Consider the following 72,089-nt stretch of genomic DNA (forward strand, 5'->3'; position numbering starts at 1 on the left):
AATGATGAATCTTTGTGTCTACATGTAACACTAATGCTCTTTCCTATGTTACAGTTTCCTGTATTAAGAAATGCGCAGAAAATTAATTGAAATGCATAGAACAAAGAACAGAATGGTGTATGATTTCTAATATAGCATGCGTTATATGTGTTCCAAAATTTCCCGTTTGCAACCATTTTACTGTTGAAGCCATTAAATCATTTTTACAGAAAATATTGCCGGCGTCCTGGTCTAGCTGTAGCACGTCTTCCTCGCAAGCTGGGTGTCCCGAATTCGTGTCCCGTTTCGGGCATGGTTGTTCGCTTCCCTGCGCTTTCTCTGTGAGGTGCGCGAAAGAAAAGCGCTGTAGAAAGGAGCGGCGCAAGCAAGTGTGTGAATGTCATCCTCCTATGAGCTAGAAGTCCCACTTCTGCCCTCGGAAGCTACAGCACAAACTCGGCGTAAATCGCCGACTCTGTCAGGGCTTGTACAAGTGCCATAAGAACAACTACAGAAAATATTTAATTGAAATTTTTGATTATTTATAGTGGACCAACTATGAAACAAAGGCGAGTTATTATTAATATAAAATAGATTTTTAAAATAATATAGAATTTCAATAAACTGTATTTTTAGATGCAAATTTGATTAACGAACTTCCTTATTTTTCAATCCTTTATTTCAGATTATTGAATTTGATAATTGAAAAATAAAAGGCGTATTTCATTTAGTTTTCAAAGTGCATTTAACTGAAACATTTTTCGAATTCGTTTTATTTTGAAGCAAGAAATAGACCCAGGAGAAAACTGTTTCAGTGCCTATTTGCTTGGTAGCTTTTATATATTCGCTTTTACAGAAAATAAAAAAGAACTTTTGGTGGACCAATAATTAAAAATATATATGAATTTATCGCTATATATCTGTGTAATCTGCTATTAATTTTTTAAAGATTTCAATGACTTATTTTTTCAATGACGAAATTAAACTAAACTAAATTTCATTGACAGATTTCTTTTTGTCTTAAATACTGGTATATTACTAATGATCACTATTTCCTATAGAATCGAATTTGATCGGAATCTTTTAGCTTCGAGGTCAAATAACTATAGAATGAGGTTTTAGAAATTATAGAACGAGACTACAACTATAGACTATAACATAGATCGAGACTACAACTATAGACTATAACATAGAACGAGACTTAAACTATAGAACGAGGTTTATATTTGAGAGTATGCGTATTGTCTCCTAATAACTACTAAGTTGTAAATGTCAAAAAACTTATAATATAGAAGTTATAATGATGCAAATATTCCTCTATTTTAAAAAAATATTTCTGAACTTCAATATTTAAAAATGGAAATGGGAACATAAATTTCTATTTTTTTCCTTTTCTTTTTAGCCGAATGATTCATCTATAAAATTATTCGAAATTTTTCCCCTCTTTACAACATACCATTTCTAATAAAAATTTCTTTAGGTTCATTTTTCACTTAAATTATATGAGCAAAATGGCTGTAATCACAGAAGGAATACAGAAATTTTCTATAAGATATATCACGAGAACCATTCCAATATATATTTCTAAATATAAATGTACCTAAAATCAACAACGATTGGAACATAATATAGAGTAACAGAGTCAAGATAGAAGATTTATCGTTCTCTGTCTATTTTGTTATCTCAGTTTCTAAACAAATAACCTAAATCTCAGTCTCTAAACAAATAATCAAAAACGTGCATTTAGTCGCACAGAAAACGTAGACTATTTGTCGCCAATGCTGACTGAAATGGACCTTGGCTCTTGTCAACAATATTTGTATAAGATTGACGCGCGTGATGTAAGCTTATCTGAGAATCTTTGCAATACCTCTGTTTTAAATTTATCAGCATAGTGAATTCTACAATTTTTGCTCGAATTTCATTAGGTTTCGGCATTTTATAGAATAAATAAAAAAAAAATTCTAGATAAATAAAGAATAAAGTAAATTTTCTGAAAATTGGATTATTTTTAAAAATAAATTTAAAATAAAGAGTTTTTTTCCTTTTAATGCATTCACAAAAACAGCATCCATAAAAACGTATATAATATTTAATAATGTAATAATAATATTTAATATAATATTTAATAATGTAATAATAATATTTAATATAATATTAATAATGTATTTGTATATAATGCATTATATATAGTGTATTTAAGATGTAAATACATTATATGTAAATATTGTTGATTGTAATAATGTAAATGCAACATGATTTTAATTAAGTTTCAAATATATTATGGATGAATAATAGAGAACAATTTTCTGGAAAAAAAAGCTCTTGTGGCAGTTTTAGTGATCATTTCGGGCTTCCAGTTTTTTATTTAAAAGGAAGTTCTACTGCATTTTATTTATTATGTAGTTTAGGTATAATAAATTACTGACAAAAGAATTATGGGCCAATCTGATTGTTATTTTTATAATAAAAAATTTGACCTAATAAAAAACTAAACCTACTCGATTGATAACATGAACTAAACCATCTGATAACAAATATTGTGTTTCTGAATAAAAACTTCTGACATTTAAGAAATATATGTCAAAATTAGTAGTTCAAAAAAGTTGAATTCTAAAAAAAAAAAAAAAAAAATGAAAATTATTTTATATTAATTATAAATTTCTCAGTATTCGTATAACGACTGAACTTCAAAATTTTATGTAAAATATGAAACATGAAGATTTTTTAAAATAAATTCATCATCATTTTTATGTTCATACAAACAATGATACTATTATTTAAGAATTAAGTTTTTAAAATAATGAAGGACTTTTGGTATTTTAAGAAAATTTGTTATGAAGAAATTTATTTGCTGCTTTGTTGAAAACGGAATTTTATAACGTTTATGAAAATAGAAAAAAAGTAAGCAAAGTTTATAATATTAGTTTAATATAGTTTTCATTTCATTAAGATTAATTTGAATTGCAACAATAAGCTCTAAAGATTTTCCTGACCGATAGAAAGGAATTTCGCAAATTAATTTCATCCTTAAAAATTATGTTATTTGAATAAAGATTATTTGCTACAGTTTGTGATCGGTGATTTATTGAGTTTCAGATAACACATTATATCGAGAGGTTATTCTATAATAAAAATAAGTCCCCATTATTTTAAAAATTAGATTGTTTTTATTAATAAATTGTCTGTTAAATGTTTTGAAATGTAATGACTTTTAAAATGGCGGTAGAAGGAAAGTTTCATAATATAAAAGTAAAATAATTTAAATTTAGTAATCAAAATTTAATAGTATTTTAAAAACATGTACTCAAGAAAAAATATTTCTAAATCCTATAAAACTTATACTCGCATTTAATACATAATTTATCGGATAAATACTAGGAAACTATAGATTGAATTATCTTTAAAATGCACTGAAAAATGAAACTTACGTTATCTTATATTATTTTTTCCACATATTAATCCAAAATGAATAATATAATATTCCAAATAATGCGTTTTTCTTGTGTTTTATCACTGAGACATTTGAGAGAAATTCCGATTATCAGAATAAGAAAGTTTAGCTGTTGAAGGTGCCGTCTGCAAAAAGACACGGGCCGGTTGCAAAGACTAAACAAAATTTAGATAATGTGTGTCTCGTTCTTTCTAGCTTTATAAGATCGTTCAGTTTATTTTATTACCTTGCGCTAAAATATCAGAGCGAAGTTTTATCATTTATAGTACTTATGATAAATTTTATCAATTGAAAATGTGGGAATTTTGAGATTTGTAATTTATAATCGTTCATTTATTATGTTATTAAGAATTTTAATTTTCCTTCAGTTCAATTTCAGTTCAAATCAGTTTTTAAAGCATTGAATGAATTGTTATTTCTATGAATATCACAAATTTTTTTTATATTAATTACTAACACTTTTCTTGAATAATTCATTTAAAGTGAATAATAATTGTGCTTACTTTTTGAAAATTATAAATCTCTTATACATAACTTCAGGATTCTCTCACAAATTAATTTTAAAGCTAAAATTGTGACAATAATATGCGAAGTTTTGTTAGTATATTAGCTTTACATCTGATATTATTTATAGTTTATAAAATATGCATTATAATATATTACATTATAATTTTAAGGCATCGTATTTATGAACCATCTTAATAAAGTCAAAACTATTACATCACAGAGTTTACAAACAAATTTATACAGTTCATTATTTTCCAATTTTTGTGATACTGTGACTTAATTTTCTAATTCGTCCATAAACTATATATATATTTAATAGTATCCTCCTGATGTAGTGTTTAATAGTATCCTCCTGATTAGGATGGATCAGCAATGGATGAAAGTCAAGTGACTAATTTATTGAAGAGGCGAAAAATGGCTTGAATTTCAGTGCAACAATATAATCCATTTTTTAAGATGAGACCAAAAGAAATATTCAAAAATTGCTAAAGTTTACGATAATTAAAACTATTTCATTAAAAAAAATTATTAAGATGGTTTAAAAATATTTTTTAAAATTATTTTCGGATGTTGTCGAGAAGAACGAAATATTTCGCTTAATTTTTATTTAATGAAAATGTTACTGTACACTTTCCACTCTTTTAATTAAGTATTTGTCAAGTGTGATAGCTTTAGGTCAAAGTGCCTGCCCTATAGAGCAACAAAACAGCTTTATAATTAGTAGAGATATATTTTGCTGCTTAGAAGTTCTTAATTTTTCACTCTTATACGAATTTGTTTCATTTTTTTAATATTATTTTGCTAATAAGATATTCTATATGAACCTGATATGAAACAATTATATAGAATGAATCATGAATAAACAATTATTAATCACGATTTTAAGTTTCACATATTCCTGTATTTTTTTTTCTTTATACTTTAATTTTTTTAAAAAATGTAGCTTCAGTTTTTAATGTCTTTGTGAGCATTTCCAAATTTATTGTTCCATTCACTTTCATTATGAAAATTTTGTTTATTTGATGGTTTCAGGTAGACAATTTCTAATGAAATGTTATATGACGTTTAGCTTTTAAATTGTAGATAACAAAAAATAAAGGATCTGAAGATGTATATTAATCTCATGACATTTTAGTAGAGTAACAAGCAAATGTTTTTCTCCTTTTTGTGCACTTAATTTTTATAAAAAATAAAGTTTCAATAAAAAGTCAAGTCAGCAAGCAAGATAAAGATTGTAAACAGCGCGTGGGGTTTCTTAATGTGTACTAAACACTTCAAGAATCAGGTTTGAGCCAGATTTAAGCAAAATCATCAAATCAATAGTTTTTATCTTTGTAGGTATATTAGAGAATATGATGATGAACAAACAATTTTATTTATATTTTTAATGTGTCTGCTGGTGAAAGGTTGACGAGAGATAAAGAAAAATCTGTTTCGAAAATATGCTTGATAAATGCATGTTTAGAAACACTTTTTTGTGAATTTAAAAGCATAAAAGACAAACATTTTAATTAGTAGTGAATTTCAAAATTAATTATGAAAATATTAATCGATGCTTATTATAAAAATATATGCGATAATAAAATCATAATGAAATGACATTTTGTGTTGAGTAAATTATGGTTTTATTTTTGGAATGTTTCCTTTGAATTTCATTGGAAATGACAATTAAGATTTATATCTTAATACTATATCTCACTTCCTTATCTAGAGCTCATGGGGCCCCTTTTCTGTTGGATATGGATATATGCTGATTTTATTAAAAAAAGAAAAAAATACTCTGTAATCAATTGTAAAGAGACATTCGATCGCATATAAAATTGTTAAAAATTATAAAACCTAAAATGAATGAATGTCTGGAATAAAAGAATACTGAATGAATGAACATGGTAATGTGCAATATGAGTGAAAAGATGAAGCATTGCATAATCTCTTTTATACAGTAAAATAAGAAATACTTTGTCATGTGTAGAATTCAAAGGTACGGGTGAAAGTAATTATATTAAAATAGAGGTACTAGAGGAGGATAAAGCATGTATTACAAATTAAATACGTGGAGAATTAAAATATTGCAGACAAAAATTTGAATTTGTAGCGATAACATAACTGTACTACCTTTCCTGCCTTTCTTCACACTTTATGGAAGACGAAGGAAAATTATGAAAATACATTATAAAATGAACCAAATGGCATAAAAATTAGAAATAGCATGAGTTATTTGAATATCAAAATGTGAAGTTTGTATATATTTTGCTGAAGAAGACAATAAGATCAAGCCATAAAAAATATTTAATTGAAGATTTTTGGTTAACCCTTTCTAGGGCCATGCGAAGTATGTTTCCCACCAAATTTATCAATCTTTGTATGAAATTATGTAGATTGGCATAAGTTCTGACAAATTTTTTTAGTAAGTCAGAAACTTAGATGCTTCAGTTTTTTATTTCAGACAAAATGATGTATCTTGATTTGTTACTTAACTATTAATTAACCAAATTAATTAATGAATCAAATTAAATTTATCTAATAAGCTAAATGAATCTCTTTCTTATTCCAATTTCTAGCCTAAAAATATTTTAACATAATATGACTAGAAAAAAATGGCCCTTTAAAGGGTTAATAATAGTTAACCCTTTCAGGGGCAGATCATTAAAAGTTTTGAAATATGAAAAAATCGAATGAATGTGATTAATAGGTTTGTAAACATAGATTTTGCAATAATTTTTTTAAAAACATCATCTTTCATAGCGGTAATGACCTCGCTTGAGGGAACCACCGTCTAGAGCAATCTCAGTGTAAAAAAATCTTTCGAAATAATTGCGCAAGATTCTTATGACAATAGCAGTAGCTATTAATGTTTTAGGTTAATAAAGATTTTTATATAAGTTTAGGTAATTTGAAACATTTCAAATAAAAAAAATATAATTTATGACATATTTATTACGAAATTTTTTAATTATATCTTATATAAATAAATAATAAAAAATGCAATTTAATACAAAATATCCATTAAGAGTAAGAACTATCTAACGAAAATGCGAAAAATATATATTCACAATTAAATTTAAATTGATAAATATCAAAAAAAAATTAAGAACAACTTATAATTTGGCATAAAATCTTTCGAAACATGTAGGAGCGTCTTTTTGTCAATTGGCATGTCTTGCTTATTGTTCATATTTTATGCACATTTTTTTGAAACTGTACAAAACACATCTTCAGTATCTTTTCGGCATTTTTTTCCACACAAATTAACATAATTTTTCAACAAAAATTAACAAGAAAAAAATCGCAAAAATTTAAGGAGAGCATGAGCGTTAAAATTAAGAAACCGTCTGGAATGAAAAGCAAATCTGAAATATGAAATGTTTTCTGGGTTCAAATATGGGTGGTCTTTCTACGAAGGCAATATCCTCCCCTCCTGGCGAACACTAAATCTGCATCGCACCCTTCTCTGAAAAATATCAAGGTATGGCTTTTCCCTCGGATACGAGAGGCGGCAAAACAGAAGATAAGCGAACGAAGAAACAGATGTCCTATACGAGTGGTGTCCCCAAATGTGACCACCCAGAAATAAACCACTTTGGTTCGCTCTTAAATTAATTAGAAACTTTAAAACAATTATGATTTAAAACCTCATGGTTATTGTAAGAAAGAGGGTGACTAATTTTGATAAAATTTTAATTCTCAAGAACACAAAAAAATTCCCACAAAAAAAATCGAAGAATTCTTAAAATAAAATTAATACCAATAAAACAATATAAAATTGTTTGGGTTGCCATCCATTCATTAGAAATGAAACCAATTTCCCTTTTCCGACAATTTTTTAAACTTTAAAACCGATAGTTTCTTTTCCAGAAATTTTTAAAATTGGTGTCCTTTTTTACTTCCATTGTCCCTGAAAGGGTTAATCGGTTGGTCACCAAAGGATCCAGTGCTTAATAATCAGGCCTTTGGTTTTTGATTCCTAAAAATATTCCGATTTCTTTTTAATGTACGCAGAAAATCATATCAAATTTTGATGTAGTTTTTTTTCTCTATTTAAGTTCTTAATCTTTCTGGAAATATCCAACGGCATTTCATTTCATTTAGTAGGTACAAATATATTATATCATTATAATAATTTATATAACAAACAAAGACTTGTTTTTTTGGAGAGTTTTATATAGAAGAAAAAAGTAATTAACTGTTATTTGGTCTTTCGGTCAAGAAATTTTTATTCGGTGATTTATTTTAATGCATGCATTAGTAAAAAACAAATAAATAAAATAAGAGATAAATGTCCAATCATTACTTAACTATCAAGAATTACAGCAATTTCTAGCTTTATTTTAAAAAAATCGAGACATCGTATAATATCAAAAGAGAAAACTTTTATAATGTCAAAATACTGCTTGCAGACATGGTTTTCAATTACTCTCCTATGCAGTAGAAAGGAAGGAACTTTTGCTGGAAAATAATACTTTTTTCTATTTTTATTAAATTCGCTGCCTTCTTGCCATCCAGAGGAGTTCGGAGTTTTATTAATTTTGTCATCATAGCCGTCAGCTCTGGTGCAATCATGAAGAATAAATATCCAAAAAATAGTCAAGAAAAAGTATGATGTAACTCAGAAACAATTGTAGGAAAGTTTGATGTTTAAAGTTTTGAATCTTCAGCCTCAGCGAAAACCTGGGGCAGTTATTTTGTCTTTACTAGCTGTGACCGCCTTTTTGGCGAAGTTCGGGTTGTTTAAAATTACATTGAAATTTTTCATTCGCGGCATTTGACAGATAACATTAGTTTGGAAGATTTTGCTTAAGGGATTTAAATCGAAGCTTTGTCGGAGAATTTAGATAATAATTAGTTCAGAATTGGTTTCACTGGCAATGTTTTTATGTAATTTTCCCGCGTTTGAAGCTATTATTTTTTAAAATATTTATAATTAAAAATAAGAAAAGAGCTGGCAACTATATTTTGATATCATTTCTTTCAGAATAAATATGTACACATGATCACTCTTTTGGTAATAATTTTTCATATCTTTATAAATACTTTCTAAGTAGAAAAATTGGTGAGTGAAGACTCACCAGTTCGATTTCTTTTATCTTCATGTCTTAGATTGATTTTTTCATTTTCATCTCTAACTCCTTTATATTAATTTTAATGTTTAAACGTGCGAAAAATTTACTTGCTAATATTCTTTCATTTTTCAGTGAATTTAAAAATACTTGCATAAAACTTGCGAATGAAAAATTTTGTTTTTAAGGTTTTTAACGTCTGGAAAAATTACATTTCAGACATTAAAATATGAATTAGTCGAATATTATGATAATTTCTTTCATTACAAATGAATAGTGTTTATTTTAATTGGATGTAAGAAACATATCAGAAACAATCTCGGCAGAAGTGCAAGAAGTATAAAAAATTAATCTTCTGTTAAAATTATAAGAAAAAAGTAAAACATGAAAGAAACTATAGGATATGTTAATTCTTGGATGCACTGTACAATGAATTTATTTGGTTCTTAAAAGTTGTATTTATTATGCATGTTAAATAATAAAATTTGGTTAAATAGTTTAATTAGTTGAATGTTTATTAACTAGTTGATTAATTAAAGATTATAGGCAGGTTGTTTAAATCATAAACCTTCACCAATCCCGATTTTGAAAATTTTTAGTAAGTTATTTTTTAATAAGAAATTTAGATTGACAAAATATCAGGATTTATTATAAATTTTAGAATATATATTGAAATGAACTGATTTTCATTGGTTTATACTTGTTTTATGTTTTAAATTTAAATATTGTTTTAAAGGAGTCCATCTCACAGATCATATTTATTTTATCATCAACGAATATGAACATATTACTTACACCAAGAGAAACTAATTATATATTTTATTTTGCAATATATTTATCTAATGAATTTTTTTATATTTTAAATCTTAATAATATTCTTAATTTTTTTTATTTTCAGTTAGCCTATGTTAATTTTATTCTAAAGTGTTCTCTTATTTCCTGATCCAATTCCCTTTTTTTTATTTAATTAATTCTAACACGCGCTTAATAAATCTGCTGGTTGTGATTTCCACATTGGGGATAAAAATCCCTAGCATTCAGACATATTTTCAGAGTTACCTAAGATTCCTTTGACTAAGTAGACACGTGTATTAGAAATCCCTATCAAAATCTGATAGTAAAAATCACCGAGAAAAAAATATTTGGCCTCTTAGCTCTTATATCGCGATATCAATAGACGTTTGTTTATACTCGCCTCTCCCCTGTATAAATTATGACTCCGTGAAAAATAAATTAAAGTTAATTGCAAAGGTTTCTTCTTTTCAGCTACGCATCTGCAAAATGTATGCTTACACACCCACCCTACACACATACATACATACACACTCAGTAGTATGTAATTAGGATCCATTTTTAAAATGAATATAATCAATGTTTCGTCTAAGTGAAAAAATGACGAATAAAACATTTTAAAATCTTTCTTATTATGGAAATATTAAACTGTATCAAAAGCAAATTAGTTATTCGAATCATGTCAATTATTATATTAAATAAGTAATTAGGATCCATTTTTAAATGACGCAAATTTCAACAAAATGGAATCTTACTCGATTTTTTTTATATAAGTTTCACCTGACTAAATATATTATGATGTTATATAGCTAACTACTTTATAGCATAACTCCTGAAACTTAGCTGAATCGTGAAATCTGCCGATGTTCATTTAAAAGCTTTGAGCTGTTGACAGAGTAGTTAAGCTTTAAAGTAGAGTTAAGTAACCAAGGAACTGTGTCAAAATTGAAATTAATGACCCGATGTTTAGGGTAGTAGACATTTCAAAATTACGAAGGGAACCCGATGACAAATTTTGAAGCTCTAATTATGGAATGTCAAGTTTGTAAGATACACTCTTTTAAATTTTTAAGAAGAAAATCATCTATATTGTTCAAGTGGAAAATCATTAAGCAAATTTTGTGATTTGTCCGTGAAACTGATATTTTCTTGTAATTCTTACGTTACTATATATAACTTTTTGCCAGATTTCTGGTGTTAACTGAATAAAAGGTGAAATAATACACGTATGGAAGTTTTTTTCAACCCCCCCCCCTTGTTTTGCGGCAATTTATTGCGTGCAACATTTTAACTAAAGAATTTTTTTTAATTAGTCACCTCTTTCTTACATTTACTAACAATTTAATTTCACACGCAATGGTTCTTATAAGCATGGATTGATTAAAACACACATTTTAACTGCAATATTTTATTCAGTTTAGTTCAAGGATTATTCATATTTTCTGCATATTATTTGTTATGCGTAAGTGATCTTTTCAAATTAATTGACCAAATAACAAGCTTAATTGAATAACAAACTTTGTTTCCGAAGCTAATCGAGCTCTTATTATAAATAGGAATCATTGAAGTTTTTTACGTTATTCCAATCGTTTTTCTAAAATTTTTATAAAATTAATAATTTTGTAGTAGTGTTCTAAAAGTATTTAAGACATTGCTCATATAGCAAAGAATTCGAAGAAATAGAAGAAAATTAAATTCACAAATAGTTCCCTTTCATAGATTTTTTTTAGTATTTGTTCATTACGGTTTATCAAAATTAAACACATATTTCTTACACATATGTAAGAATTATTTAGATGGGATCATAATCTTTTTAGCATTTTCTTCGGTAGAAATTAAAAATAAATAAATAATCGGCTAAATTATGTTTTGTTTTAATTTTTGAGAATGCTGATATTCCTTTTCTGTTGTCAAAACTCACTTTAAGTGCAAATTTAAATAAAAATTTTAAATTTGAGGAAAAGTATATTTGATTTAATAGTATATTCTAGAATACCTTTATAATTTAAATTTCACAACAATGTAACTAGCATTGATTGAAAAAACTTTTTATTATTCACTTTTATCATAAAAAAAGCATTTAAACATGAAAAAAATATTATGTCATAATTAATCCATATGTAAATAAATAACTCTTCGGATTTCTACATCATATTTACGAAAACATTTTGATTTAACATTAGCAATATTAAATCAAAAGTATATTTACAAAGTATGAGTAAAAGTATTCACAAAAGAGTTGAGTAAAAGTATTTCACAAAGTATGAGAAAAATATGAAATTGAAGTATGAAAACTTAACTTATTATATAGAATTCCAAAGAGTATTTTATTTGTGCGTGACGGAATCGGAGAGTGAAATATTGTTATTGAAATACGGGGAAATATAAATTCCTCTTTGGATTAAATAGGGAAAAATATTAAGCCGCGACAATAAATAAATGATATAATTTCCTAGATCCAAATAATTAAACATTATCAAAAGTTGGTAAAAAAAGTGCATGCTATTAATAATAAAGGATAGTTAGCAAGGAAAAGTCTCTGAGGTATCATATCTGTGTTTTCCAGAAATATAAAGAACGATTCTAATATGGAATAAAAAATGCGTGTGTATTTATCCAGTTGCAAACTCATAATATTTGCCTACAAAATATTCACACGTAAAGGTAAGCTCAAGATATGTTCCATAAATTGTGACAAAAACAGTGTTTTTTTTTAAACTTAAAAAAAATGCATGAAGGCTTTTTATCAATATATATATATTCTGTACAAAATGTATTGTAATCAAGTATCATGAAAATAAACTTCTCTGTAAGTATTAATGGATTTAAAATGTATGTGATAATATTAAATAAAGCGTTGTCAGCAAAACAGCAGTATACATATAAAGGGATATTAAGAGTAATTTCATAAAATATATGAAATACAGGAGTAAAATAAATAATCAACAATCATTATACTGACACTATATTTTTCATTTCCTGATATGGCTAAAAAATAAAACTATGTATACGGATTTATTAAAAAAATTAAGTCGAAAAATTGCAAGTAAATAAATTTTCAATCATAATACGCATATTTTTTGAGTGATAAAGATCTTTATTTATGAATCAAAATAAATGAATAAAAACTCTGACAGAACCTTTCATTTATCTCTTCCAACAAATATTATGTTTTCCTTTAAATTCAGTGTAATGAAAAATTTCCCACAGTAAAAGAAATTGTGAAAAGGGAAACAAAATGGCAAAAATGTTTCGAACCAAAATTGGAAGAAAAGTCATATTAGATCCTCTTAAGTATTTACCACCTAAATAAAATAAAAAAAAAATTCTATATATGTGCACAAAACCTTCCATTTTGCATAACTGCGATGTTTTCTTTCTCCATTACTCGGCATACCAATGTTAAGATAACTTTTCTTCTTTCGCTGTAAAAGCTTTTATATACCTGCCTCTTGAAAAATGACATCTATTTATTCAGAATTATTTTCCTTCCTCTCCTCAGATTTTCTCCCCCCCCCCAAAAAAGAACATATTTTCCCTTCTCTATCTATCAATAACATAATATCTAATTGAAAATAGATGAAATTTTGAAAATAAGTTTCATTTTCAAAAGCGTAATAAAAAGTTCTCAAAGGTTCTGTCAGTCCTTTTTATGGGTTTTTTAATATAATATAATAATTTTACATTGAGTTGAAATTTTTTCAATGGGAAAAATGAATATCCTTTCAAGGTGGGGGGGGGGGAATGCAATCATGCAGAAATATTATTGGCATGTTGAAACTAGCTTATTTCGTTCATTAAAAACAATTAATGCAAATGCAAAATTATTGGAGTATGAACCAAGCATCAAATAATTTAATTAAAGTATTCTGAGAAAGTTTTAACATTATTTCTATGCATAAATAGTTAAGAGCTAACAGCCTACGTAATAAATGTCCCACATATTTTAAGAATACATATATATCAATAATTTATTTTATAACACATCATTTTTCTGAAATAAGCAACGTGACATATTGACGAAACTTTACTCATTACATCCCCCTGAACTTCATTATTCTAAAAATTTAGACCATAGTCTGTGTGACGGTTTACGCATAAGATGGATAGTTTTAAAATGATAATATCAACAATCCGTTTCTGAATTATTGTTGTGGCTCTGTTTCTTTCGCCAGTTTGTCAGTTTTAAAGTGAAATAAAATTAATGAGGAAATAATGGGATTGGGATATAAAAATCTGTCATTAGAAGAAAAGATTTTAACATCCATAAGTTAGTTGCTTTAGTACTATCATGTGTTTCCGAATAGAATTTGAGAAATATGAACTTCATTTCATTGAAATGCGAGTATATGGTATTTTCAGTAGCTCATTTAAATGTTTGTGTCAAAATCTTCTGGTTTCTTAATAACTAAAAGCTTTAATGTCTAGATTTGTTCTTTTGTGAAGAATATATTTATTACTGGGAAGAGAATTTTTGAGTTCGACTTACCTTGAGTAGAATACTTAATAAGTAGAGTAGAATACTTAATAAGTGGAGTAAAATACTTAATAAGTAGAGTAGAATACTTAATAAGTAGAGTAGAATACTTAATAAGTAGAGTACTTAAGTTAGTCTATTCTACCTTGAATGGGTCTGTTAGACTTATAGAAATGTGACAGATTTTGGAAAATGATATTGCGTAAATTTTTTTATCCATTTTGCATTTTATCAGAAACTTAATACAACAATTTTTTCCCTCTACATTTCCTATTGAAAATTAATGTTTTTGCATTGACCATAGAAGTTGAAGCTATATGTAGTTTTTTTGAAATATTTTTAACAGCAAATTCTAACAGCTATTTTTTTACACTCTGATAGGGGTTTCGAACTTTTTCTCCATGAGCTAATCTTTAAATTGTTTTCATTTCTATTTATCACTATTGTATAAATATAATTGATATTTATGCTCACAAATTAGCAATTTAGTTTGTCGATCCATCATATATAAATGCAGAAATAATTTTAGAGTTTAAAATAATATTAATTCTCATTTAAAATCAAAACTAAACTGTTTCATTTAGTCCTTCAAGTGTAATATTCTGAGCAAATCATTTTGAGTCTGTCATTTATTTTATAAATGACCAACTTTTCTAATATTTTTATATCATTTATTTTCTCAGGCTTTTTATCCGTAAATATGAATTACATTTCTGAGATTAAATAGCAATGAGTTTAAAGGATATGTTAAATCAAATTAAAATTCCTAGCAAACAATTCAGGAAAAAATAAATCTTTTAACGAGAAAAATATAAGCCAAAGTATTTTATGTACAAGCTAGCTACTCTATAAAAAATGCTACCTATATTTTCATCATTGCTAGATGTGACTGCCAATTCTTTCTCGAATGTCTTAAATTTTGATTTGAAGAAATTAAATTTTAAAAAAACCCTATTGATTCTAGAAATCTGATTACTCTAATTGCAAAGACACTGGAGTTAAGTACGATGACCTTAACCTTAACCGGCTACTTCGAACTGTCCGAAGGTTCATGGAAAAATCTGAATTACCGGACCGTCACAGCAGCAACATTGATGGAAACTATTGTTGAACCATCACCGGCTTAGGTACAACCCTTCCAATGGGAAGCAAATCCATTCATCGAGAGGAGGTAGTCGATCTCCACCATTTCTGAACCCACTAGGGTGGCGAGAACCAACCACCATGCTAGAAGCTTCTCAACTTCATTTCTGAGATGCCCCCAGGTGGGAAATAAAGTACGACAAAGATCAGCATCAAATAATAAGAATTCCCCCCCCCATCTAAATTTCAATATATTACCATTTAATCTCTTACATACAAATAAGAGTTATTTCAGCAATAGTTTAGAGGAAAAATTTGAAAGTTGGAGGCATTGTTTCCCTTATACTGCATTTATTTAATGTTATAAAAAGAAAATATATTGGCATAAAGTATTTGCATCTATTTTTGAGAAAAAGTTTAGTTAAAAAGAAAAGAAAACAGGGACGAAACTTAGAGATATCTGCAGGCTTTCCTTTCGCATGTTATCACCCCAGTATAAGATGTTTTCGGCAATCTGTCCAAGACTATCGGAAAAAGAACTTCAGATTTCTTACTGTCGATTGCAAAAAAAGATAACTTATCTTTAACTTTCTTTTAGAAAAAAAAAAGTATTCTTCTGCATATTTATTTCGTCTTACATCCGGGCTGCTTTTTAATCGATAATCGAATGCAAAATTCTTCTTCATGCATATCACTAAAAATGATGCAGCTGGAATATTTTTATTTAATGATCTTCTTAGAATTCTTGAATAAGGAAAGGAAAAAATCACTTTAGGACTTCATTAATTTCACATTTTGATTTCAAAATTTAGATACTTTGTTATATAGATGTTTGATGTTTCTATCAATATTATATTTCTTGCAATGTGTTTTAGAGCTTCATAATGGAAGTGAATTATATACTGGATGATTATAAAAAAACTATCCATATATATGAGACTGCATTTATTACAGCAAGAATGGAATAAAATTTTGGTTTAACAAGATATTTTGATGTTTGCGCTCAAGAATCAGATGAAAAACAACAGTTAAACTAACAGTTACAATTGAAAGGGACAAAATGTCGAAATTTTCGAATGGCAAAATCAACATCTTTTTTGGTTGGAATGTGTTCTCCACAGCAAAAAAACAACAGCGTTGGAACGGTATCTGTAGCATGAAAATTACCAGTGCTAGATATTCTAATAAAATAAACTTTTGAGCCCAAACTGAAAAAAATATTCATAGAAAAGGTATATGATAAGAGAAATGTGACACTAAAAGAGTAAAAGTGTTAAAATATGAGACAAATTAAATCAAATTGTGAAGGAAATGCACAGAAATTTTAAAAGACTATTTAAAGATAAACATCCACATTCGAATATTGAACGGTACCAAGAACCAAAAGTAAAAATGGAAACGTTCGAAGGAAAAAAAAAAAACTTCGAAATTGACATTGAAGTGACAGTTGTAATCAAACAGAAAAAATGGGGTCAGTATTGCAATAGAAAAAAAAAGGAAATGTTATAAATTATATTTAAATTAAACTTCAAAAAATTGATTAAAATGAGAGATTTAGCTTTTTTGGAGCATTACATAATTTAAAAGCAAATTTTTTCAAACTTAATAAGATGAATCAATATAATTATTTTTACCATAATAGGCTCTAATGATATGTCCTAAAAACGTAAGGTGTTTCAACTCCATTTTATTCTTTCATTCTAACTTCATTTCAATGCCTTATTTGATAAGGAGTCATATATATATTTTTTTAATAACGCAGTTTATTAGGCAATCTTTTTAAATGCTGATTAACGTGTGCCGCCAAGAGGCATGCAATTACATAAGATTCAAACTAACAACAACATAAAAAATATCTAATATTCAATTTTAAGTATTGTTTCGATTGTTGAACATCAATTTAGCTAATATTCATGACGTTTATCTTGTATTTGCAGCAGCAATGGTTTAGTTTAATTAGTTATATTAACATTCCGCTTAACAGCAACACTAGGGTTATTTTGGAAAGGACCTCGTAATCTTGAACCATGGTCAGATGAAGAGGACAGTATCCCCATATCTAAACTCCCACACCACACCCGTGGGAGGACGTTTAGCCCCGGCGGATTTAACGTGCACGAGACCCGCTTGTACGACAGTTCTTCGGTTGAATTGGGCTTCCAACATGAAACACTTTGGTTCTGGAGCCGAAACCTTACCACCAGGCTACCATGGCCCTAGCAGCAATGGTGAATAAACAAAGAAATTAAAATTATACTTATTGTAGGCATCTTGTAATTACATAATTTTAACAGTCAAATATTTTTTTATTTTTGAAATCGCAAAATGGTAGAAAAAAATTCTAAATCAATCCCGACTTTATTTACAACAAAAGTCTCTCTTTGTTAAAATTAACTTTGCGATTAAAGATACAGTAAAGCTCTTTTACTCTTCATTGAATAATTATAATTATATTTTTTTAATCAAAAGTATTGAGTAAAATTTTATTTCAAGAAAGATATTGGATTAAAAAAAGAGCCATGACAAAATTTATTTGGAGAATGTCCAATAACTGCATACAAGTATATAGGTAGCACACAGGCAAAAGAATGCTTTCTCAAAGGGTAACAATACGTTTGAAGTTACAGCTCTCATTTTTTTTTTTTTTGCTTTTGTTTACTTATTCTTTTTAAAAAAACAAACAAACATGCTTTTTTCTTCAGCTAGAATTTTCTCATCTTTTATAGCAAAAGAATAAAGAATATTAGATTCTCAAAGGATACAAATGATTTTTTAAATCCGTAGTTCGCACTTTTTTTCGTATTTTACAAAAATAGTGTTAAAATGGTTTTACTGAGAATATTTTACCTCGAATATTTTTGTATCAATGCAATTCAGTTTTTGATTAATGATTGTTTTGATGACATTATTCATGAATTTATACCCATTTTTATTAAAATATTTACCCAAAAACTTTTCATCAAAACTGTTTGTATAAATGATGTCCTTTCATTCATTTTTTAAGAAAACGCATTTTTTATTTATTCTAATGAATAACATTACTTCATTTACATGGATTTCATGGTAGAACTATATCTGAAATACTGAAGTATTTTGACAACAGTATATGAAATGATTTAAGAGTTTTACTTTTTTTAATACGTAAATTAACTAATTTTACGAATAAGTTTTGCTGATTTTTCAGATTCAAAATCAGATGCTGAATATATGAACATATAAATAGATGAAATCAAATAAAGGCATTTAAAGAATTTATGAAATAAAACTTTTGCTTATAATAGAATAATGATAATATTTCTTAACCAAGAATAGTATTATTTTTAAAAATGACAAGAAAAAAAATACAAGATAAAAGAAAAAAGAAAAGACGGAAATTAAGTAGAAGTTCGCGATAATCACTTTTTGTATAGCTCTTTGTGCGCTTGTAAAACTTTTTTTTCTCCAAAACATAGCATCATTTATGTGAATTTTTAGATAAATGAAAGTATTATTTCAATATAAAAAAATACAGTTTTTCTAGAAAGGATTTTATTCACTTTCTTCAATATCATAAAGCTGTTTCACTATCTATTAAGAGAAAAAGAAAAAATTTTCAAAGTCTTATTTTAATTAATATGTTTATTAGTTTTATTATTTTAATTAATATGTTTATTAATTTTATTATTTTAATTAATATGTTTATTAGTTTTATTATTTTAATTAATATGTTTATTAGTTTTATTATTTTAATTAATATGTTTATTAGTTTTATTATTTTAATTAATATGTTTTATTACTTTATTTTAATTAATACGTTTTATTACTTTATTTTAATTAATACGTTGTTTAGTTTTTTTTTTTAAATAAAGCGTTTGCTTTTAAATATTTTAAACCATAAAAAGTTAAATAAGCTTTAAAAATTGACTTTCAATACCCAAAAAATGGCTAACTTTGGCTAATTAGAAACATTCTTACAAATGATCTATAAAGTTACATAATTATTTGCAGACATTTTGCCTTAAGAAGCTTTTTCATTGTTTCTAGTTCAAAAGAAAGCGAAGTTTGAATAATATTTCTTTATTCCCATTGTTGTTATAATTTTTTATCTCTATACTTTTATCGATTCATTTTATACTTTATAATCACTGGTAGTAATAAAAATTATATATAAATTTGAATTAAAAAAGTACATTTCTACTTACGGAGAACTGATAACTATTTAAGAATTTCAGGTTTCATGTTATAAACTGTACGCATATGAGTATAATTTGCTATGTAAAATAGATAGAACTGTATGCAGGTTACTAGCGACTAGAGTGACTAGAATGCTCTTCAGAATATTGAAATTGTATAATTTGATTTTTTCATTAAATATCATGTAAAAATGATTTTTTCTAATATATATTAACTCTTTTCGTTTCTAATTTCATATTTATGTTCAAATTAATTCCATTAGTTTCAATACCGTTAAAATGGTAAGCTTCAATTTAATTGGCATTATTTTTAGATAAAAAGAAGTAAAATGACAATCACGCTTAATTATTTATATAAATAGATAAAAGTTTGGGTTCAATGTTATTAAATCAAAATATTTTCTCATCAAAAAGCATGTTTCTTCGCAATACGATTTAATAAAAATAAATTATAAAATGATAAAATTAATCATTGGAGATAAATTATTAAAGATAAATAAAATCACACTGACATGAAAGCAATTAAAGAATTTTCCAAATATTTTATGAAAAAACTAAATGTAGACAAAAAAGATAAATAAAAAGCAGGCAGACAATATTTTATAAATGTTTCATCAAGTAACATCAGGAACGTTTGACTCATTTATTAGGATTGAATCTATCAAGGATAACGTACCTATAAAATTTTTTTGCTCAAATTTATCTTGAAGGTTTAATAAACTTTTCACTTTGAGTTTAATTATTAAATTCACTTAGCTCCAACTTCAAAATCTGTTCGTGCTTTTCCACAGTCCACTGTAATATCATTTTAAGAAAAATAATAAAACGTAAATAATTTACAACTCTGAATTTGTATTTATGTTCAAACTCGAAGATCCAATTAAATATCTGCTATGTTTACGTCTACTTCAGGCGATTTTAAATTTATTTCTTAATTTGACCTGTCTTCTACTTAAATTAAGTAATAATTTTAAAATTGTCTAGGAAAGTGCGCCTAGAAAACATATGCGTGTGCGAATGTTATTTCAAAACAACTACTTATATAAGTTTCGTTAAATTCCTTTTTATAAGCAAGTAATGTAACTGCAGCAAGTAATGCACTATATTTCATAATTTATTTAATTGAAGTAATAATCTCAAAATTTTTTTAATTATTTAAATTGTGAAATTGAAATTCTTTTTTTTAGAATTTCAGTGACTTGAGATTATTGAAAAAATGAAACGCATTTTATGCAAGGGAATTCAAAATAGGTTTCTGTAGTTTTTATCAGTTTCTTTTCACTTGCTTCTTGTCTCAAACAAATATGACTAAACATTTGTTTATATAAATGAGAGATGCGGGTGACTTATCACCAAAGTTCATAATAAAAAACGACCTTTGGTTATTGGGAATAAAATTTGAATAAGATATCGCGCACCGAGTGTGATTATCTCAGATTCTTTCTGATTTTAATCTATTTGTTCGTCCAGTCAGTTCTAAAGTTCAAATTCAACCGTCATTTGTTTGTTATTTGTAATGAAAAGTAACTCGAAGTAAATAACGTGACTTAGGTTTCTCAGGGAAAGAAAAGATGATAAAAGATATTAATTATAGGTAATACGTAATGCAGGATTTATAACCACAGCAAAATTTGTTCGCTAAAATAATGATAAATATTTAAAACCACACACAGAAGTAATATAGATTATCAAATTTGCTAGTCATTTGCCAATTTTAATAAAGCCTGATTAAACATCCTGCTTTCATTTTTCTATTTAAAATTCAAATATAGATATTATAAAATAATAAGATTTTTTTCAGATGAATATTCGTCTTCAAAAGTGATATATAATTTTTAAAAATGATGCAAATTTTCCTTAAAAACTATAAATAAAAATAAAATTATGATGAACAATAAAAGAAAATTATTTGCTCAGCAACACAAATAATGCTTTTTTATAAGCATTTTTATTGCTAAGAAAAATTGAATTTGTTGAATAAAATGTGAGAAGTTTCTAAGGAACTATCATATAAAATTATAAAAACAATGTTATAATCATAAAATTTTTATTCAAAATATATTCCAAAACCTCGTTGATATATAATTTAGATGTATTATAATCAAAAATATATATAAAAAATCTTTAAGCCAGTAAGAATTCAGACGTATTTAAAAAAGTTATGTCATCATTTTAAGTTGATTACATGATATACTAATATACCAAAAGATTTTACTTTTATATTTATACACAAAAGCTACTTATCGATTTATATATTTTAAAAAAAATGAAAATAATAATTAATTATGAATTCAAATAATTTAAATGAATTTGAATATAAAAAAATAAATATATACTTTTTAAATGATACAAATTTTGTTACTTGAAATTAATTTCGTTTTTGCTCCGGCATTTATATTACGCTAGATTTAAACGTTTGCAGTGTATTCGATTTAAGATTTACAAAAATGCATTTAATGTTTAAATGAAATAAAAATACTTGCATATACAGCATTTTTTTAATGAAATAACTGCAGTAATAATAAAACATCCTAAAACACAGTTATGAAGAGAATATATATATAAGAAAATCAAAAATTTATGCATTATGAAATTTCAATTAAAATTAAAATCTATTTCTGAAAACAAGCTAAGAAAAATTTTAAATTATTTCTGAACTAAAAAAGATACAATTGTATTTATAGAGCTCTAATACTGCTACTACTAAAGCACAGTCTTCAGGCCCGATTCTTAATTTCTTCCTTTTTTATTCTATATTTATTCTTTTTGCTAATATTAACTTGGTATTTTTACTAATTTGGTTTTATGTATTATATATATATATAATTAATTATTTAACAAATATTTTAAGTAATTTCGTCCATAAGCACTGAATAATCTGAGACAATAGAGTAATTTAGAAGATCTAGTGATATTGATAACGATTTTTATTTAGTGGAATAACTCATAGTTTAAATCCTTTTTGTTCCAAAATTTTGTCAGAAATATTTAGGTACGGAAAATAATAAAGCAGCTAAAGCATATTTATAAAATCGTTGAAGTATTATTATTTTTAAAAAAAATCTAATATTTAAAGTTCCCTTTTAAAATGTATAAAAGAAATAATAAGTCATTAAAACTTACTACAAAATTAAAATATTTTTCCCTCATAAATCCATACAGAGCAGTTTTTCTTGTCATTTATCACTAACAAATTAGAATAAACTCCTCCGATAATCAAAATAAGAAAATTTAACTCTTGTAGGTGCCGTCTGCAAAAGGAACGAGGACCGGCTGCAAAAACCAAACATTTAGATAAAGCGTGTTTCTTTCTTTCTTACTTGTCAAACAATGTTATTGTTTTGGTATTTTATCTATGTCTGTAGAATAAGATTGGAGTTTCATCAGCGAAGAATAATTTTAAAAATGTTTTAGTTTCTGATTTTCACTGGTTTACTTGAAATCCCACTGGACTGTCAGCTAAATTTAATGAATTTGGAAAAATTTAACCCAAATCTATATATTTGATACCTTAAAATATTTTATTTTTACAATTTGCTGCAAATAATGAAATATGTTGCATTTTATAAACATTTAATAGTTTTTGCATTAACAAAAAAGATTTTAAAAAAATTTCCATTTACATTTAAGCTTTAAAACTATCGAATGTAAGAAATAATTATTTAGAGTGGATTGGAAGATGTAAATATTTGCTATAGTTATAACTGAAAAATGCACATGATTGTATAACTTATGGGAGTAAAATAATCTACTGATATTTGATCTGAGAAGAGTGTGGTTTAGCATTTTATCCTCTTCTAAGTGTTACATCAAATGACGGATCCAGATCACGTAAGTAGCTATCACGGACGGTGAATCGTTTATATTCCTTACCATAAATCTCTGAGACATTCCCTGTGGTATTGGTATTCAACATCTTACAGTTCCCTCGTGTTTTCCGAGGTCATTCCTAGTTTTAATATTGCATCTATCTTTTTAGATGTTAGAAAGATTACTTTGGGTACATTAGTGACATCCAGAGTGATTGATTCTATACGAAACAAGTGCAAAAGTCAATTTTACTTTTATCGATTAGGTAAAAATTTCATGTAGTTTTAAAGTTCAGATTGAAATTAAAAAAAAAAGTCTACCCAATTTCTACGACAAAAATTAGGAATTCAATATAAGGGAGTATTTTGTTTTCAATTTCTTAATATCTAACTTCAATACTTCTAAAAATCAGAAACTGCAAAACTCCGAGAAACATAATATGTGAAATTAAAAAGTAAGCGATACACTTATGAATATAAATTAAATGGTATAAAATTTCTTATAAAATGCTATGAAAATATGAATGATGGTTTTACTTATATAGTTCATCTATCAATATTTATGGTTTTAGTTTCTTTTTTATTAAGTTTGATGAAGGTTTATAAGCCATCATATTTTCTGATTTTAATACTACTAGCTGAAAATACGCAGCATATTATTGGCTCAAAATTTTGTACCGTAATTCATTCCAAATGAAAAATTCCTATTTCTCATTTCAGTTGTTCCAAATTTTTCAGGTTGAGATTTAAAATATATATTATTAAACTGGATAATAATCTTTCCTCTTCCAGACAAACATTCTATTATACTTAAATGTTATTTTTAATAATTTTTTTTTTGTCTCAGAAAGTATTTTTTAGAGATAAAATAAAGTTATATTTTTACATCACGTGATAAAATAAAAGTATTTCGCATTGCTTACATTTCTTTTAAGCAGGCACAATAAAATCATAGATCTTGTCAGCCTTCATGTGATAAAGAAGGGTCTTTCATGCCGACACCCTAGCATAGGGGCAGCGCGTCTTCCCTGTGATATGCGCTTCCCGAGTTTGAGTCCCGGTTCGGGCGTGGTTGTTCTTCTGTGCTCTATCTGTGAAGTGTGTGAATGTGTTCCAATCCCTGTAAAAAGAGGTTGTGCAAGTGAATGTGACGCATGAAGCTAAGTCGTACTCTTGACCCTAGATGATGCTACTGAAAAAACAAGAGACGCTCACTCGGCTTAAATCGCTGATAGATGACTGTGAGCGGGCTTGTAAAGTGCCATAAGTCACAGCACAACAACAGGGTGAAGTTTAATATTAGCAACAATATTAAACTTCAAAAAGTAGCATGTGAGCAATTAACAACTCGTTCTCTATAGATAAGATAACCGTGATTTAATAAATAAATTAATTAACAAATAAGCACGAAAGGTAAAAAAAAAATATATATATATTACGAACAAGAATGCAAACAAAAACACTTATAATTCTGGGAGAACATCTAAAATAATTGTTAAAATTCATTTTTAGCATTATAGATATTTGTTTCAATTTGGAATAATATTGATACCAAAGGAACGAATAATAAAGCGTCCACTATACTGAAACTAAACTTTCATCATAAACAGTTCTTGAATGCTTTACATTTTAGCGATAACTGTTCTGGCTGAATGTTTAAACATTAAAAGAAAACATAAAAGATCAAATATATTTGAACTTTAAATGATGGCTACATTTATGAAGAATTAGATCCTTGGTATTTAAAAATTAAATAAACTGTTCAATTATTAAAAAAGGATTAATTAATAAATCTTTTCTTTTCCAAAGTTCTGTTAACTAATGAAACATTTAACCGTACTTACTTTTCTAAACTACCTCAATACTAATTATTTTTAAATTCTCACATATTTAAATAAAATAAAAATTCAAAAGTAAAAATAAAATTTCATCCATCTTTTGTTTTTCTGTCATGTAATTGAAGTCTGCACGAACGTGACAATAAGCATTAATGTATTTGAGGTCTTTACAGCTTAACTTGTAAATGTAACTAGATTGCGAAATTTTCTGTTGCCGTTTAAAAGCTTTGGGTTATTAATACATAGTTCAGCTTTAAAACAGAGCTAAATAATCAACAAACTGCCAAAATTTGAAATTAATGACTCGTTATTTATGAAATATATTTCAACGTGATAGACGAAATTTTATTATAAATTGTGCTATTCTAAACATAGAAGTCGGTTGTCGAATACACTTCTTTACATTTTTACAAAGAAAATCATTCACACTGTTCAAAATTTGATTGAATACACTTGGTTTATGACTCTGAATATTTTAATCATATGCTGTTGTTTGTCTTTCTTAAACATTTTACGTTGAATTGTATGCTTATCCAAAAGCAGGGACGAATGTCTAAATATTTCATATCAGAGTAATTTTATTTCCTTTCAGAGAAAAGTATTATAACAAAGATTTTTTTAGTACTGTTTTTGATTTTCTGGATTTTTGTTGCAATTCAAATACATATACAAGTATTTTTTTTCAGTTTTAATTACCTTTTTTATAAAATAATTCCATTTTATTTCTTTTTATCTTGGATAAATTTATTTTGCTTTTATATTTTGTTTCTTTCATTCTAATTTTCAATACATTTAAATCATTGCGTGCAAATGCAATTAGCAATTTCATCGAAATTTGTGTCATCAAAATTTGTTAATAAATCGAATTCCATCTCTTATGCTTACAGACAATAGTTAGACATATTTATTATCAAAAACAAATACTATCTCGTAGGAGCTTGAAATGCCATCGATTCCTTTCAGCTCAATGAAAAGAGCGATACTGCATGCAAGACGTACTTAAAGAGATGAAAATATTTGTGTTAAGAAAAAAAGTTAGTGATTTATAAAGAAACTGCAATATTGCTAATGCAATGGAAGTGCCATAAAACTTGTATTGATTTCTTGCATGATTAGGATAAAATTAGAAGAAAGCTTTTATAAAAAAAATATACGAAATCAATTTTTCAATAAATGAAGGATCTTCATAATAGTGTTTTTATTACAAAATATAAATATGTGTATACATACTTAATTAATATTTTTTCAAGTTTTGAATCATGAGTGGTAGATGATGTTAATTTCAGATTTTTAACAGTGATTTATCGACATTATTTTTATCTAAATTATTTTCACGATTTTTTAAATATTTTATTTTTATTTCTGTGCTTATGTGTATTTTGTTATAAAAAACATAACAGATAATGATGTAATAAAACAATTATTTCTGTAGTGTTTTTGATACAGAAATTTTAAAAAGTTATTACAATTCCATATCTATTATTTTTAATAATTAACAATTATTTATAATGAGCATACAATTACAGCCAATTGATATGAGTGATACATGAACTTAAACCATACTATTATCATTTACAGTAATTGGATGTTGTTATATTGTTAGAAGTTTTATTTAATTTCTGAGTCATTTTTACAATAGAAATTGTTTCTTTTCAAGTTGTAAATTGTGGATATGATACATTCACGATTTTAATTCTAAATCCAAAATTATCGGCAAAAATAATTTTCTTTTTCATTTATAAAAGGAGTTGCAAATTTTAAATCTTGTTTAAAATGTTTTAACAAACTTACGATTTTGTAATAATATGCATATTTTAAATTTACTTTCTGTTTTGATAATACAAGATAACTTTACAAAATACTATAATAAATTTGAGGGCTATGAGTTCAACAAATTTCCGAGACATTTTCTGAAGTGAAAATAATGTTATGAGCATTTGCATTAAAAAGGAAATTAAAACAAAACTATTTTCAAGGTTTTAATGGAATGAAACACAACCACACACACACACAAACACACACACAAAAAATCAAATTGATTCTAGAAAATTGATAGAAAATTTAATAAGAGAAACTTTCATAAAAGTCATTTATGAACGTTTTAAATTAGAAGCAAGCAAATTTTAACTCCTTTTATTAATTTTATTAAGTAAAAAAGAATATATCGTTTTCCTGTTACAGCAGTTTAGTGAATAAATCAATGAAAAATTATATCTAAAAAAGGAAATAAAGGACAAAACTAAATTTTGGACAGAGTGATGGCATGTATGATTCATGACAAATGTTCATCAAGATGTCTTAGTAAATTATAGGATTAATAAGTTGTATTTTTCAAAATAAGTAACATTAAAAATATTTACAAATTTAAAGGTTTTCTAAGATGTTGCGTCTGGATTTAATTTAAGAATCAGCCTATCCATTCCTATGTTTATATTTTTATCCTATGTTTTACCTATCCGTTCATAATTGAATGGATAGGCAAAACACAATATATCAGATGACTTAACCCTTTAAAGGGCCATTTTTTTCTATTCATATTATGTTAAAACATTTTTAGGCTTGAAATTAGAATAAGAAAAGGGATTCATTTAGCTTATTAGATAAATTTAATTTGATTAATTAATTTGATTAATTAATAATTAAGTAACACATCATTTTGACACAAGACACATCATTTTGTGTGAGATAAAGAACTGAACCATCTACGTTTCTGTCTTTCTCTAAAAAAATTTATCAGAACTTTTGCCAACCTACATAATTTCATACAAAGGTTGGTAAATTTGGTGGGAAGCATACTTCCGACGACCTTAGAAAGGGTTAAACAAACGCTGAAATATATCTTTGTATAAAAGTAAATTGCTTTGTATAAAAGTAAATATAAAGAACAAAAAAAATGTTATATTACAAGTCACGAATAATTATTGGAAAGTTATTTGATATTACCAAACGATTTAGAAAGATTCACATGAATAAAATATTCATGACATGCTTGTACAATAGTAAGGTAAGTAGTACAAAAGAACATATAGATTAAAATTTGATAAAATATACGAAATTCTGTAGAAATAAAAAGAAAAATATACAACATGCTAATTTACTTTTATTCACTTCAATGGACAGCTGGAAAATTAAACTAAGCTCTTGGATTTATTTAATTACGAATGAAGCTGGACATTCATTAATAAATTAATTTCGTTCCACAAAACTTTTTGCAAAGGAAAAGCGCGCTTTTCCAAAATAAAAAATAACAATTCGTAGAAAGTTCATGTTTTTATATTCCTATGCAGATAATTCCTTTTCTTAAACGTTGAGGGAGGAAAGATTTCTCACTGTGGAAAGAAAAAAAAAAAGAACAAAAAGAAAAATCCAAACGAGAGAAAGATTCAGAACGAAAACGAAAAAAACAAACATTCCATCCACTTTTGTGTTGATCACATAAAAGATAACAAAATTCCATGCATATGTATAGAACATTCTTTTTGTATTTTCCCTATTTTGGGAATTCACCGTATCCCGGTACTCGACATTGTTGATGTAGGACAGTTATTTTTTTCCCTGAAAACTCTTTTATATTCCCGCCTCTCTAGATATATGTACGTTTACGCAGAAACGCTTGGTTTTCTTTCTAGAGGTTTAGTATTTTTTTTTCTTAACAAAACTTGAAATTTTATTTTTTATTCAATTTATCAGCATATCATCTAAACTGGAATTGATCTTGAAGGCTGTGAGAGAAATTTTCATTTTCGAAATTCAATAAAAAAAGTTCTAAATTCTGCTAAATTGCTGTATTGAGTTCGCTCAGCATTACGATTCAAAAATGGCATTGGCAAATTCTTAAGTTTAAGGTTTTCTACAAAGAAATGATTTAACAGTTCTAGAATTCTGCAGTTTTAAGAAAAATATGGTTGCATTCACATTGTTTCCCTTTATTTCTGTTACTTTAAATGAATTTGAATGATTAACTTCCAGAATACTAATGAGATGTCAATTTGACCCAATCTGAATTTTTTTTTTCAGTTTTTCCAATTCAGTTTAAAAAGTGTATACTGAAATTATCATTAAGAATTTTCTTATTTTTTTCCATATTTCTGTCAATTTAGTAAAATTTGCACTTTGGGTTTTCTTTCTACCAAAATTATCTAATTGTGTTCCATGCTTTTTAGAAAGGATCAATATTGGATACCAGTTATTAACAAATGTGCAAGAACTTTTATTTCAGATGTCTTACTTCAAATGTTAGATTCTGCTTGGACCACCAAAGCAATGAGCTGCATAATAGTAGGCTTTTAAAATATATTGTTCCATTATTCTTACGTTTTATAAAAAAAAATTAAATTTTCTTCAAGTTTAATGCTATTTTAATGATTCGTAATATTGTGGAAATTCCATTTTGCACTTTGTAATAAATTTTGATTGCCAGCATTTTTTTCTGCCTAAGCATCATTAATATCTATGAGATTGAATGAACCATTCCGAGTCTTTCCAGTAATATTTTACGTTTGCATTATGGGGCTTTAAAAATATACATTAAAGCTGTGACAGCTCTTATGAAAGACCTACCTTGCTCTGGACATGTAAATATTATTCAAAATTATGAAAATTGTCCCAAAATTAATGCAGCTACAAAACTGTATTTTAAAGATAACTAATTTAAACTAAGCTTATGAAGGTCGTTTTGTCATCATGATTTTATATGTAGCCTTTAAAAATTCACTTAAAAATGTTTTAAAAAATGCACTTATTCTTTCATACATTTCTTGTCATTGTAAAGCATTTGTTTAAAGAAATTATTTTCCATAGAGTTTCTTTTGAAAACATTTGATAAAGGAAGGGCGTAACTTGTCCACTAAATACAAGTGGAAAATTTCTCCGATTTTTAATTCAGAATCTCAAATATTATCTGAATAATAAAGTCTAATTATGAAACGACCAAGATGCCATTTCTAACTCTATCATTGTCACAAAAAATATTTGTTAAAAATTGGTATTAATTTTTTTACCCTTTGTGATTGGTGTAGAAAGCAATTAGAGAAAAAAATCAAACTGTGGCGCCATCTTTTGCCAGTGTCAAATATTAACAATAAGTTTCTATAGCAAATCATCAAAAGATTACTACATGCCTGAGAAAAATCTGGAAAATGAGTTTTTGATGCGTACTCTGCTCCCCATAAAAAATGTTTGATATTTCAATCAAAGAAATTAATAATTTTATGAAACCATCTTTCATGCAAAATTGTTTCATTTTAATATTTTGTAATCGAAACTTTCAGTAATACAATTATGAAATACAACTTGTGGTCATATTAATTATAATGAAATATATTGCTTATCTATTCAAAGCAAATCAGATGAATTTGAATCGAAGCTTTTCAAGTATAATTCGATAAATTACCTACTTAGATAAGGCATTATAACATTCATAAATAAAATAATTTGTTTAAAAAAATGAAATGAAATAAGGTCTGTATTTAGTTAAAAAATTCTTATAAATAATAAATAAGGTAACTATTGTAGATATGTAATCAACAAAATTTTGCATTTTTATTAATGTATTAAAAATAAAATTTTAAAATTAGATGCATACAATTAAATATTTTTATGTGAAAAAAGAGAAAAGAAAACTTTTCCCGATAAATATATGTAATGATATTTTAAAATCTAATTTAAACTTAATTAAGTTCCTAAATTTCACTTTAATTTAATCCATATTAAATTCATTTTAAAATATTCTCTTATTTACAGATCCCATTTCACTTTTTCTATTTAAGTAATTCAACATAAGCTTTGTAAAAATGCTTAGGTCGGCCGTTCACACGCTCCTAGTGATGGGATAAAAAATTGTTGAACTAAACAAATTCTTCTAAAAGATCCCTATAATTCACTTACCAAAATTGACACGTGTAAAGAAATCCCTATTAAAATCTCACAGTATATAATCACAGGGATAAAATTTTCATTAGCTTTTCCTCATTACTCTTGTGCCGTTTTGTGTAATGTATTTCGTCGCTTCTGCTTGTACATATATAATGCCTCCTGGGATGAAATAAAACGAGGTTTAAAAATGCAAAGTTTCTCTCTCAGTCTTTGGACACGATTATGCCGCAAAAATTATGTTTACATTTATTCCATAATGTCCATATATATGAAAAATCCAACACATAATATTTAAAGCATTGCAAGAGAAAAATTTTTAATTAAAAAAAGAAATACCCTTATGAATATAAATTTAAATATTTTAATTATATATATATGATGAAATAAAGAAGTCGAAATATTCCCGTTCTATATTTTGCTATAAAAACCCATGGAAAGAAACATTTTACAAGTCGTAAGAAAATATGATTACGTGACTGACAAATAAATGATTTAATAAAGTTAAGTTCAATAAAGTTTCGAACATGGAGAAACTTTAAAAAATACTTTGCTTAAAATATTTAATTTTATACATCTAATTTTAAAACTTTATTTTCTCTTTATTTTTAATTAATAAAAGAATAATCTTATACTTATTAAATGTTTTCGGTCAATTTCCTTTCCATACAGACAAGAGTTATTTTTATAGCATAGAAGAGAAACTTTTCTATGAGTTGAAGTGAAACCATAAAAATAAAATATATTGATATAAAAATTTATATGTTTTTATGAAAAAAAAAGGTGTAAAAGAAAGAAAGGGAAAACCTTAACGGCATCCGCAAGTTTTTCCTTCCTCTGGTTGTCACAGCAAATATGGGATATTTTTGGTGGTTCGTCACAGGCTATCGGAAAAAGAACTGCAGATTTCTCGCCTCTGAAAGAAAAAGGATTGCTTATCTTTAACTTTCTGTTAGAAAAAGTATCTATCTTGGTTTTACATCGTCTCATGTCCAAACGGATTTATTGATCGATAATCGAGAGCAAAATCTTTTTTGAAAAACATCGTTCGGGGATTTGAAAGCTGACAATATGAGAATATCTGTCTTGAAGATTTTTATTCAGCATCGTTTATAGAAAATCTTAAGGTAAGAAATTCTTCATTTTGATGCTTCACTAAAATCTCTTGATTTCAAAATTTCTGTTTAATAGTTTATTTGCTATTTCTCCTAATGTTATTAATTTTTCTATCCATAAGAGAAAATTGGATATTATATATATATTTAAAACAGAAAAAACTCCAGGAAGAGATTCTTATAGTTTTGAAAATGGAAATATCTTTATGAAAGATAAAATAAGAAACTAAATAAACAGTAATTTTTATACCATATCATTTTATATTATATTTTATTGTTTTTTTTTCATTTATGCAATGTTTACTATATTAAAATATATGAAAGAGAAAACATCACTGATTAAATTGAAATTTATTTCACTCTTCAATTATATTTGTACATTTCATTTTCTAATCTTGCACAAATTTTGAATAGATACTTGTATTTTAACTTTCTTGTTTGTAAATATGGGACATTTTATTTTTTATTAAATTTCTGATGTGTTAGTTTTTTTTAATTTAACATTCTTGAATAATTTTACTACCAATACTCTATAGAATTGTTGATAAACCGAATGAACTTATTTTTGAGTCAATACCATAAATATTATTCGATAATGAATTTATTGAAACATTTCATTACATGTTTATGTAATATTTATAGTGATTATTTATAATAAAACAATTAAAAAGTGAAAAACAATAAAAATAAAAATATCTGTTTTTTAAGGCACTAGTAAAGTGCATTTCAAAAACTGTTTTACTAAAAATATATCCCTATTTAGACTACAGCCATTTTAAAAGTTTACATAACAAACAAAGCCGTAACATCGCTTATAGATAATTATATTAATGATATAAAAGGGTGATAAAAATAACATTTCTAAATTAAAAAAATGCATCACAAACTTTTAATTAAAACTTTCCGTTACTTGAAAAAAAAATAGTTCAATTAACCAATATGCAATTTTTTTTTCAATCTTGGCAATTGATTACTTTATATTTTTCAGTAGTGATTCTAAAAATGATATCCGTTTTTCTTCGATTAAATAAAATATCTTTTATGAAAAGGATTTCATATATTGGGGAACAATTCATAGCAAAATTTATAGTATTTTTTTTATCATCTATATCTTAGCTCTGTTACAGTTTAATTGATGACAAATTTACAATCAAGATTATATTTTTTTATAGTAATGACTTATGTTCTTTCAAAATTTTTTTGTTTTTTTCCTAGAGAATCAAAAATGGGTACTTCTCAACATCTAACGACAATCGACCAGCATATTAATAATATTCCACATTCTTTAAAATCGACTTTCTATTTATATATATATATATATATCTCGCGAAATCTTACTTTCTTTTGCAGTGATTCATCTAATCTCTCAAAACAATAGATCAGCTGTGAATATCTTAATAACATATTTCAGTCTAATATCTTTAAATTTCTTAAAGCTTCTTCTGCAGTAGATTTTAATTTGTATATCCTATGTTTCCAAAAAATAAAATATTTCTGATTTAAAAGATTTCAAGGATTTTATTCCCGATTTTTTTTTTAAATGTTTGCTTAAAATTATTAAGCTTAATCCTTCTTCTGATTAAAAATAACAAAAATACAATTTTTTAATTATAAAGCAACTGAAGATATTTTAGAAACAATGCATTTAATTGATGCCATTTCTCTCAATCCAAATGTAAACTTCCGATTACAAGTACTGCTACTCAGAACTCGGATTTATATACATACCTACCGCTCTGAATTGAGGAAAAAGAAATCATAGATGAACTGTAAAAAGAAAGAGGAATGACGAAGGGGATGGGGGAGAGGATAGAGGCATATACTAAAAAAACTTTTGAGGTTATTTTATTTTAATTTCTCTCTATTGCCATTAAATGATAGTTCACTGCTTTTGCAAAATTCTGAATAATAGTTTATTCTTTATTGTATAGAATTTATATAAAGTAAACTTTTATTTAAAATACATAAATAAATATCAAGAGTTTATATAAATAACATTACCCTGCCCTTGAATATTCAGAATTCTAAAATTAGGTCTTTAATTCACTATGAAACAATACTTGATGGATTTTTCAAGTATTTTTCCAGTAATTTTTATTAAAAAAACCCACTAGAAACTTTTAATGTTTTAAGACAATGTTTTTCATCTCAGACCTTTGATTTTGATGTACAGATCTTATTATATTAAATCTGCAAAATTTATGTTACATTTTCAGTAGTTGAAAAACTGAAAATGTTTAAAATAATGCAATTAAAGAAGACCGGAGCTTTATTGTTACTTAAATTTACATCATTATTATTTTCAAATTACTTCATTTACAACTAATTTCAATTTTATTTAGAAATTAAAAATTTTAGCTTCACATTTAAAATAATCCAATTCACTTCAGTTCACTTTTAAACTATTTAAAGTGTTGGATTTTTTTGGAATTGTAAATAATTACAATATGACACATTATTTTTGCATATCTGAAACAGTTCAAAACTGTATAAGTTGAATAAGTTCATTTTATAAAAATGCACATGATAATCATGTCAAGATACTGAGCAACAATATTAATAATTTATCATTGTATATAAATTCACTTTTTTAGGTATATTAATTTTTATGCTTGTACTATTAGAGTAGTCTTTTCTTCTCAGTTTGGTGTTGGAAAAATTTATGTTTCAACACAATTAATATTATTTTGATAGTTTAAAAAGCTAAAGCAAAAGTATCGTACTTGACATCGGAGCATCATGGTTTTGGTTTCGAGGTAAGACGATTACCTTTATAAAAGATAAAAACACATTGTTTTAGAGTATACATGACAATATTTTAACAAAGTTTAATATTAGGTAAGCATCTTTAATTATTTTTCTTAAATAGTATGTGATAATAAAGTCGTTGTGCTTAAAATTCATAATAAATTAACATAATTCATAGTGCTTTTTGATAACAAAAGTTGAATACAAATTTCTTTCCTGTGTTTGAGCATCCCTTATGTGTCACTTTTTATACCTTTTAATTCTCATCGTGTGTAACTTTTGAAATATTCTATCCTTATTTTCTGATAGAGAATCAAAGGGAATTTGAAAACATGTAAGATTCTATTATCTAAAAATTTAGCTTCTGGAATTGTGGGCAGCAAATCGCATCCACAAAGTTTTGGTAGTATGAATGCAAACTAAGTCGTTCTTCCACATTCTCGAATTGTATACCTACCGCGCTTCAACCTACATTTATAAAGATGTATTTGCGGATTTTTTAAATCCACTAAATAAGTGAAACGTTATATTCGCCTATACATAACTATATCTTTCTTCACATACCTTTTTAATAATTGAGGTTGTTGATGATGAGTGAATTAGTTTATTTATATTCTGTCCCATTTTCACACAACACTACGGCTATTTGGGGATGGACCTTGTAATTTTGAACTGTCGTCAGATGACGAGGACAACAACAAAGCTGGCATCCCCTCTACTCCACGCCAGCATGAGGACATTTGACGCGGACGGATTTAACGTGCATCAGACTCGCTGACATGACGGTTCTTCGGTGGAATCGAGTCTCGAACCTGAAACCCTCCGTGCCCGAAGCCGAGATCTTACCACCAGGCCACCGCGGCCCTGATGATATATGAGAGTTTTAATATCAAAATAACTATAACCTTAATGGTTATCTGAACCGTTGTGTAGTTTTAAGGGATATATGAATAACATTTCCTTTTGATTCCGAAGCGGAACAGCCTAAAAGATACAGATAATCATTTTAGGTTTTCTGTTTGTAATTTTTCTGGTTCCTATATAAATTGAATCCTATTAATAACCGATCATTACTAAATTAAAATTAATATTTAAATAATTAAAATTTTTATTAAGTGGTAATTATTTCTCATTTATGAATGGTATGTTTAATAATCGACTTTAACAATTTAAATGGTATTTCGAAGTTCTCCGTTTTTATACTTTTGTTCAATTTCTAGTCATTGAATGAATTGGTTTATTCGATATTTAATTCAGCATTCCTTTAGAATGCTTGATAGTTTTCTATTTAGCCATAGCAAATTTCCAAGCTAATGTATGTTTTAGTTGTCCACAAATATTTTAAATCTATAAAAAATGTCCATATCAATATCTTACTAAAACTTAAGGTATTAAAAATTTTCAGATTTTTCATTCTAAATTCAAGATTTTAGATCTCTTATTCTTCAGGCCTTGGTGGCCTGGTGGTAAGATCCCGTTTTCGGATTCAAGGGTTCCAGATTCGAAACCCAATTCCATCGAAGAACCGTCGTTTAAGCGTTTCTGGGGCACATTAAATCCGTTGGGGCCAAATGTCCTCCCGCTGGTGTGGCTGGACCTCTCTCAGATATCGTCCTCGTCATCTGATTGTGGCTCGAAATTATGAAGTTTGCCCCAAAATAGCCCTAGTGGTGCTTTAATAATCGGGACGTGCATATAATAATAACTAGATAAATAGTAACTAAACTTACTCTTGCTATTCAAGCAGAAAAAAATACGATGAATAGAATAAACGTTTATTCTGTGAAAGATTTCATAAATGTAACCGAAGGAAACAAGACTTTATTTAATTCATTTTTCCAGCCCAGATTTCATCTCTTCGAAAGCAAATAAAAAATTTCATTTGTTTAGAAGCAGAATACATAGCTTATTGAGATACGCACTGCAGAACAAATCTTTTCCGATAGTGAATATAAATGGATCTCTCTGTGCAATATCCGGCAAAGTTTACGATAAATTTTCTTTGAAGAACATCCAATAAGCTTTCTGAAATATATAGGTAACAACAGTCTAAAGAAATCCGTTCACAAAGTGTAACAAAGCATTCGAAGTTACAATTTCTTTTTTTTTTCTTTTCTTCTATTTCATATCTTTTACTGGTCTAGTTTTATTTTACTTCCACCAAAAGAAACCTACTCTGTTCCTCGGTTTGCCAATTTTCTCGTTTTCTAAAACAAAAGAACCGAGAATAATGTTAGATTCCCGAAGGATGCAATTGTTAGTGTTTCTTGGTTCAGAAATTCTGTATTTTTTTGTTGTCGTTTATAAAGACTGAGAACTGACTGTTTTTTAAAAATATTTCAGAGAAAAATATTTTTGGCCAATACAAATGGATCTGAGATAAGCATCCATTGTTTTAGAATTATCCAGGAATTCCTAATCTTTGTTTTATTTAGAAAGATTGTATGTGCTATTATGATTTTTATTCATTCAGAAAAATAATATTCTTCTATTTATTCTTTATATTATAATATTTTTTCTTTTTATTAATGAGTTAGAACTAATCTTTTTACTGCAGCATTTTGATAGCAATATCATAAAGTAGTATCTTTATATTTTACATTCTGTTTGTTCCTTAACTTATTTAATTTATCATTTGTTAGTTCAAGCATTTTGTTTTACAATAATAATATATATTATACCATTAAGCCAGATATATAAATTAAATAAGTAAAGAACTTAAAAAAAAATAGAAACGTTATCATTTGAATGCCATGTTTGCATTATAAAAGATGCTAAAATTTGAGCAAACATAATTCGCAAACAATATGAGAATTGATAAATGATACGAAAAGGTAGAAGGTATTTTGTTTGAATTATGTTAATCCCTTAATCAGAAGGAGGTATTTTGTATGAATTATATTAATCCCTTAATCAGAAGAAGGTATTTTGTATGAATTACATTAATCCCTTAATCAGAAGAAGGTATTTTGTATGAATTACATTAATCCCTTAATCAGAAGAAGGTATTTTGTATGAATTACATTAATCCCTTAATCAGAAGAAGGTATTTTGTATGAATTACATTAATCCCTTAATCAGAAGAAGGTATTTTGTATGAATTACATTAATCCCTTAATCAGAAGAAGGTATTTTGTATGAATTACATTAATCCCTTAATCAGAAGAAGGTATTTTGTATGAATTACATTAATCCCTTAATCAGAAGAAGGTATTTTGTATGAATTACATTAATCCCTTAATCAGAAGAAGGTATTTTGTATGAATTACATTAATCCCTTAATCAGAAGAAGGTATTTTGTATGAATTACATTAATCCCTTAATCAGAAGAAGGTATTTTGTATGAATTACATTAATCCCTTAATCAGAAGAAGGTATTTTGTATGAATTATATTAATCCCTTAATCAGAAGAAGGTATTTTGTATGAATTATATTAATCCCTTAATCATCGTGACCATGCATCATTCTACTTCTCTAACCAATAAGGTGAAATTAAAGTATTCAAAAATGCTATATTTTGGCACAAAATAATCCTCTTTTATTAAAATTTTCTGTGTGGTCTTTCTGAGTTAGAAAAACAAAATTTCTGAAAAGTAAGAAATCATCCAATTAGATAATAAAAAAAGACAAACGATTAAAAACGGTTGAAATGATTTAACACTTCATTAGATGCCTCTAGATCTAAAATCTCACGTGATGACTGGTTATAGATCATACAATATGTTATTCTTGTTTCGCTTTCCTCAAACAAGTTTTATAATTACCACTTAATATATGCTTTAATATTAATCATTATTAATTAATTAATTTTTTAATATTAATTATATTTTAATAAGAACTAATAACATTTTTTACTTATTACATTGTTTTATCGCATTGTTGCAAAAGTATGCACTAAATATTCTTCAAAATGTTTTTCTTTCAAAAGTATTCTTTGAGTTTATCATTAAATTAAAAAAACCCATTATTCTTTAAAACTATAAAAACTGCTGAATTAATAAAAAATTACTAAAATTAATAAATAATTAAACATATCAATTTTACACTATCATTTACAGTTTCTCTGAAGGAAATTCACGTATTTTGTTTATTCCTCCTATTTATTTCAATAGTTTACAACTTAGAATAAGCACGAAATATATAGAGAAACAAACTGTCGACTTTTGGCACTTCTAAGGGATGAAAATTGTAGTGTTTGGCAAGTGATGATAGGAAATAGAAGTAGAATCTTCACTAATATCCCCCCCACTTCCTAGAATATTTATATGCATAATTAAAAAGACTTGAAGCCGGCGTCCTGGCATAGGGGTAGCGCGTCTTCCCCGTGATCTGGGCGTCCCGGGTTCGAGTCCCGGTTTGGGCATGGTTGTTCTTCTGTTGTTCTATCTGTGAGATGTGTGAATGTGCCCTCCTGTAAAAAGGGGTTGTGCAAGCGAATGAGTGATGCGTGAGTAGCAAAGTCTTACTCTTGGCCCTAGTTGGCGCTGCTATAAAAAATAAGAGACGTCCCCCTCAGGCTTAAATCGCTGTCTTCGTAACAGCGGGCTTGCCAGTGGCAAGTGCCATAAGAAACAAACAAACAAAAAACAAACAAAAGACTTGAAACCATTTGTAGCTTATTTGTACCAGGAGGCAAGCATTCGCAAATGAGCTGATCGATTGCTTTTCATTAATTGGCAATAAAAATTTCAAAATTTATTATAAACTTACAATACTACTACAGAATATATGCCTTGGAAAGATAGATTGAAAGCGCATGTCAGAATATAACTTTGCATTAAAATAACTGCAAAGTTTAATTAGAATGTTAAAAAAACAAGTTAAAAGAAAAATATGCTATGAAAAGTATAGTTTTTACTTATATCGATATAAAATAGAACTTTTCAAGTAAGAACATTAAAAAAAAATCTGAAATAGTTTGTTATCTATCAAACTTCTTTCAACTACTCAACTTCTTTCTTTTTCTCTTCCCAGAGCGAATTACTATTTCAAACTGAAGGTTTTTTTCCCCCAATTCCTTGGTTTGCAACTATGAGCGTTTCTCATTACTATACTCCCTCCAAAATTCGTAATCCTTGTTGAACTAAATTCAGATTTCTATCCACCATGCAATTGTCTTTTTCGGATGGATTCGACTCTTAAGTATCGATTTCTATAGTAGCAATATGCTCACTTACCTCGGTAAATTCATCGAGTTCGCGTTTCAGATATAATGAGAGCTTTCTTCCTGTACAGGCCATTGAGCACGAATCCTATTGAACTCACAAAAATCCAATAATTTAAAAACTTTTATTATCTTTGCTGGTTTTCTTTAAAAAAATTCTATTGGTTTTTTTTTTATTATTTTTGACTTTTCGTTTCTTTTTGATGATAGCACTAGGTTGATGTTTACCCAAATTTCTATTATATATGCTATTCATAAAATTAAAAAAAATAAAAATAAAAAAATGAAATTTTTTTCATGTACTGAACTGTAGTATAATATAATGCCAGATATTTGTTATTCGATTCCAAGGACTGTCATCAGTATTATCAAGAGTTTCACATGCAAATTCTGGAAAAAATGTCAATTTTTCTGTATTGTACATTAGTTTTGATTAATTTCTAAAGTTATTTACAGCTGACTTTCAAAAATGAAAAGACAAAAGAAAAAATTTAGGGGGAGGGGATTAAATCGAAATATGATTGAATAAGGAATTTAGGAAAAATTACCATCAATTATGGGGTTCAGTGTTAAATTTAGCTTAAAGTGTTAAGTTAGCTTTAGTTTCAGTTTAAATTTATCATTTGTTAGGATTCCATGCTAAATTTAATCTATGCTACCATTAATTCCACGGTTCAATGCTAAATAAGTAATGCTTGGAACACAACACTTATTTTAAACAGAAATCACACTGTTCAAGAAATATATATATGACATATATGTCATATATAAAATATATATGCCATATAAAATAAGAGTAATAAGTATTATAGGTAGTTAATCTGACAGTGTTGGGTATTTTTTAAGTTGAAAAAATATTTCATCATATTTTATCAAATTTCGTAACTCTCAGAATAGTATTTTACAAAAATTTAGATTGTACTAAAATTCTTACAATTGCCAAATATGGTATATGTATTTTTAAATTCAATACTTGTAAAAGCTTCATCACAATTAAAATATAGTTCTTAATTATGAGTATTATTTTCAACAGATTTATCAAATAAACATTTTTTAATTTCACAGAAAATTTGAATTTAGAATAGCATAAGCTAAATAGTCTGAGGACAGAAACAGTTTCAGTTTTTTAACTATACTTGTTCCTTCAAGATTTGTGGACAAATATAAAAAAATGTTTTTCCGTATTCCTCGTGATGCAAATGAATATATTATTTGCATATATTAGAAGTAGTAATGAATACGGCATGTACTGCAGGTTTATAAATACTTTCAATTGATGTTAATTTATAAAACAATTCAAAAATGTTAAAATTCATGAAAAAATTCAATATTACTTTATTATTAAAATAAGAGCTTTCAACTAAGAATAAATTTAATTTTTTACTTTAGTTTTATATTTCATATTTTGAAAAATATGTTCCTGTAGTTATTGAAACATCTCCGTTAACTCAAAAATTTCTATAATAAAAACTTATATAAAGTATTAAAAATTTCTTTTGTTTTAATTTATCTTACTCTAAGAAATTTGAATTCTTATTTAATTCATCTTACTCTAAGAAAATTTAATTAGAAATTCTAATTGCTCTAAGAAATTTTAAGTAAAAGGAGAATTTAAAATCTTAAAAGCAATCAATTGTAAACAATCCTGCATCAGTAGAATTTTAATTTATTTCAAAATATAAAGGCAATATATTATTCCCAAGTATCATCTTTATTAATTATTTAATTTGTATTATAATTAGTTAAAAATCTTTTATGAAGAAAAAAACTATTTTCTACAAGATCTATACCAAACATATAAATTTAAAATAATTAATTCAATCTGACAAACAATTACTATAATAAAACATTTCGCTTTTGATTCAAAATTAGATTGTCCTAATATTTTTCTGAATTGATTTGAATCTACTTTATTATTTTAAATTAGCTAGAAATTTTTTTCTAGTATTTGTGTTCTTTTGAGAAATTTTCTTCGCAAATCAGAAACGAATTATTTTAATATATTCTTTATTCAATCACTAGATAGTTAATAAATGTAATGATTTAAATATAATGACTAACAATTTATACACACCTGCAATTTAAAAATATGCCATTTTAGACATATTTATTCTCAAAAACCATTTAAAAGCTGTTACTAAAATTTACTCAAATTTCTTCGCAAATAAAAATAAAAATTCGATATCGTCTGTATTAATCATATAAAAAAATTGACAATGTTCTATTTTTTAATGGGAAAAAGAAATTTAGTTTTAAATTCTATTAGTATTTTTTGAGTATTTCTTATTTTAGCTCTTCTATTCTTCTTAATTAATGTACAACAACTAGCTAATTGAGGTGAGAAATTTCGATCTATGTTTAACTATCAATAAATATAACCATAGCAATCATCTTTATTTGTAAAAAGAGAACATTTGGGACATTTCATCTTATAAAAACGCTAAACTGTTATAACGTCAAAATAATGCTTCCAGACATGGTTTTCAATTACTCTCGCATGCAATGGAGAGGAAGGAACATTGGGAGGGGACAAAATTTTTTCCATTTTTATTAAATTCGTTGCCATCTCACTATCCAATGGGGTTTGGAGCTTTATTAATTTTCCCTCCGTTGCCGTCAGCGCTGATGCCACTTTTGAAGAATAAATATCCAAAATAACCAAGAAGGAGTATGATATCACTCAGAAACAAATGTAGGAAAAGACTGAACTTTAAAGTATTAAATATTCATCCGCATTGAAATCCTGAGGCAGTTATTTTGTCGTTACTAGCTGTCTATGCCTCGGTGGGGAGAAGGGGAGAAGGGTTGCATTTTAATTTTTTCGAAATTTTTCATTCGCTGCGCTTGACAGACAACATTAGTTTCAAAGATCTCGCTTCGGGGAATATTTAAACGGAAGCAAAGTTTTAAATCGATGCTTTCACAGAGGATTTTGGTAATGTGTTGTGGAGGATTATTTGGTTGGTAACAGTGTTTCTACATATATTTTTTCCATTTTCAAAAGTTATGTTTTTTTTATTTATTTACAGTATTTTCAAGGAAGAAAAGTAGCCATACATGTCTAGAATATTTTTTCGAAGATATATATACAATTTGTAAAGCGTACTGTTAGATTGTATATTTTAAAATAAGATTTCCAAAGAGATAAGTACTTTAAAGAATTTTATTGTAAAAATTCTAATTTATTTAGATTAAAAATTTATAATTCAGTGCAAATATACAATACTTTATATAAAAATATAAAGATTTTTGAAAGTTATCTAACACGCTAAAATTCTTTCCCATTATAATCTACGCGTTGCTGACCAAGTTGACAGTTGGAATTTTGTAAACTTCCCCATATTTGAAATTTCAAATAATTGATATCGAATAGCTTTTAAGTTATAACAAATTCTTAACAAAAAGTAAAAAAAAAATACAGCAGTTTTCTGAATTATAAACTTGTATAAATAACCATCATAGAGTCCCAAACACAGAAGTATATTTAGTTTTTTTTTATCAAATTAGCGCTTATTACTACAACATGGTCTTTAAAAATTATAAAATAAGAATTTTTTAAACTTATTTCTTAAAATACTTCTTCAGCGAATCAGGTTATTAAAATTATTTAATTTTCTGAATGAATCTTTTAATTAAAATATTGAAGTTATTTTGGTATTTCACTTTAGAAAGTGGAAGACCATATTTCTCAAATACATTTGATTTACTAAATATAGACATCGGTATTCTCCCATGTCCTTTTCAAATGGCTGCTCTGAGATCATTTAATACTTTTGATTTGATTTGTACAAAATTTTTCTGAAAATACCGTTCCAAAACCTGCTGCATTAGAAAGTATTGGAACAGTTTATGGCATACTTTCAGTTGGAAACGGTTGATTAAAATGTTAATATTGATAAGCAGACAAATTTGAAATTGAAATCAATTTTTACTTAAATTTATTTTGCTTAGATGTATGATTCACTTTTTATGAATATCTTTTTTGTTGGCATTCTTTTTTTTTAACTTTATAGCACTAAGTTTCAAAATCTCATATTATAAATCAAATGAACGAAAAAGCATTTCAAAACGCACATGTATAAGCATCTTAAATAACAGAGTTTTAAATTTTTTTTTATTTTCTAAACTTTGATTTATAAATCATTATCATAATCAAAATGAAATCTTGAATTTAACTTTCCAATCCTAAGTCATAAAAAAGTAATTATATTCTGTGGTGGTATGTAGATTATTAAGAGCCATGCAGGAAGCAACAGGACGAATGTTTTTGGGAACATTTCTTTTAATAATCACATTCACACACTAAACAAGCACACACACAAAGACAAGACATTCACGCGCGCGGCTTCATAGTTCAGCGTCACATCTCATTCTAATTGCAATCGCAATGCACTATGGGATGACATATGGGATGGCCTAATCAGGCATCGCCATCTAGTATCCAAAATAGAAGATAAGAGTAATGCAACTGCTACAATTCCTTATTACTCATGGTGATTTTGATGAATAGTTACAGAAGCTCATTGATAGATTAAAAATAGTTTCTCTTTAAGCGAAATTCAGAATGAAAACCATATTTTCGATGCCTACATATATAAGATTGCTAAAAAATTATTTAACAAAAACTAAATGTTTCAGCAAAGAACTGACTGGTCTTTCATCGATTTCACTTATTAATTCCAAGTCCTGTTCCTTATAATTTACAGAAGCTGCTTACATCCATAAATATAAAATTATTCTTACAAAATGGTCTAAAATGTTTGTTCTTTCAATCCTTGGAAGAATTTCGTATATAGGAAAATTTATGAGTATTGGGTGTAATGTATGAATATGGACACACACACACACACACACACACACACACACACACACACACACACACACACACACACACACACACACACACACACACACACACACACACACACACACACACACACACACACACACACACACGCACACACACACGCACGCACACGCACACGCACACGCACACGCACACGCACACGCACACACACTTTTTCTAGGTAATAGGTCGACAAGAACACAATTTTAGATTTAATTTCAATTTATTTTTTCATTGGCTAGCAAGGCTTATACACGGAGATTGCCAGGGGTGAAAACGCATTCTTTCATGCCGGTACATAAAAGAAAAGGTATCAGAAGTTTTTTTCCATCAGTGTTTTTAATTGAGAGATTCTCTAATGCGTTTCGGCGTAAGAAAAGAGAATTTCTTGTAATTTTGAGCGGAATGATATAGTTGTTAGGGATTTTCGACCTCGTTTGTACCGTGAGAATTGTAATAATAAATAATCATCAACTTACCACCTTAACAATTTTAGAACGTTTGTTAGAAATAAATAAATAAATAAGTGGGATTTGTATCAGTAAATACAATCAAGTTTTAGAATAAAGTAATATGACCTACTGTAAGAAAAAAAGAAATAAAGTGTTTAGATAATAGTAATAAAGCTTTACATAACATTATATATATAATGCAGTAAATATTCAATTATAACTATAAATAAAGTGAGGAATCAAAATTTAATTATATTAATTGATTCATTCTTAATGAAGTTCTAGAAATGTTAAAATAAGTTATTGTCATCAAAATCACACAAGTGTACGAAATATCAAAATTGTAGTATTTCAAAAAGTGACTGTAAAATTGCTTTCAAAATTCCATTTACACAAACACGAAGCGCAGATAATTAAGTAAATTTATTTGACAAAGTTAAAAAGGAAATAAATACTTTTTGCAATAGCCAAACAGTGTTTTTCTTAATGGAGAATCACGAGTGCTGATATGTGTCATCCTACACTGATAATTCATTTACGTTGACTAAAAATAGAAGCCCCCGGGTCTCCTATTCTGTATTTTTCTCAACTAACTTAATGCAAGCAAACTCGACCTTCCGAGTCACAGAAAGTGAAGCAACTCTCAAACTTTACTTAGGGCTAACTAGTGCAACACAAAGGAAGAAAAATGTCCGCCTAAGTGGTAAAACGAAAGAAGAAGCGACAACGCAAACTTCTGGTCAATATTTGAAGAAGCTGGACCATTAGCGCTTTGATGCAGCTATGGGGGTTCTCAATTACGGTTTCTCTTTGTCCGAGAAAAAAAAATGGGGAATTCATTGTAGGAGATATAATTGAGGGTCCTATTCAAAATAATTTTTGAAAAATTGGTTAGTTTAACTTGCAAAGAGATAAATTTGTAGATTATTTTTGAAAGAATGTGTCTCACTAAAGTTCTGTAAATTAATATAAATTTTAAGTCAATTTTTAATAAAAAAAATATCTCGGTAATGTTGAGTTCATTAATCGAATATGAATCCTTTAACTACGATATATAAACGTCACATGTGCATACGATAAACATATTACTTGAATAACAGCACAAAATGTAAATTTTGTAAGACTTTACTATTTGACAAAAAAAAAAAAAAATCATAAACATGCTTAGCCTTTCCTTAACTTTTAGCACAATTAATTAACTATAACTTTCCAATGCAGGGAATAATATTTAATTAAAACCATAAAGTTAAGGAATTTAATATTTCATTAATTATATATTTTCAGTAATTATGCATATAATTTCAAAAAAACTCATGACTAATTTTTATATTTCATTGAAGGAAATTAAATATTATTTACTTTTTTTTTCTTCGGATACAAGCCTTTTTTCATCAATAAATATTTAAAAAGTAATTTTTAAAAAATTGTTCTCAGTTTCTTTCACTGATCATCCAAAGATTGTCAATAATTGAGTATTTTTTTTATGAGTTTCTTGATATTTACTCGCTCTTAGATCTAATTTTGGAAAAAATATAGTTATATTTCATTCTAGATTGTATTATATAGATAGAAACACAGATTGCGCTAGAATGCCATATCATATTTAATGAGCAAATGTATACTATTACCATGGCTATATAAAATGAATGTAGAAATTAAATTAAAAAAGTTTTATAAAACAAAGTTTTTAAAAATCCAAAATTATAATTAAAAATATTAAAATAATTTTTATACGAATTGTAACAACGAGCAGGAATTCGGATGTATTTCGAATCTGAGGCGAATAAGCGTGCGCGCACAGCAAAAATTTACCATAGTTCGGACACAAACAATATAGAATCCTGAAAAGATACAAAGAAAATATTTAAGAAAGTCGGAGAAAATATGTTGAAAACATATGTACAAACTTACTATTTTATGTAAGATATGAAAAATGTACTTGTGTAATGTTATGTAAGATACGAAAACGACTTCTTAAATATCAGGTTTTCCATGTATTCATTTTTCAATGTATATTTAGAATTTAAACTAACTGGAATGGTTTCACCAAACCTTTCTCGCACACTCTCCAATAAACTTGTCATGCAGGAGAACGCCTTACATGGCATTCATGTATAAGAATTACGAAATATTTATCTTTAGCATGAATTTAGCATTTTTACGGAATCTATTGTGGCAACATTTTCGAGTTATTTGGCGATCAATCTGTAGAATGCGTTAATAGTATCCAAAAATCGAATTTGTGTTTTGGACATTTTTTTCCACCGATTGAAACAAAATTCCATTTGTAGTCACAAAGTCAAATTGAAAAAATTTGGTATATTAATTTATTATAATATTTAAGTCAATGTGTTTTTGAATTATTGAGTATATTTGCAAGTTTCTGAAAGTGCAGATCGATGGACAATCAATCCTTGGTTGGATTTAGCTCAAAATTTGTCAGAAATTTGTACTAGAGATGTTGAATTTGTGTACTGAATTTTATCGATTTAGCCTCCTTTTTGTAGTTATATTAACTTACATTCGAACAGGTGGATAAAAGGACTTTCTTTGAGCAGGTTGTACTCAAAATTTGATAGAGGTCTGAAAATTTGGTGTACCAAATTTCACTCATCTAACTTGAAGTGGTTTTTTAGTTATCTCTGCGACAGACAGACGAATATTTTCTGAAAATGTGTTTCTCGCACTCCGAGAGGTCTAAAACGTGGAGATTCGTTAAAATTTCGAGTTCAAATTTTTTGACAATTACTATATTTCCTCTATACTACGTGTACGAGAAAGTAAAAATCAGTGCATTTTATTAAAAAGCAATCAGATCTTAGATATGAACTCCCCTATATTTCTTTTTAGCCATGGTTAGATACTTTTTTTTCTTCGAAGCTATTGCATTCTTCCCAAAAAATGAATTTTATCCTCTCAGTTGCACGCATTCGTTTTTCTTTATCCCATCGTTATGCAATGATGGGTCTGAATCACGCATCGAATTACTAAATTTTTAATCTGCAATTGAAAAAAAGTAGTAAATAATTTAAAATGTAGAAATTACTTAAAAACGTATCATTACCTCAAATGTCTTTATATTATTCTAGGGATTAAAATAATAATAATTGCCTCAAGATATGTCATATAATTAAGAAGTTAATTAATCCGTATGTGAAGTGATTAATGTATTATATATATGAAGATTCTATGAATAACTATTTTAATCATTTTATCAAGAAACCTTTATCCAAAGTCTATTAAAATTTTAGAAGCAACTGAAATTATATATATTTTGCCGCAAAGAGTCATTGAAAGAGAAAATGGAAATTTTTTTTAAAAATGCATTTCCCGATAATATAGTTGCAATACTAAATGAAAAATCTGAAGAATGTAGGCAGTAATTTATATAATAAATTTAGTGCGTACACGGATAAACTCTGTTAGTAAAGCTGAAAAGATACCATGCCACATATATTTATCTTTTTGTCGCCAAATGAGGTCGGTAATACTTGCATAATATAATAATGGCAGCCTATAAATTAAGTTACAAAAAACAGATATTTTAATGTTAAATAAACAATTCATATTTAGAGAATTTACTTATTCCAGTGATTTATGATGAATTAACATAATTTTTCTACAGCAAAATAACTCGTGTTAGCATGCATATTGCACAAAAGTGTCCAGAAAAAAGAGTGTTTTTGTTTAATTTAATCCAACCATTAAATAGATTTTAGTCGAAGAATTCTCACAATGAAATTAATAAAATAAATTTACCAATTCGTTACAGAGAAAGTAACAATAAATTTTAGAATTAATATTAATTGAATTCTGAATTAGGGAAAACAATTCAATCTCCCTATTCATATATAATATAAAAGTATATGTCTCTAATAACTACTTGCAGGTAATTAAAATACTCGATGAAAACAGTTTTTGTTTTCCTAATCTATGATAACATCTTATCCGAAAGACAAAGATTAGTCGGCAATTTATCCCCATAATCATCTGTCAGCATATCTGTATATTGCAAAACATAGTACAAATTATGAACTGAATGAAAAACATTTGAATCAGATGTCTGAAAATCTGCGGACTTCCATCGATTTTAGTTCATTGTCGGCTGCTCAGAATGCGATATCTTATTCACCTTGTCGGATATACTGCAAATTATAAGCTTGATGAACGTTGTTTCATTCAAATGACTAAAAATCTAACTTCTTCGACATCCATCGCATTGCATTCATAGTCGGCCGATCAAAAATTGTTCACAAAATGCGGCATCTTATTGACCTGCCACCCTATCGATTATTTGCCAAATATAGTTAAACTACTTAAACCGTTATTTGGATATTTCAATTGTTTACTGCATATTAACTTTAAGGTAGTTTTTAAATTATTATATTCTAGAATTATTTTATTATATTCTAGTTTTTAAATTATTATATTCTAGAATTATTTTATTATATTCTAGTTTTTAAATTATTATATTCTAGAATTATTTTATATTCTAGTTTTTAAATTATTATATTCTAGAATTATTTTATATTCTAGTTTTTAAATTATTATATTCTAGAATTATTTTATTATATTCTAGTTTTTAAATTATTATATTCTAGAATTATTTTATTATATTCTAGTTTTTAAATTATTATATTCTAGAATTATTTTATTATATTCTAGTTTTTAAATTATTATATTCTAGAATTATTTTATTATATTCTAGTTTTTAAATTATTATATTCTAGAATTATTTTATTATATTCTAGTTTTTAAATTATTATATTCTAGAATTATTTTATTATATTCTAGTTTTTAAATTATTATATTCTAGAATTATTTTATTATATTCTAGTTTTTAAATTATTATATTCTAGAATTATTTTATTATATTCTAGTTTTTAAATTATTATATTCTAGAATTATTTTATTATATTCTAGTTTTTAAATTATTATATTCTAGAATTATTTTATTATATTCTAGTTTTTAAATTATTATATTCTAGAATATATTTTATTATATTCTAGAATATATTTTATTATATTCTAGTTTTTAAATTATTATATTCTAGAATTATTTTATTATATTCTAGTTTTTAAATTATTATATTCTAGAATTATTTTATTATATTCTAGTTTTTAAATTATTATATTCTAGAATTATTTTATTATATTCTAGTTTTTAAATTATTATATTCTAGAATATATTTTATTATATTCTAGTTTTTAAATTATTATATTCTAGAATTATTTTATTATATTCTAGTTTTTAAATTATTATATTCTAGAATTATTTTATTATATTCTAGTTTTTAAATTATTATATTCTAGAATTATTTTATTATATTCTAGTTTTTAAATTATTATATTCTAGAATTATTTTATTATATTCTAGTTTTTAAATTATTATATTCTAGAATTATTTTATTATATTCTAGTTTTTAAATTATTATATTCTAGAATTATTTTATTATATTCTAGTTTTTAAATTATTATATTCTAGAATTATTTTATTATATTCTAGTTTTTAAATTATTATATTCTAGAATTATTTTATTATATTCTAGTTTTTAAATTATTATATTCTAGAATTATTTTATTATATTCTAGTTTTTAAATTATTATATTCTAGAATTATTTTATTATATTCTAGTTTTTAAATTATTATATTCTAGAATTATTTTATTATATTCTAGTTTTTAAATTATTATATTCTAGAATTATTTTATTATATTCTAGTTTTTAAATTATTATATTCTAGAATTATTTTATTATATTCTAGTTTTTAAATTATTATATTCTATTTAAATTATACTTCACAACCATACTGAATTGGCGAAGAGTTTTGCCGGCGAAACTCTCACTCTCTTGCCGACGGCTTGCCCCCCTGCTAACGCCGCCTCTGCACCAAAGAACCGCCATATAGCCGCAGTTCAAAATTACAAGGCCCGTCCCAAAACAGCCCTAGTATTGCTTTAAAACGTTAATATAAATAAACAGACTAGACTCTGTATTTGTAGGTTAACATATTATCTCCCCTCTAATCAAAATTTGTTTAAAACAAATACGTTATTATTGAGATTGCCCACTTTTTTCCTATCACAGGGAGCAAAACCATAAAAAATCGGAACCCGCAAAAAGATTAAATATAATATTACGATAACAATATTTAAACTATAAGTGTTTAAAATATTTTTAAAAAATAAAATCTGGTTTATAAATTGACAAAAAATTGATAACAATACATAAGGATTAAAAATATACTATTAGTATGATCTCGGTATAAATCCTGTATTTTACTTAATTTTATCCATATAAATTGATTCTTATATTTTCCAAGGGCAAAAAAATAATAAAAGCTAGGTATAAAAGGTCTTAGAAATGAGCATATAATATTACAATCAAGCAAAGATATGTTAGTAATAAATTTTCATTTTAATTTAGTGGTAGTTCCAACTTTATTTTTTTAAATAATTAAGTTTATATTCATGCTTTTTTAAATATCGACTTTCTTATTATAGTTATATTTAAATTTAAAAAGACATTTATTAATTAAGTTCTCTCATGAAAACTGATAAATTAAAATGAGAAACTTTTATTAACTTACTACTATAAATCTTCCCTCTTTGTCAAGTTCAAATTGATTGCATACGGAATTTACATTTTCAGGAAGTATTTTCTCCCGAATTTCTTTTGGCGGGTTCTACTTCTAGACTCTGAAAAATTACAAACACTGAAATACGAGAAGTCATACATTAGTCATTTTAAAGTACAATGACTAATGATGTATGCCATTGTGTGGGTACATTTCAAAAAAAGTAAATCCGAAATTGCGTTTTCTAGCATTCTTCTCTTTTATGTGCGACTGTTTTCGAGAAAAGCAATTCATCACAGTTTTAATGCTATTTTTCAGGTTCTCTCTTTAATAGGGAAGGAAAAAAGGAAATTATTTATCTTGATTTATATATGCTTATTTGCTATTTGAATATTTGTTTCCAAAATTTATTTTTCATCCTTCCCCTTTGAGAATATATTTTAAAAATCGTATTGTTATCTATATATTTAAATTAACTTACGAAGAAAATAAACGAGTTTAAAAAAAAAAAAAACTAAAACCACTAGAAAGAATATCCAGATTTTATTTTATAACTTATGACCATTAAATACATAAGCAGTGGTCATATCTTCATTAACATCTTGCAATATTAGAGCGAAATCACTAAAATTACACCTTACTAGGATACGAATGTATCCCTCAGCACCAACAATTGTAAAAATTTCATCATTTTTAAAATAATTTCTTATTAACTTCAACAAACTTTTATTTGAAAAACATTACATTTTAAATGCATAGACGATCAGAGATGTTGCAAAAGGAATCTAATTTGCAATTTCAATTCTTCTCTGTTTTTATATCAGTTTTAAGCAGATTTGTCTGAGAATACCAAATAAAAAATGAATAACAATTTTATACAAATTTTGATATGGGATTTTATTGAATAATTTTATATGCTTGATTATTTAACTATTTCATGTTTTAACAAATTTGAAATCTGCCGATCACGCTCATTCAAATTTTTTTTAAAAATTGAATTTACGATCAAAACCAATGAAGAGAAACACTACTCTAAATTAAGTTCCATTCCGTAGTCTTGAATATATATATCTTCTTCATAAACAAACTCTAATTGTCAACTTTATTATTATTCATTTAATGGCGAATTTGTAAAAAAAAAAGTTGCGTTTTAACTTTTGAAAACAGTTAATTTAAACTCAAATTTTAATGGAAGAATTAATCATTAGATGTAATCAATGTTCTTAGCACAAAAAGTATTCGATTAGAATTCGTTTTTTTTTTTGTCTTCGTTTTTTTCTTTTTACTGCTGAGATTACATTTACTGAAGCGTTTTATGAATAAAAAGAGTCTTTTTTTCTCTGCTTACAAAGCAATTGACAAACATTAATGATTTATTATTTAAGTATCAGTTCTCATATATGCTATTGTTTAATTCTTTTAAAATTATTTAAATGAAGAGGATAAAATTAATTCCTAATTCTTATCGAAAGATAATTTGAAATTTAACATTTATAATAATTCCTTATCCTAAGATAAGTTCTGAATGAAGAAAGAATAGAATAAGAGACATTTTGACTTCAAAAATGACAGTCTTTGATTCTAGTTATTAAAGCAGTTTCTAATTATAAAAAAATTAAACAACGATAACTGTATAGAATTATAAGTTAGAATTGTTATAATCATATATTTAAGAATCTTCTTCAATAAAGAAAATGTAAATTTCAAGTTTATGTAAATACATATTTGTTATCAATGAGAAATAAAATATTACACAAATGGGATTACAAATATTAATTACAAATAGGAAAAGTAATATTTGCTCATGAATGAATTGTTTTACTCCGTTCAAGATCTATATTAAATAATTGGAAACAACGATTAGAAAAGTTCGAAATCTCAAAGCAATTCGAATCTCTTTTTCATACTTACAGGATTCCTAATACATTATTTTAGTAACGCATATGGGATCAGATTTCATTATTTAGGAAAAATAACATTCCCTGCAACGCAGAGCATAGAAACAAAGAATACCTTCCATCCATTAATTGGTGAAAGGATAGATACCATATCGAGGACAATTAAAAGAGGAATTATCCCAACTGAAGTGCTATCTCGTGTCTGTTCAGGAAATGAAAATGGGACAGAAAGTAAGTAAAAGATGTTGGAAGAGTAAAAGAATTGGAGGATGTAATCAATACAATGGACTTCTTCAACCATAGAGACATAATAATTAACTGAAATACGACCCTCTCAGAATGCATTGAGGTAAATCTGAATAAATTTGATCTGTTTGGGGCATTTTCATCCTGTTTGTTCCGCAAAAAGTTGAAAAAAGTTCTTGAATTCGAAATCGATATGTCTCGAAGTCTGAATCAGTTTAGTTCATGTGTAAACGGTTGATTATATTAGAATCTTGTTTTTAAAAATTTCGAAATGAAATGTAATGGGAGACAATTTGAATCCCTTGAGTGTGAAATGGTATGCTTTCCCTAAGAGTGAAAGGTAATTAGATGTGTATTTGCTTTAATGTATAAACTTTGAAAGCATAAAAAGATAGCTTAATATATTTATTCTCAAATCAAATTAGAAGGTATACATTGCAAAGTATTGAACGCTAGCAGCATTTAACCTCAGCTATTTCAGTGAAAATTTAGATTCTGTTTTCTTTGGATTAAATCTCGTATGCATAATATGATATTCATGATTTCTATAAAAAATATTTTTACGATATTATATTACCTTAAAAATATTGTATTTTGAGATATTATATTGTTTAAAATGTGATATTAACGACATGTTTATTTAATTGATATGATCTATCATGATTATAATTGTAACTATCCTAATAGAGTCAAGTTTAAAAACGTAATAGGCTGGCTCATCATTTTCGGGTCCGATTCTAAATTTAGAGGAAACTAATTTCACTTTTTTATTCATCATATGAATTTTATAGACTTTAAACATAATAATTTTGTAGTTCTCAAGAATGGAAGAAAACCGAACGAATAAATCTGATGAAATTAGAAAGCGGTTTGAATTTCAAAACATCAATATAATCCTATTGTTAAAAATTAGGAAAGAAACATTTTCATTAGAAATTGCCAAAATTGAGGAAAGATTCTTTCAAATATTAAGTTAGCATCTTTAAAAATATGTTTTTTTAAATTTTAAGATGGTGTAGAAATCGATTTTGCTCTTTAATATTTTCAAAATTTATGGGGAAAACTGCCAAATATTTTCTTTAATTAAAGAAAATGTTTAAATAAATCCCAAATTCTTTTCATGATGCATGTTTCTAATGCCCAAAATATTTATGCATTGCCTCTAGATCAAACGTTCTGATTTTAAAAGTACCAATATATACATATACCCTTCATTATTAGTAGAGACAAAAATAATGATTGAAGTAGACAATCAATCAAAAAGTGAATTTATCCCTGGTTTTAGATTCTATACTCGTTTCCAAAATTTACAAAAGTTGTAAAATTGACTAAAGTGTAGTTAACACCCCCAGAATAAGGAATTCTTAAAAGATGGCATATGTTTGTGAAATTTTCTTTATAATGGAATTTTTCATAACAGCATTCTCACTTCAATTTGAATTGCATCCTTTTAAGGGCCCTGAAATTCCTTGCTTCTAGACACGTATAATAATTTGGAACCCAGGAGTGAAAAGACAGTGCACCTTTTTAGAAGCTTTATATTTTTAAAAAGAAAGCCTTTAAAATATTTTACGCCTTAATGTGATATGATGAAAAAAAAGTATTTTACATCTTCATCCTGCTCAATTTATGGAATTACTTTTTGGCAGTCTATTTAAAATTAGTATCAAGAACCGATTGCATAAATATTACAAGTTATCATTTGACTATTTTTAGTAAATTAAATTTGGCGTAATTTTTTTAAATTTAATTTTTGAGATGCATATTTTAGCATATATTATTAGAATGATCTTGTATTCTATCTAGTTGGACAATTTTTTAATATAGCATTATCAATATTAATCTGCGGTTTTAAAAAGATTTGCTCACAATTAGATTAAAGTGATTAAATAATTATCAGTTTTTACATTGCTATTTTAAAGATAAATGTAATTAAAGATTATAACTTAGGTAAAGTGATTTTGATCACAAGACAGAAATGACATGATAAAAGTTAAATGCATTCTTGTTCTTAAAAGATAGGGATTTAATTAATTAAATGTTGTTAAGAAACTATCAATAAAAAACAATCATTATGAAATTCAATTAAAGTAAATACTTCTTGAACCAAACTAGTAAAATATGCATTGTATTTAGAAAGCGCTAATGCTGCTATAACTAAAACACAAATGAACTTAACCAAATTAGAAATAAATATTAAATTTGAATGCAAAAGAAAAGAAACAAAAATAAAAAATCTGCCTGAAGACTTTTTCTAGGAACACCTTCAGGCAGGAATTCATACCAAGGATTTTTTTTCTGTGAGAGGTCTGACTTCGTCCAAAATATCGATCCCTCGTGACCCGAAAATCCCAAGAAATTGAGGTTTAGGGGATAAGAAATATTATCACAAAATTAAAAACAATAAATTACTCGAGCAGAATATTATTTCAAAATTGTTTTCAATCTAACTAAGACCACAGCAAAATTGAATAAAACCATACTACAAAAAGACCATTTGATCATAAAACCAGAAACATTAATATACGAAAGCAAAGCACATACCAGTTGAAAGCAACACTCCAAAACATTTTGTAGATACTTGTGAATCAATGCACATGCACCAAGGTAAACTAACTTTCATTTTCCCGCGTATAAAGCTGCATACGCCTACCAAACTTTGTCAATACCAAACTTAGTCAATTGTGCCTCGTCATCATAAGAAAAAAAAAAGGAACGATCTCAGCGCCATCTATTGAGTTAAAAATCAAAGTGAATAAACTAGAAAGTTTATCTTTAGTTGCGAAGAAAAGGCATAAGTTAGAAAATAGATATATCCTCTCTTATTTAAACTTCTGGCCGTTATAATTATTATACGGGAAAACATTTTTTTAATTAACATTTTTTTAACATAATTTGATTATAAATTTATCCTGAATAAAATTAAAGATGAAATTTATAATCAAAAGTTACATAGAAGTTCTGGATTTCCTAAAAGATAATAATATTAATGAACTTAATACTTATGATTTTGAAAATTTGTACACTCATATAACTCCATAAAAATTAATAGAATTTTTAAGTAAATAAATTAATAGATGTCTGTACTTTTATATATGATGGATATTTAAATAGACATTTTATTTCAAAAAATGACTGGCTTGAATTGAGTAAATTCGATATTTCTGAAAATTATATTTTTAACGGATTTAATTGTTATAAACAAGTAAAGGAAATTCCAATGGCAACAGCTTTCTCAAGTGCTTTAGCCAATATTTTCCTACATTATTATGAGAAAAAATAATTAAATACAATTTAATAAATGGTTGGAGATATATTGCTGATCTACTTTTGTTAAACTTAGATAATGCTAATGTTTTTATTGATTGTTACTCAAAAGATTTAGTTTTAACTGAAACGAACAAAATCAACTTAAAACTACCTATCTAGATTTAAAAATAGAAATTCTAATGGAAAAAAGCCTTAATAGGTATTTATGATAAAAAAGATGAATTTACCTTTAAAGTAATTGAATTTAGTAGTTACCATTCTAATTTAAACTCTTAAGTTTTCAAAAATTTGAATTTTTCACAACTTAACAGGAATAAAAAAATTGTAATAACAAAATTTCTTATATTGCATTTCATTAAAAACTTAACTATCACGGATTTTTCAAAAAAAATTCGCAATATAGAAGTTTTAATAAGAGAGGGTTTATCTATTTTCTAACTTATTCCTTTTTTTTCACAACAAAAGATAAACTTTCTAGTTTATTTACTTTGATTTTTAACTCAATAGATGGCGCTGAAATTGTTCAATTTGTTTTCTTATGATGACGAGGCATATTTGACGAAGTTTGTTATTGACGAAGTTCGGTAGGCGTATGCAGCTTTATACGCGGGAAAATTAAATTTAGTTTACCTTGGTGCATGCATGTGCATTGATTCACAAGTTTTCACAAAATATTCTGGAGATATATTTTCAACTGGTATGTGGTTTCTTTCATATATTAATATTTTTTGGTTTTATGATTAAATGGTCTTTTTGTAGTGTGGTTTTATTCAATTTTGCTGTGATCTTGGTTAGATTGAACAAAAAAAAAATGAAATGATATTTTTCTTAAGTAATTTATTGTTTTTAATTTTGTGATACTATTTCTTTTCTCTAAAACCTCAATTTCTTAAGATTTTTGGAATAGGGTTAATGTTTTGGAGGAATATCAGACCTTTCACAGAAAATAATCCCTGGTTTGAATCCCTGCCTGAGGGAAACCCATTTTTTTTGTTTGTTCTTTTTTTGCATTTAAAATTAATATATATTTCTAATCTGGTTAAATACTGTTAATGAATTTTTCTTGAATATTATGTTATAAAAAGTTTATTAAATTCAATATTCTCATATTAAATAATTTAATATGACTCAAAATCTGTGATTTGTTTCATTAAATTTAAGCACAAATTTACCTCCGCCTATTTTTGTTCATCACTCGTAAGATCATGTGTAGATTTTACAATATGCTATCCTTGTTTTCTGATCGAGGATGAAAGATCTTCCGAAATTCAGGAGTTTACTTCACTTTCACTGCAATTACATTACACTTTCTTTGGAAGTTTTAGCTGATGTTAGAAGTGTCGAGTTTCGCAGTTTTCTTTACATGAATTAAATTTCAGTTTCTTTGCAACAACTTTTTTTTTTGCTAAAACATTAAAGTCTTTTGTCTTTAATGTTTTATGTCTCTTGTCTTTTTTGCTTTAAATGTTTTTGTTAGCCGTTATGAATTTCCTTCTAAACCAACATATCTTCCAAGATGAGATTGTTAAAATATAATTTGTTGTTATTTACGCTTTATAGAATGGTAAAGAACAGATATGTATAAAGCAGACAAAACACACACAAATAAGCAAAATAACGCATATGATACTCTAATTGAAAATCATAAAAGGCATTTAGGATGAGATGACAACATTGCCAATTTACACTGAAATCTTGCTCAATTAAAAAATTTTAAAATCCTTCATTTCTTTGATAGGTTTAACAAAAATAACACCAGCATGCTGGCACAGGAGTAGCGCGTCTTTATCATGATCTGGGCGTCCTGGGTTCGAGTAATGGTTCGGGCATGGTTGTTCTTCCTCTATTTTATCTATGAGTTAAGTGAATGTGCCCTCCTATAAAAAAGGCGTTGTGCAAGCGAATGAGTGATGCGTGAATGGCAAAGTCGTACTCTTTGAGTGATGTCCGAGTTGGCGCTACTAAAACAAGAGGCGCACCCCCTATCGGCTTAAACGACACACAAAAATAGTGAATAAATAGTGAACGTGAAAAGCGTATTTAAAATTATCAAAGATAGTACCAAATATTTTCACTTCTAATGCGTGATTAAAGTGAGTTTAAATTCTTCTAAAGTGATTTTGATCAAATATCTTCCCTCCTAAAATGCCAGATCTTACGTTTCAAATTTTTAGCATCTAGGTGTATGGTAGGCTAGAAGTATCAGCAAGATGAAGGACTAGTATCAATGTAAACTGATACGTTATCTTACCCTACTACTCAACTTGCCCTGTCCTCCTACGTAAACATTTAGAGATATTTAAAGAGATATTAAAATGCTCCAGAGTACTGAGGGAAAATTGGTATTTTCATGATCATTTCATTTGAAATGCATGTCTTAGTAAAAAAAAAGAGTCTAAAGCATTCTATTTGGAGACATTAAACAGAAGATTTTACTATAGTGACAATTGCTTGTATATTGTTATATGGTTGTATACTATGTTTACCTATCTAGTATTTCAGTTAAAAGTTTTACATAAAAAATAATTAAGAGTATATGGTTCCTGTATAACTAATATCATGTTAATTGACATTATTTAGGTAATCCATAGGGTATATGTATGAAATTGATATTATGCTTTTAAAAATAATATGAATTATTTGTTTACGTTAGTATAAAAACTCATCATAAAGAAAATCACAGGAACGAGGTTAATCGTAAGAGATTCATTTGGAATTGGAAATAACAATACTCCCAACAAGAAGATACCAACAAATAGTGAATAACTGTACCATACCCTTGCATACATATCAATCTCAAAAAAGAAATAGTCATAATTTTAATATCGTTAAAGCATCGATTAATGGTGAGATTTACTGAGTTTTTGTATTAAAGCAAATGTCTTAAATTTCGAGGCATACAGATTAAGTCATATTTATTCATTAAATTAAATATAATTGAAATAATGTAATTTCTTTTGACATTCAAGTGAGCCATTAGAGAATAGAAGAAATGGTCAAAAGGAATCTCTAATTATGCATTTAAAATCATTATTAAATGAGAAAAAATATCAAGCCTTAAATTAATCGCTGGTTTTGAAGTTCTTAAAATATATAGTGAGATAATATTTAGTCGAACGCTTAAAACTCTTTTACTTCTAATGAAGAAAAGAAGAATAAATCGCAAAGAATAAGTTTTCAAATTTCTTCCTACACTAATTAGCAGCACATTTTTATATTATCAAAGAAATTTATAATATGATTATTCTGTGTGAAAATCGATTTGAATTAAAGGATTTCATTAATTTTTTTTACAAAGTCTTTGTCAGATTGAATTTTTAAAAAAGGATAATTTATTATTCGAGTGAATAAAATTCAAAGAAATTATCAAGAAAATATTGATGAAAAAAAACCTGATGACTTATTGAATTTCATTCACTAAACTGTAGAGCTTTTTCAAATGTTCTAATTGAACTTTCATTTCCTTACATACCTCATTACGAAAAATTGCTTTATTCTATTCCTCGATTTATCTCATGAAGACATTTTTTGAGAAAATGTAGCAAATTTTCAACAAGTAATGAAATGCAAGGATATCTGTTTGCATATATAATATATATATATATATATATATATATATATATATATATAGTATTAACTAAATAGTAATAAATACCAAGATAAAGAAAAAGAATAGAATCATATGGAATGATTAATACCTAATCATCTCTTTTTTTTATTAGAATTTCAATATTGCAATAGTTTCTGGGAAATTCATTATTAGTTAAATTTTTAATGAGATTTGTTGCTTCAATATACAAACTCTTACTTGTTATTACAAACCCTTTTAATTTTGTTGACTTGCGAGAAAATTAAATTTTTGAAAATTTTAGTTTAGATTAGAATGGTAATTACAAAATTTCGTTATTTTAAAATTGAATTCATCCCTTTTATCGTATATACCAACTATTGTTTTATCATTAGCAATCTCGATTTTTAAATCCAGAAAGGTAACTTCAAGATGATTTTTATTTGTTTCTGTTAGATTTAAATCTTTTGGAGAGAAATTAGTCACAATATTGGTATCTAAGTTTATCAAAATTAAGTCATCAATATACCTAAAATATTTATTAAATTATATTTAATTTTTTCTCATAGTGATGTAGTAAATATTTTCTAAAGCACTTGAGAAAGCTGTTCTCATTGGAATGCCCTTTACTAGTTTATAAAAATTAATTCCATTAAAAACGTAATTTTCGGTAATATTAAAATTACATAATCCTAGCCAGTTATTTTTAGTAATAACACCTTCATTTAAATATTCGTAATATATAAAAGAACAAACATTTATTAATTTTTCATGAGGCAAATTGGTATATAAATTTTCGAAATCATAAGTATTAAGCTTATTAATGTTGTTTTCTTTAAGAAAATAATCCAAAACTTTTTTGTTACTATTAATTATAATGTTATCTTCATCTTTGATTTTGTCCAGGATAATTTTTAAGTATTTAAAGAAAGGTTTTCTTGTACAGTAATTATAACTGTCAATGCTACAAGTCACGAATCTGAATTTTAATGTGTTTTTTTAATCAAATTTAGCTCTTGGGAACAAATAAGGATAATTTAGAGAGCAAGTCTTAATTTTTTTTTTCGTGAAAGCTAACATTCTTTTATCTAATTCCTTTTCCCCCGTCTTCTTTAAAATATAAGTTGCATTAGAATTATATTCATTAATTAAATAGTTATTTATAATAACATTTACTAATTAAACAGAAATTATGTGCTGATTTATCTATTACTGTAATAACAAATGTTTCTTTTAAATTTTTTATTCTTTTTTTCATGTTTTGATAAAATCAATCCCTCGTTCTTTAGATCTGTCAATATCTGTATACATAATACCTGCCTGAGGGTGACCAGGCCGGATTTTTATTTTGTTTGGTTTAATTCGATTTTAATTTTTGCCTTTTAAAATGGTATTTATTACTAATCAGTCTAGATTAATCTGTGTTTTAGTAGTAGTAGCATTTGCGCTCTCTAAATACAATGGTGCTTTTTCTACTTTTTTTAGTTTTTACTTTTTTTTAGTTTCGATTCCGAAATCATTTTTAGTTTCGATTCCGAAATCATTTTTAGTTTCGATTCCGAAATAATTTAAATTTAAATTGTTTCAGAAATAGGTTTTAATTACATAATGCTTATATTTTTGATTATATATTCACACACACACACACACGTGTGTGAATGTACAATATGTGAAACAATAAGTAATTTTATTCCTACTATTTTGAATTCCTATTACTATCCTTATATTTAAAAAAAATTATATCGAATATGATAGAGATATTGTGTAAATTGTCTATTTCGGAGTAAAGCGCCTATAGGTGTTTTACTTCTTTTTATTCATACAGTGAAGGTTACAATACTTTCGAAGTATCTAGTAAAAGGAAGAGAAATCTAAAAATATTATCACATATATTCATTCGTTTTGGTCTAAATATAAGAATTACATATGCAAAATTAACAAGTACTCCATTCGTTGGATGATATAGCAGAAAAATTAGTAGAAACTGTAGTAGGTAGTATAGTAGAAAAAGTAAATATAATGACTTATCAATAGGAAAGTAATTATATTTTAGATTACATAATCTTAAATTAGAAAAAAAAAAATAAAGTACAGAATTTTTATCGAGGCTTCATCATTTTGCGCATGAAATTTATTTGCATCTATTTCCTTCAAATGAAACTCAAGACATCCGATTAATTTTGTTAGTATAAACCAAATTAGGTTCAAAATTTTAAAACATTATTTGCTGCTAATCTGCAATAGTTTGAAAATCAAATTTTCTCTTGTAATTTAACAATGCCGCATTCTAATTACAAACTGTGAACTGCAGAACTAAAGGAATGGATGATCTAAATAATCTTAAGGCTTAAACCTGAGGTGTTCTCTGGTTAGAAATATCTCAAGTATTGTTTGTAAGTAATTTCATTTTCAGTTGATTTGTGGATAGTGAATAAACATTATCAATTGCCGCATTCTTAATTGTGGAGTGGAACAAGGAAGTGAAATCTACTAAGAATACTTGAACGAGAAGTTATAAATGAATGTTGTGGATAAAATCAAATCTCTAGTTGAAAATATTTATACACTCCACTGAATATTGGAGATTTTACATCTAATCCGCTTATTCTCGGTTCTTAATTTTCTAATTTCGCGAATCTCCTATTTTCATTAAAGATATGTTAATGAAATTTCGGAAGTTACATGTTTCCAAAGTTAAAATCATTCGTTTATATTAATAAATACAGAATTTTTCAAATTTTTATTAAGAAATATATGCATCATTTTTTAAATTTATGCTGAGATCATTAATTATATAATTAAATCAAATCTATTATTCATCGCATTACTATTTTGTGAAATATGAATTATTTTTACAAAAATCAATAACTAAATAAATAAAATAAAAATTATTAAGTTAAATTAAAATTCCCCTTTATAAATATTAATAAATATTTTCTTTTGTGTTTCTTGACATTTTTCTTTTAAAGAGGCCTTCTTTTCTTCAAAAATAGCTTCTTCTAAGAATAACGTTATGTTTGCTCTCTTATCTTCTTTGTCCGGCATAAAACATTTTTAAAATCTGTAAAATTTCTCTAATAATTTATTAATGAATAAATAAATAAATAAATGATGAAAATTAAAGTTAAAATAAATTTAAATTCCCTTTCCAACATATGACTAAATATTTTTTTCTTCTGTTTCTTGATATTTTTCTTTCACAAAATCCTTTTTCTTTTCCCTTCAAGAAAGAATTTTTTCTACAAACCACAATTTTATTTCCATTGTTATCCTCCTTGTTAGGAATCTGGAAGCAATATCTGAAATCCAATAAAAATTCTTTAATGTCATTCTATGACCTTATAGAAAATTTTCTTTGCGCAAATTAAAATAAATATGCAGTCTAAATTGTATCGTCCTTGGGAATCCTGTCGTTTAAATATCAACATTATGTTATTTTGTACCTTATTTAATACACATCCTCTTTCACTATTTTGATGTGTTAGTGTAGATGATGATGATGAAAATAATGATAGGCATTTTAATATTGTACACAATGCTCTCATCATTTCAAACACTAATGTACGGACTATTAACTTCTTTTTTAATCGTAATTTATGTTTTCTTAAAACCATATAAAACTTTCAGATTTAACTGCAATTTTATTATTCGGAGCGTGTTTGGGACTGCATAGCCATGTTCATCAACCATTAAATACCAAATTGGCAGTATGACTGCTCCGAAGCCGTTTTCGAAATTTTAATTATGTCTATAAAACATATGGCTATTAAAATCTGCTACGCTTGCTTCTATTCAATTTCAAAAGTTCTGATTCAGTTGCTCTGAGAGAGAATTTTAGTATCCATATGCTGGAATCTATAAAACTTTAAGTTAGCTATTATGAAATATGAAATGCAAATGGTATTACTTCTAGGCAGCTGAGCCTGTTATATGCAATAATTGGAAAGTCAAATAGCCTATAAAAATAAGGACAAGTTCTTTGCTGGGTCAGTTCGAGTATATACTTAGTGATTCAGCTGCATTATGTATGGAGATTTCAAGAACAGTCCTTCTGAATGCTCTGCATAGACTTATCTCTCCATATTAGAAAATTGAAAAACTATGTTGTATGGAATTATAAATGTTATTTTCGTATATGAAGGAGAGTTCAGAACTGGAGAAAGATTCTTTAAAAGAATTTTTTTTGTTACGCCCTTAATAACAATAAAAAAATATTGATTGTCAAGATATAAAACCATTTTATTTTATCACCATTTGGTGTACATGTATTATAATTTTCTTAAATGTTACCTAGTACCTAAGAAAATTCACATGAACGCATTGAGATTTTTACTTTATACTATGTTAATATAAATGTCTAAAATTCTCCAATTTGTTAATAGCTGAAGTTCCACAATCCAATAATAATTGCTTTCTATCCTGTGGACTATGATTATATGCATGGGCAAGTACAGGGATCAAAATCTTTCACACTAATGTCATATTCTTGGCAATATTTTTTTGTCTCTTATTTCTTTAACTTTTTAAACAAACATATTTATCTTTGCTTATTTTTATACTGTACTCTTATATTAAACTTTTATACTGTATATGATCCTATTCTGTTAAATGATTTCTAGTATTTATAGCCAATATATATTAAGATTGAGTGTTTTCAAAAACAAAAATTGCTCGAAGTCGGACAAATTTTATAAATAATATTTTGATTTTAATTACTATCTATACAGTTTTGATATTTTTCTTTAAATGGTATTTAATTTATATTTTTATTTTAAAAAAGTGGCGAAACAAAAATTATTTTTTTAAAAATTCTTAAAACATAAGAGTCAATATTAAAATGCTAAGATTTCTATAATGAATGTTTTTTGTACATTGTTCCGAAAACTAAAAATAAGCTTTGGAAAAAATAATTTTACCTCGTATTCAATTTTTATGAAAAAAAAATTAATAGTATAATCAAATGAGGAAATTACCTCGTTTCACTAATTTCATACTAAATTAGCATCTTTGAGAATCCTTTAAATCAGCTAAATTTTGATGAATTATTCAGTAATTACAAGTTTTCACATACGAAAAAAAAAATAGTTTAAAGAAAAAAAAAATATATGAATTCTCCATAGCATTTTTTATAGTCAGTTCAAAGAGTTGCATGATTTTTTTTTATTTTTTAAAATGTCGTTTGTATTAATCATCCAATTTTTTACGCAATAATAATTCTTTACACATATTAAGCTTCTGTAAAATTTCTTTAATTAGCAAAATGTTGCCACTCAAATGTAAACTGGTTACTCTGAGAATTTTGATAAATTAAATAAAAATGTGGAAATGTATGCATATGTCTTTTCAAAATGTTAATATCTATGGAAATTAATTGAAAAAATGGATATTAAAAATAAAATTTAACAATAAATTATTCAAAAATATTACGAGAAAGTGAAGTTCTTGATGATTATAGATTCATAATTGGATCTTCAATTCATTTAAAAATTCCCGACATAAAGCATTTTTATTAATTTATCTTAAAATGATGCAAAAGCATTATTACGATTACGTTATTAATAAAGTGTGGATGCCGTAGAGCAAATAATGGGTTAGGTTCTTAATTGTATATCAAAAAACATTTATCCTTACAATATAAATGATGATGTGTCATTTAAAAATTATCGAATATTATTAATCATTTTTGCATCCTAAAATTTGTTATTCCATTCGTTTGCAACTTCCATTTTTTGCATACATTATCTACAGCTAGTTTTCAATACATAAGAAAAAGAGAAAATTGCAAGTAGATAAAATCTAAGTAGAAGAAGAGGCATCTTGAAAGAAAATGCTTTGAATCCCCATTTTCCAGTCTACAATTTCTACCCTTTTGCATTTTACTGAAAGTACTGCATTTCAAAAGTTTTGCCATATTTGAATGTGCTAAATTGGAGGTCTTTTCGCTATTTTTGAAACGATATTCAAAAAATATGTAAATATTCCTTTCTTATGGATAACTAGTGTGACAATCTAAGACAACGAAATGAAGATTAATGGTTTCGATAGTTACTTGAATATGTTTTGTATCTAGTTGCTTTAACTTGGATGATAAAAAGAAACTCGAAATGCAAACCATACAAAAATATTGTAAAGTAGTAGTTCAATTTTATGTTAGAAATATTATTTTTCATTTTTTGAAATGACTAAAAGAAATAGTGTGAATCTCTCCGTAAATTTTTTTTTCGCATCTAAGTTTTAGTAAGCTTGTGAATCAAGTATATTTTGCATAGATTATTTTGGCTTTAACTTCAGTATAAGAAGGAACGCTAGATGCAGAAATTTAGGTACCTGTTTACATTGCAAACCAATTTTTGACTGAAAATTTTTTTTATTGGAAAACTTCTATATTTACCTTTTAAAAATATTTTTTTTCTGTCAACTACATTTAGAAAAGAAATTAAAGTCATTTTAATAGAGCTAATAATAGTTTTAATAGAGTGTAGCTAAAAATAAAAAAAATAATAAATAATCGGTCTTTTTCATTATTTTTATTTAAATTATTAAAAAAAACTATTTATTATAATTTTATCGATTTTACCATATATTAAATATAATTTTTCAATATTTTCATTATAAGTTTCTTAGATTTTTATGATTTTTGCAAACTTAAATACTTCTGAATCATTAAAGTATCTATATTTTCCACTGATTTCTTTATTGTCGACATTTTAAGCATTCAAATCGTAATAATGGTACATTATTAATTAGTATGAGTCTTGAGGCAAGTTAAGATATGTATTCAAATTAAAAAAAAGACTTAATAGATTGCAGTATAATAATCTGCGTTAATAGCAGATTGCAATATAAACCCATTAGAATGCAGAAAAAGGAAGAAAAAAAAATCCACAATATAAAATTTAAAAAAAAAAAATGAATTGCATTCTAAAGAAAGAAGGAATAAACTATCAGTATAGGTAATTTAAAAGATAAGTCTTTCTTCATTTCATTGAAAATTAAAAGGAAAAACCTCTAAATTCATTTTCTAGAAATCTTTCATAAGCGTTTTCTGAAATGAGAAATTTTCATTTTTTAAATACATTTACTATTAAATATGTCAGCTTGAAATTTGGTATATATATATATATATATATATATAATTATTGTAATACTGCTAGGGAATGAATCAAAAACTGTATGCAATGATGGGCAATTGTGAAACTTTGCAGGTAAGATAAAAACAGGAGGGTTGTAGGTTCGTAACCCAATTACACTTAAATGTGCAGTGTACGTGGATCTAGTGTATGTTAAATTTGCCGTCTAAGTATAAACATGCATCCTTTGATGTAGTATGGAAGTCTGGAGAAAGGATGCCACATGTGAATATCTCCACGCCATCTGATAAAGAAAAGATGTTATCTAAAATACAGTCGTCCCATTGCCCATTGCCAAAACTAAAAAACAAATGTAATTTCGAGATCTTTTAACAACTCTGAAGAATAAAAGGTCCAAATTAACGCATGTTTTAATAAAAAAATTTTATAAGAAAATTATTTATAAATAAGCAATTCTATTGTCTTCAAAAAGAGATTTTATATTCTCATTTTAATGCATCATTTTTTTCAATGATTTATTAGAATATAGTTTAATGTGTATTAACGATACATCTCAAATATTGTCAAGAAAGCGAAACTTTATCGTTTTAATTCTCAATATTAAAAGAGCAAATTTCGCATAACGCTATTTGTTTAGCAAAAATTTGTCTCCAAGTTCCTTGAAAATGTGTTAAGTAACTTTATGTGATTAGAATAAAAAAAAGTAGGAGATTCAGTCTTCTTCCTCAGCTGATGAAACATTTATATCTTATATTTTCCTTACTCAGATACAGATTCTTTTTCCTCTTGTTCCTTTATTTGAAGTCATCGAAAACATTGCGTAACAAAACGGTTCACTTTGTTCACCCTTTTTTCCCATCACTTTTTTTTTTCTTGCTGAAATAAAAAAAAAAAATGATTACAAAAAGACACATGTAGGGAAAAGTAATCTGACTCCTAGTGAATTCATAATGATGATGGGTGTTCTCGGAAGGAATGTAGAGAAAGAAATGTTAGATACATCAAATTTAATGTCGGCTACATGGCTTCAGAGACCGAAGAAGTTTTTCGTTACTTATTTTTTTCAAAAGTGTGGACTAGAAATTTTGTTGTATAGCAAAACGTGTTCCATGTGTTCGAAATTTATAAGGTATGTTCAATATTTTCCTTATAAGGAAGACTATTTGAAACTGTGCTTATGCAATCGGTTTTATATCATTATGTTATATTTTCTTATATTTACATTGAAATGAAAGCGTAATAAGTCAATCAGTATTATATGCTGCTTTTAGCTGTTAGTCATTCATTATATTTGTTGCTTTTAGTTGTTAGTCATTCATTACATTTGTTGCTTTTAGTTGTTAGTCATTCATTACATTTGTTGCTTTTAGTTGTTAGTCATTCATTACATTTGTTGCTTTTAGTTGTTAGTCATTCATTACATTTGTTGCTTTTAGTTGTAAGTCATTCTACATTTGTTGCTTTTAGTTGATAGTCATTCACTACATTTGTTGCTTTTAGTTGATAGTCATTCATTACATTTGTTGCTTTTAGTTGATAGTCAGTCAATATATATGTTTGCCTTTTGGTACTAATCGTTACTAGAGACCAGATGACAAACTGAGATTAATGATTATTAAATTATTTATTATACAATGATATAATAAATTTTAGAAACCTGTAATGCTGCAGCATCCCAGCAAGGATAGTTTTATCACCGGAAAGACCGATTTACAATCATTTGTATCGGATGCTGCTCGGTGTTGAGCCAGTGATCCCAGAGCTTGGCGACGAATTTGGCAACAAAATAGATATTACAGGAAACTTCGAGAATTTTAGTGATCCAGCCATTAGAAACTGAGATACGCCTGACTGGCCCAGAACCTTCTCGGCCCGCCTCCCGGGAAATATAATAGGCCTGCAGTCTCACGCTGCAATGAATAGGAGTTGGAGTCGAAGCGAAGTAACGAGTCGTCGAGAGGATAACGAAGCAACAGTGGAATAGTTCAGTGTTGTGTGGAGTTCAAACGACTGCTGAACTGATTTGTGTGCCGAGTCCTGGTGTTTAATGTAGAAGAAGCATCGTGTCGTGTGTGGAGTAGCCATTAGTGCAGTAGTGAGTCGGCAGATGGATGCAGCTAAAGCGGGGAGACAATGGAGATACGCAGACATTTGGAGGGGCCGTAGAGTGAAGCTACGTGAAATCCCACCTTCTGCTGAATTTTGTCTGGTCTCTTTGTGTGCTATGGTCGATTACTACTTGTGGGCTACTGTTTTCTGTAGTGTGCTGCTGTGTGTTGTCTTGTATTCTTCTCGGCTGTGTATTTGTCGTCTTTGTATTAGTGTCGTCGTGTTTAATATAAATTGTTGTCGTTTGTTACTGAGGCCTTCTGATTGGTTTCACACCACACACCATTATATATATATTAAATGTAGTGTATGCTTTGAAACTTGTTTGACGTGTGTGTGATATTGATAATATACTATTTAAATAACTTCAGAATTTAAGTTAAACTGCATGCATGAAATTTAATAAGTATTCCCTACATAATTAAAGAAAGTATTTATCATTTTTCATTTAGTTTTATAATATAAAGTATTATATTGAATAATAATCTAAACAAGACAAAGATGACTCAGTGATAAAAAAAAATGAAACCATAAGTTTGTTTAGCAATTTTATACACCCGCATAAAACTTTTTATGCAACTTTCACAAATTATTAGGTTGGTGCATAATTATTAGTCGTTTCTTTAATGTGCTGTGTTTTAATAAAAATTTGCAATATTTTATGAATTTATGAATGAAAATATTCTTTTTGGTTATAAAAATGCATATCGATAACCATACTCATATTCATCATATTATGCAGTGCCACTGTGAGAAAGGATGGAAAACAGTGCAATCATTTCGCGATCTCAGGTGCTAGTAGCTTGGTCGACCTCACTCTGGCTTACCTTCTATCAGTTTGCGCAGTCGTGGAAGGACACGAAATCTTGACAGCTCGAATGCTGGCCGACAACTTAAATGTGGATCCTTCATCTATCGTTCAGTTATTGAAATATATGGCGACTACGCTCCGGATTAATCATTTAAAAATTGTACTGCCGAATTTTCGTGTTTCCTTTTTCATAATTTCGTGATTCCTTTTTCAAGAACGCTTGATAATATCATTTGAAAACGCCTGATAATTATGTACCAACTCAATATGTTATTTCAAATTTCAAAATGAAAGAGAAATAGTATTCCCAGAGCATATATATTTTAAAAATTATCATATCGTTGCCCTCTTGAATAGTATGAATAGCAATTAAAGGAATTAACACCAGAGTTAACTCGATTGAAGTGTTATCTTGTGTTTGCGCCAACAGACGAAACGAAAACAAGATTAAGTGGAAGAAAAAGAGACTAAAAAGTATCGGAAGAGAATAATCAATACAATCGACTTCTTCAACTGGTGAAATAATAATTAGCAGAAATTCGAAACTTTCTTCTGGAATGTAATCAAGTGTATTCGAATAAATGCATGGGTAATTTTCTCTTCCCTAGAAATTTCGAGAGGCACTTGAATTAAAAATCGATAAGTCTGGAAGACAAATCATTGGAATTTATCGGTTAATAATTCCAACTACACTAATTTATGAATAGAATTAAAAATGAAAGAAATCTGGAAATAGAAGATTTTACACAATTCACGGATTAAACTTGAAAGTTTTCCCTAAATTACAGAAGTTGTCAGATGTATAATTATAAATGTATGTTGAATTGAATTCATTAATTAAACTGATTCTAAACTCAAACTGAGTAAAACTGAGATATTCAAAATAGTATTAAATCATCTTTCGTATATCATTTCATTTGCTGAAAATATTGCTAAATACAACACTTTGTGACAAGGTGAGTTGCTCATTTTATTAGTGTTATTGTGTTATAATATCAACAAAAATAAAAATACGAGTTGCTTAAAATAGTTGTTATTATAATTATTGAATACACTAATAATTTGAAATGAAAGCTACTTAAGAATGTAATTTCTAAATTAAATTTTTGAAGTTAATAAACTCCAATTTCTAAATGACAATAGATAAAACTGAA

The 72,089-nt window shown here is 26.7% G+C and overlaps 1 long non-coding RNA gene across 1 annotated transcript; it reads right to left on the reverse strand.

Moving 5' to 3' along the window:
* Positions 1-36,735: 36,735 nt before the first annotated feature.
* Positions 36,736-56,736, reverse strand: LOC129981122 (uncharacterized). The gene is made up of 3 exons (XR_008785288.1): positions 56,631-56,736; positions 51,955-52,063; positions 36,736-37,109 (listed from the first exon to the last, which is right to left on the reverse strand). It is a non-coding gene; the product is annotated as an uncharacterized LOC129981122 (long non-coding RNA).
* Between the last annotated feature and the right edge of the window lie 15,353 nt (positions 56,737-72,089).

This window comes from Argiope bruennichi, chromosome 1, assembly GCF_947563725.1.
Source record: "Argiope bruennichi chromosome 1, qqArgBrue1.1, whole genome shotgun sequence".
Classification (NCBI taxonomy): Eukaryota; Metazoa; Arthropoda; class Arachnida; order Araneae; family Araneidae; genus Argiope; species Argiope bruennichi.